The sequence below is a fragment of the Cornus florida genome, unplaced genomic scaffold, assembly GCF_030987335.1.
Source record: "Cornus florida cultivar Cherokee Brave unplaced genomic scaffold, ASM3098733v1 CherokeeBrave_3.0.0_Hap2_Chr01, whole genome shotgun sequence".
Lineage (NCBI taxonomy): Eukaryota > Viridiplantae > Streptophyta > Magnoliopsida > Cornales > Cornaceae > Cornus > Cornus florida.
In genome coordinates this window covers 106,544,718-106,616,806 of record NW_026775571.1, presented here as the reverse complement: position 1 = coordinate 106,616,806, position 72,089 = coordinate 106,544,718, and the positions used below count along the sequence as shown (strand labels likewise).

The 72,089-nt window shown below is 35.4% G+C and overlaps 3 protein-coding genes across 16 annotated transcripts; 1 reads left to right on the top strand and 2 right to left on the bottom strand.

The window, feature by feature from the left end:
* The first annotated feature begins 14,228 nt into the window (after positions 1 to 14,228).
* On the top strand, positions 14,229 to 20,959 carry LOC132312258 (pirin-like protein). 13 transcript variants are annotated; one of them, XR_009483240.1, is made up of 9 exons: positions 14,231 to 14,788; positions 14,965 to 15,045; positions 15,579 to 15,646; positions 16,913 to 18,635; positions 18,722 to 18,750; positions 18,880 to 18,996; positions 19,095 to 19,208; positions 19,349 to 19,432; positions 20,491 to 20,959. XR_009483240.1 is itself a non-coding variant. In XM_059810555.1 (8 exons), exons 3-7 carry the CDS (start codon positions 18,094 to 18,096, stop codon positions 18,925 to 18,927), a joined length of 282 nt encoding a protein of 93 aa, XP_059666538.1. In that variant the 5' UTR covers positions 14,229 to 14,788; positions 15,579 to 15,646; positions 16,913 to 18,093; the 3' UTR covers positions 18,928 to 18,996; positions 19,095 to 20,959. The 13 variants fall into 13 exon arrangements, 1 of the variants encoding a protein (XP_059666538.1); XR_009483238.1 differs by having other exon boundaries at positions 14,237 to 14,788; positions 16,913 to 16,982; positions 18,461 to 18,510; positions 18,597 to 18,635; positions 19,095 to 20,959; XM_059810555.1 differs by lacking the exon at positions 14,965 to 15,045 and having other exon boundaries at positions 14,229 to 14,788; positions 16,913 to 18,209; positions 18,461 to 18,510; positions 18,597 to 18,635; positions 19,095 to 20,959.
* A 7,942-nt stretch (positions 20,960 to 28,901) lies between these two features.
* Positions 28,902 to 46,089, bottom strand: LOC132312250 (small RNA 2'-O-methyltransferase-like). Its single transcript, XM_059810548.1, has 10 exons — positions 45,800 to 46,089; positions 43,494 to 43,838; positions 42,564 to 42,653; positions 41,917 to 42,374; positions 40,402 to 40,644; positions 38,192 to 39,129; positions 37,509 to 37,660; positions 37,282 to 37,398; positions 36,413 to 36,550; positions 28,902 to 29,622 (listed from the first exon to the last, which is right to left on the bottom strand). The coding sequence occupies exons 2-10, from the start codon at positions 43,764 to 43,766 to the stop codon at positions 29,188 to 29,190; spliced, it is 2,844 nt and encodes a 947-aa protein (XP_059666531.1). The 5' UTR covers positions 43,767 to 43,838; positions 45,800 to 46,089; the 3' UTR covers positions 28,902 to 29,187.
* A 1,993-nt stretch (positions 46,090 to 48,082) lies between these two features.
* Positions 48,083 to 64,468, bottom strand: LOC132312239 (probable 3-hydroxyisobutyrate dehydrogenase, mitochondrial). Of its 2 annotated transcripts, none has more exons than XM_059810527.1 (10): positions 64,226 to 64,467; positions 63,697 to 63,785; positions 63,081 to 63,195; positions 61,477 to 61,627; positions 59,884 to 59,966; positions 58,269 to 58,364; positions 56,621 to 56,763; positions 55,121 to 55,205; positions 48,824 to 48,903; positions 48,083 to 48,363 (listed from the first exon to the last, which is right to left on the bottom strand). In XM_059810527.1, exons 1-10 carry the CDS (start codon positions 64,397 to 64,399, stop codon positions 48,276 to 48,278), a joined length of 1,104 nt encoding a protein of 367 aa, XP_059666510.1. In that variant the 5' UTR covers positions 64,400 to 64,467; the 3' UTR covers positions 48,083 to 48,275. The 2 variants fall into 2 exon arrangements, with proteins under 2 accessions (XP_059666510.1, XP_059666520.1); XM_059810537.1 differs by lacking the exon at positions 48,083 to 48,363 and adding an exon at positions 48,371 to 48,670 and having other exon boundaries at positions 64,226 to 64,468.
* Between the last annotated feature and the right edge of the window lie 7,621 nt (positions 64,469 to 72,089).

Sequence of the window (72,089 nt, the reverse complement as noted above, 5' to 3'; positions counted from 1 at the left end):
AGTTCTTCACTCCGGGGATTCCATAGTCTCTGACCCTTCTGCTGACTTGGCTGTTGCTCGAGGTATGTGGCTTCCCAAGGATGAGGAGATTATTGGGAATCTGGGGCTGGACTAGCTGTTGCCATCTGCCCCCATGGATGCCATGAAGGTTTATTCTTTTTCATCTATTTGTTTAATTCCTCAAATTTATCTTCACTACAAATCTATTAACATTGTAATTGTTAATCATGCAGAGTCTATACCAGACTATGGCACTATGTGCCACTGCCAAAGCTCAGTCCCTTTCCATTAAGAAATTGGAAAGGGACTTAGGTAATGCTGAGAAGAAGTCTTCGCACTGGGCTATGAGTGCGAAGATTGTTTTTAATGTGAGGAATGTCTACAAGAATCACCTGACAGCTTCTTAGGCAAAGGTGCAGGCTCTGGAGGTTGAAGTCCAGCGCTTAAATGATGCCATTGGTACCTGCATTACTGCTAGGAGGCAAATACAAGGATTTTACTCCACCATCGTGCGTTTATCCAGTGCAAAAGCTTTCAGGTTCAGCTTCAACCAGGGCTCTGGTGACAAGTCAACGGACCTAGAGCCTTTTGATGCTAACATGGGCGTGTCATTTCCTTATGCTGAGGAACCCAAGGCTCAGGAAGCTGAGGTGTTTTTTGCCGAGATGGTGAAAGCTCATCCGGAAGTTCCTCCAGCCTCAAGCTTGCCAGCTCTTCCATCATCTGACCTGCTGACCCCTCTTCCCACCAATCCAAACGTGGTGGACGCCTTTGACTCTACTCCCTTTGATCCAAAAAAGAAGTAGAGCTATGTAACTGCCTCTTTTTTGTGTTTCTTTCCTTGTTTTGAAATAACAGTTGTATAAACTATAACTTTTGCAATTTAATGATCATATTTATTCTGAAGTCCTCTTTATGTTTACGAATACTTCTGGTTTTTGTACAATCATATTACAAAGACATGCTCCTCGTCGGAAGGAAGGCTTATTGCCTGGGAGCTTTAGATCTCTTATGACCCGAAGTAAAAATAGTACAGATGATAAGAAGGGAATCGCTTCGACCGTTTAATTATTACCTGAAGAAGGCTTTTTCGTCTATCACTCCAACTGTCAAGGGAACCCTTCTTGCCGTTGATTTGCAAGGAATGTACATATCAATGCTTGTTTTTCCCTATATTATTTCGATGTGGGATGAAATTTCGAGTAAGAGTTTGTGGGTGCGTCACCATAGAGAACTTTTGTTCCTGCTTAGACTCACTTTGCTAGCGCAGCTTCGGACTTCAATTATTTAAAGTAGCACCCTTTAGTTGAGTATTGAACTTGAATCGTCTGAGGTGATATATTAGCTAGCAAGGAGCTTGAAAAGAGTCGTATTGTGCTGGACTCTTAATGCATGATGCAATAAACTCTTCATTCATGAGCCCGGGAGGAGTTGTACTGCTCCTAAGTCTCGAGGTTTGAGTGTCGGACACTTGGGGTCCAAGGAGTTACGTTCCTCGGCTATGAGCCAGAAAAGGACCGTGCTAAACTGACCTTTTAGGGTTTGAAGCGAAGTGTCCTCAGCTGTGAGCCTGAGAGGAACTTTTCTGAGCTGGACTCTTGGGGTCCGAAGTGAAGTGTCATCGGCTATGAGCTAGAAAGGAACTTCTCTGAACTGGACTCTTGGGGTCCGAAGCGAAGTGTCCTCGGTTATAAGCCGGAGAGGAACTTTCCTAAACTGGACTCTTGGGGTTCGAAGCAAGTGTCCTCGGCTATGAGCCGGAGAGGAACTTCTCTGAATTGGACTCTTAGGGTCCGAAGCGAAGGAACTTTTCCAAGCTGGACTCTTGGGGTCCGAAGCGAAGTGTCCTCGGCTACGAGCTGGAGAGGAACTTCTCTGAACTGGACTCTTGAGGTCCGAAGTGAAGTGTCCTCGGCTATGAGCCGGATCTAGAAAAATCATCCAATTCGCCAGGCTGGCTGAAGATTTAAAAATGTCATGAGGCCAAGAAAGAGAGTAACTGTAACTGGGAAATCCTTCATATATTTGTTTTGGAAGGCGTTCCTTCACAGGGACTCTCTTCATGGCAATTAAACGTTATTTGTCAACTCTATATTGACTATATACTTTTAGTATTCCTTTTCGATGTGGGATAAAGGATATATGAGCCACTAAGACTGATTTGTTTGGAAAGCGCAAAAATTAATGCAAAGAATGCCCGTTGGTACTGGGGCTATGCATTCAACTTGGGCTGGGCCGGTACTATTACCAACGGGCCCTCTTTGCAATGCATCCAAATACTTTAATATTTCCTTATATAAAGGTAGCATGTAAACAGTGTTTTTATGATGTGGGACCATGGTAGATAAGTACTCTGAATTGTACACACTCGTGGTTTGTGTTCAAAACATGAAAAGACTGTAAAGCAACCTTGGGCTCATGATTTAAATAGAGCCTAAATATCCATTACCAAAGAACTTGTGACATCAACAATCGGGTATATACTTGCATTTTGATATACTTGTATAACAAAGGACTTGTAAAAAGTCAAAACCATTCGTTTTGTTTCTGCCTTGTATAAAAAAGGACTTGTAAGTATAAGCAAAAAATTAAAATTTATTCGTTTTGTTTGCTTTGTGTTACTTTTTTTGTCGTATATCCATTTCTTGTTGTAATATCAAGAATAGGGTGTATTGCCCCCTATCACGATAAGAGAAGTAAGGCCCCACTCTACTAAAGGAGTAAAGATGTGCAAAGATGTACAAAACTTCAAGCAACTTTTGTTAAATAGGCCTATAAGCAGCCATACTTGGACAAAAAACAGACGCATGTAGTCTGTAAATAGAAATTAAACAAATTATATCATCTAATGATAGTACATTTTTTAAGTGTATTGCATTCCATGGACGCGTAATTGGACACCCATCAGCTTCTGCCAATTAGTAGGCTCCTTTTTCCACTACTTCAGTGACTCTGTAAGGTTCGATCCAATTGGATTGCAACTTTTTTACATGGGTCGTTTCCTGTTTCAGCACCCAATCTCCTTCCACGCGCTTGTTGTAACTGTTACGCAACTACTGCTGATATGAAGCGAGCCTGATTGTCGCGGAATCCCTTTTTTCTTCTAAGAGATCGAGGCTGTGCTCGAGCTGTTGGTCGTTATTACCTTCGAGTACCAAGTAAGTCCGAAGAGTCAGAACTACTAATTCCGTAGGTATGACAGCCTTTGACCCATAAACTATGGCAAAAGGGTTTTCTCCTGTTGGTCGGCGAAGGGTGGTTCGATACGCCCAAAGTACCTGAGGTAGATTCTCGTACCATTTGGATTTGAGTTTTTTCAACTTTTTCTTCAAACAACTGAAGATAGTTCAATTAGTTATTTCTTCCTGTCCATTCCCTTAAGGATGGCTAACCGTGGCCAACTTCTGCTTAATCCCATACTCGGCAAAGAACTTTCTTGTGTTGCGGTTATCTAAATTGGGGCCATTGTCCATCATGATCACATGTGGCACCCCGAATCGGCAGATTATATTATTCCAGAGAAAACTCTTCACTTGCTCATGGGTTACACTTGAATAAGCTTCGGCTTCCACCCATTTAGTCAAGTAATCAGTGGCGAGCAACACATACTCCTTCTTCTCCACCGTTTTAGGCAAAAGACCGACCATATCGATCCCTCACTGAGCGAATGGCCACGGATTCGCCATTGCGTGCAAATCTTTGGCGGGTTGATGCTTCATTGGACCATGTCATTGGCACTTATCATACCTTCTAACATACTCTTCAGTATTCCGAGCCAAATAAGGCCAGAAATAACCTTGAGTTAGAACTTTATGCGCCAAAGATCTTCTTCCAGAGTGATTGCCACAATCTCCATCATGAATTTGCTGTAGTATCATAAGAGCCTCTGTGGGTCTTAAACACTTTAGGTAAGGACATGAGAATGATTTTCGATACAATTGGTTATTGATGATAGCATATTTAGCTGAGGTGAGTCTGAGTTTTCGTGCCTCAGCCTTCTAGTTCGGGAGAGTCTCCTTCTTAAGGTAAGCTTCCAATGGATCCATCCAGCATGGTTCGCGTGGGATAATTGGGATCACCATTATCTCCTGTCGAGCGCTTATACTCGGTTCATCCAGGATGTCGATGGGTACAATCCGGACCAAATATTCATCCGAAGAAGATGCTGCTGCGACTAACTGATCTGCTTCAGAATTCTCCTCGCGAGGTATTTGATTAAACTCGATCTGGTCGAACCCTCGCGAAACAATCTCCACAGCTTCTTTGTAAGCCTTCATTCTATCCTCCTTAGGCTGGTACTGGCCTGTTACCTGATTCACAATAAGTTGAGAATCACTAAAAACTTTTAAGCACCTTACCTGAAGCTGGTTTGCCAACCAGAGTCCTGCTAGCAGGGCTTCGTATTCCGCCTCATTGTTAGTGGCAGGAAAAGTTAGCCGGATTGACTGCTGTAATTTAGTGCCTTTGGGAGTTATGATAACGACTCTTGCTCCAGCACTAATCAAGTTCGAGGAACCATCTACCCGAAGCTCCCATTGTGGTTCTGAAGGGCCTGGCTTCTCAGACTTATCTTCATTCTCCAGGAGGAAATCAGCTAGTGCTTGCTTTTGTGCGACACCTTCAGTTCGTAGGATATGTCAAAAGAACTGAGGTCGATCGCCCATTTAGTTATTCTTCCGGACAAAACTGGTTTAGAAAGAATGACTCGCATGGGGTAGTTGGTAAGAACTTTGATGCTGTGTGACTCAAAGTAGTGTCGAAGCTTCCTTTTGCCGTATACTAACGCTAGTATGATATTCTCGGCTTTGCTGTACCGCGTTTCTGCATCTGTCATTGTCTTGCTGGTGTAAAAAATTGGATACTGACTCTTACCTTTTTCTCTGATTAATACTGCACTTGTAGCTATGCTGGAGATGGCTAAATACATGATAAGAGCCTCACCAGGCTTCGGAGCTGATAGAATTGGAGGTCTTGACATGTAACATTTCAGTTGATTGAGAGCATCTTGTGGTTGTGGTCCACATATGTCTTTGTTTTTGGACCTTATTGCATCAAAGAATGGTTTGCACTTATTGGATAATCGGGAAATAAATCGACTAAGAGCTGCGATTCGGTCGGTCAAAACTTGTACATCCTTGCGTGTCTTTGGTTCTTGATTTTGTATAAGGGCTTGAGCCTGTGCCGAACTTACCTCAATTCCCCTTTTGTTCACGATATAGCCAAGGAACTGTCCTGAAGAAACTGCGAAGGAACACTTCAAAGGATTTAACTTCATGCCATATTTTCATAAAGTATCAAAGACCTCTTGGAGGTGTCCATGATGCTCCTCTTTCTTCACACTCTTTACCACCATATCATCGATATAAGCCTTGACTGTCTTTCCCAGCATTTCATCAAAAATCTTGTTAACAAGGCACTGGAAAGTTGCTCCAGCATTTTTGAGCCCGAAGGGCATTACTCTGTAACAGTAGGTGCCCTTCTCCGTTATGAAAGCAGTCTTCTCTTCATAGGAATTTGGTTGTAGCCGGACTATGCATCAAGAAATGTGAGCCTCTCGAAACTAGTAGTGGCATCAACCATTTAATCAATCTTGGGTAACGGAAAGCTTTCTTTAAGGCAGGCTTTGTTGAGATTGGTGAAATCTATGCAAACCTTTCATTTGTCATTCTTCTTCTGAACTACCACCACGTTGGAGAGCCATTGTGGGTAGTACACCTCTCGGATGAAACCTGCTTGAATTCATTTGCTTACCTCTTCAGCTATAATTTGGTTGCACTTTGGAGCAAACCTTCTATGCTTCTACTTAACTGGTTTGTATGCCGGATCTACCTTCAGGCTATGGCATGAGACTGAATGATCGATCCCCACCATGTCTGAATGCTCCCAAGCAAATGCGTCTACATTTCGTCGAATGACTTTAATTAATGCCTCTTTTTCTTCAGCTGTGGGGGAAGAACCCATGTAAGTGATTTTCTGTGGATCGCCGAGGATTACCTCGACAGCTTCCAGCGATTCCTCGGTAGGCTTTTCCGCTTCGACCTTATCCTCTGCCTTTAGATACCTAGGCAGAGGATTCTATAATTGCTATTTGGATTTGCTTCTCGGAGACGTGATCGGTTGGGACTGTTTCACTACCTTCTTTGCCTCATTTTGCGTTAACATGTAGCATTCTTTGGCGGCTACTTGATCTCCCCTGAGATCTATGACCTCTTTCCCGTCTGGGGACAAACATCGCATCACTTGGTGAAGGGTAGACGGCACTCTATTCATTCGGTGGATCCAACCTCTTCCCATAATAAGATTATAGGAAGGGTGGATCTTTGTTAAGACAAAATTTTCCTTCAAAGTCCTCTTTGCCGCAGTTACGGATAAATCAATCACCCCAAGGGGATCCACTTTTGTACCATCGAACCCCATCAACGGGCTAGAGGTGGGCCGAACTGATGATGACGGGATCTCTAGCTGCTCAAAGACCGCCTTTGTGATGATGTTAGCACTACTACCTGGGTCTATCAAAACCCTCTTAATCATACAATTTACCACCAAGAGACTGATAACCAACGGATCTTCGTGGGGAAGTTGAACTCTGGATAGATCTCCATCGCCGAACCAGATGTTGATGCTTCCCAAGGCAATAGTGTTTGCCGAGGATAACCTCCTCAGCTTATGAGCTATTCTCAGTCGAGATCTATAAACCTCTTCTGACTCCTGATCATCTTCCGATCTTCCATGTATTTCATGGATAACCTTCACCTGATTACCATCGACTCTCTGAGGGTTGGTCTCCCGAGGCTTCACGTACTCTTTTATTGTAAGGTAATTTGCCAATTCACCCCTCAGTATCATGTTTTCCACCTGTCACTTGAGGGATCAGCAATCATTGGTCGTATACCCAAATCTCTATGGTAAGCACAATGCTTGGACTTATCTCTCTGTTCCAACTGTAATGACCCGGTCATTTTCATTTCTTTCCCTTTCTTCAAATTTTGCGGATAAATTTATTTTTTCATTGTCTTTTCCTTTTTGGTTCGATTTCCTGCCTCTTAGTGTCTTCTCGAGTGCTCGAAAATGGTTTCTGAGACTCTTTCCTTTGGATTGACAACTTCCTTTGAGGACCGAGTCATTTCCACATCTTTTATTTTTTAGACACTATTCATTTTTTCGTCTTTTCCCTTTTTCGTCCTTTAATCGTTTTTCATTTTGCCTTGCTTAACCTCACTTTTTGTGCTCGGATTTGATTCCAGCTTGGCATACGTCCATGATATTTAAATTTCATGACATCTACATTTTTACTTTGGTAGAAATGCATGTTAAATGCTTACTTTCTTTGTAAAAGCCATAAAACAAGACTTTTTGTAATTATCCATAACTTGAGGGGTTTTTGGGTAATTAAGTAAAGCAATTATTTTTTGTCTTAGGGACCATTTTACAAATTAAATTGGAAGATATTTTCAAAAAGGACCTTTTTGCAATTTTCGAAAAATGTAACAAGTGTCACATTCCTATGGTGCCACTTGTTGATTTTGTGGTGGAACCACTTGGAGGCTTAATCTCATGACACATGGAGGGTGGAGATTCACCCACTTGTTGTCCTAGGATTGGTGCACTTGTTGGCATGGATGGTTGACAAGTGTAGGGTTAATATTTAATCTTGGAAGCTTACTTGGATTCATGACAAGTGTAGGACTCACCTTTAGTCTTGCATTAGTGTGTGTGTGAGAGGTAGTGCAAGATCACCTAGTGAGTGGAGAAGCCCACCAACTTAGCTTAGGGTTTACACATTTTAATTCATTCATCACTTTCCTCTCAAGAACACTAAGGAAGCCACCATTGGAGAAAAGCTTGACTAGTAGCTTTGACTTCATTTTTGGTGTCCTTTCACTCACCTTAGAACTTTGAACTTGGAATACTTTTTGTTTCCCTCATCATCCTCTTCAAAACCCTTGAAGGATCTAGCCTAACTCCTAGTTTTGCTTTGGTATCTAGAGATTCAATTCTCTAGTGAGGTATTGATCTATTATTTTGAAGTATTTTTATGTCATTATTGAGTGTTTTACATACATGGAAGAGAATGACTTGTATTTTGCCCTTAAACTGTTTTAAATTGAAATTAATCTTGTTAAATTAAATATAGAATATGAAAATATACTCAATTAGCTTTCATTTAGTTTTGGTTTTATGTAATTTGGATTTAAAATGAATTAGTTATGAATTTTTGAAGTTGCAAGCTAGTTGCTGGAAATTTGAAGCTTTTCCTTTTTGGTCCGGAAATGAATTTTTATATGGAGTTGTGGTGCTTCAATTGCCTTGAAATTTTTACTGGAACTTTCCTCATGGGTTTTACACTACTCAGAATTTTTTCACGATTTTAGAGCATTTCTAAATGTTTTTAAAAATCTGAAACTATCTGCTGTCCATGTTTTTATTGCAACTGGAAAACATATTTTTAGATGATTTATTTTACTAACCTTTTGACATTGGATCATGGCTTAAATATTCACTTTTACACTCCCATATGTTTACTTCCAAAATAAATTAGGTTTGCCCAATTTGGATGTCAAATGAATTTTTCATGAATTTTCAAAGTTGAAAGCTACAGGCTGAAAATGTGTTTTTTGGGCAGAATTTGTTTCAAAGTTGTGGTTCAAAACTGTTTCAATTGGAAAAATATTTTGTTAAACTAAATTGATATTATCAAATTAAAGTGTTTAAGCTTTCATTGGGCTTTGGATTCATTCAATTTGGGTTAGAATTGAATTTTTTTATGAATTTTACAAGTTGAAGGTAGCAAGCTGAAAAATCTGTTTTGCAGACCGAAAATTTGGGGCGATTTCATTTCAGTGGTAATTGGGATTTTCATTCCAATTGAGGTAGGGAATGTTTTAGGATTATTTGTGTGTTGTATTGTGTGTTTGCCATGATTATACAACATATATGTATGCCTTCTATCAAATCTAGAAAGTTAGTAATTTTTATTTCTTTGTATAAGATTTAAAATTTATGATGATGTATAATTTTGATTTGAATTGTAACATGCTAGGAAATTATGCTTAGATATGTTGGTTAACATATATTAAATTTGGATCATTTGATTAAGAATTACAACTTTTATTTAATATTTATCTTTAGTGAAAGTTTAATTCACATGATTGTATCAAGCATTAAATCAAGTTGTAATATGGTATTATAATAGGCCTTGGCATGTTCTCTAACATAGATTAAATTGAGGGCATTTGGAATTGTTTAAAAATCTAGAGGAAATTAATTAATTAGCTTAATTAATTTTGTTTTAAGTGTTTTAATCACTTAACTTGTCATTTGATGTTATATATATGATGACCATGACATGTCTTTCAATATATATTAAATTGAGTTTATTTGGATTAACTTGGAATTTAGAGAATTTAATTATTTATGTTTAATTAAATTCTACTTTATTACTCCATGGATTTAATTGCATTTTGGAAGTTGTTTCTATATTTAAATCATGGATTTGGATTTAATGTATGTTCACTTGATTACTTTTGAGTATTGGATAACATAGTTGGTACTTTTATATTCATGAGAATATGTTTTTCCTTATTGAATATATTGTTGCTATGTGTAAGGAATTGCACACTTTGTATTTGACATCTTACATGCCATAGTAGTTGTGAATTTTGAGCATGTATTGTATAAGTTTCCAAAATTTGGATTGTACTTGGTAAATAGTTGATATCTTGTATATACATGTTGATATATATACGTTGTTGCACAATTTGTTGATTTTGAAAACTTAGGGATGTTGTTGTTTGGCTACGGCTAGGACTTGGTTCTAGTACGGGAGATTGTCCCTCTATACAGTCTAGTGCGCACATAGGGAGGTTACCCATGGGCTAGTAACCCTAAAGTAACTATGTTGTCGGTCTGATCCGGCGTGACGACCGAGTATCCACTTTGTTTGATTTCGTATTTCATTTCAAGTTGATAACTAGATGATATTGTAACTTGTTGTTCCTTATTTGATTTCCTATTTTGAGCTTGAGATGTAGCTTTGTGAAAGCATGCTTCATGCGTTGTATTGGAAGTTCCATTGTTGGTTAAATTGCATCGATATCATAATTTGTGTTTTTATGTTCAAATGTAGTTTAGGAATGACCTTATAGATTTATTTTGAACATAGACGTTAGGTGGCATGACCCACCATTCAGGCATGAACAATGTGATTATGATATATATGATCTAGGTAGCTTAGGATGCTCCCTGGGTCTCATCTTGACATAGACGTTAGGTGGCATGTGCCCCTTTAACATATTTCACTATAAGGTAATAAAATTATAAAATGCTAGGTCGATACATGCTCATCTCTCACGAGTAGCTTTATGTTACTCATCCCTACGATACTGGGGCATATTTCAGGTACAGGACTTAGGATTTGAAGATTCCATTGCTCCTTAGATGGTTTACAGTTTCTATGTTTTTATTTTATGCAAGTGTTAGCATAAGATGCCTCTTTGTAGCCCTATATGTTTAAACTTGTATTCGTTGATTCGTATATGTAAAGTGTACGTAAGTGCACTCTTTTCAATGTATTTAACATGTATGAGATGAGGCCGGAGGCCAATGACATGTATCTCATTTTTTATGCACTTTTGTTTTCAAAGTTTATTATGAAAATATTGGAAAATGTTGAGTCATTGCTTCATAACTTTCGCATCGGGTGTTGGAATTTCATATCTTTTCTGCTCGGACTCAGAATCAGACGATTCTTCAGTCTAATTTTGTTCATTTTTCGTTGTCCTTCCAATGGTGTGCACGGTGGCACCCTTTTCAGTGAGAAATGACCATTTTGCCCTTAGTTCATCTCTTTTCGGGTTAGGCATTCTTGCTTCATTTGCTTGGCTCATTTGAGTTTTGTGGCTTCATGGAGAATCATTTTGGGGCCTTAGGGATGACGTACATCTCTTGAGGTCATTGGCTTCTTTCGCTTCCGCATTTCGTGTTCGTTATCGGGTCAACTTCCGGTTCACCACTAACGCACTGGGTTAAGAAATCCGGGTCTTTACACCAACGATTGCCGTATTGGCTGAGGAGCTGCAAACTTCATTTTGTTCTCCTGAAATAACCGGGCCAAGGTTATGCGAAGGGGTGTGATTCTTTCTTCTATCCTTTGCCGTTTTTCGGGTATTTGAATGGCTGGTGCCGAAACGTGCTGGCTTCTTCGGCGTCTTGAACTTGAAACCTTTTCCTGAGGCTTGTTCTCCACCGTGATGAGGGTGGCATGTTGAGCTTTGTGAGCCACATTCTCTTCCAGTCGGATGTAAATCTATGCTCTAACATTAAAAGTTTGCATGTTCGGAGGAGAATACTTAATCAAGGACGTATGAAACTTGGTTCCCTGAATCATTACGAGATTGAATATTTCTATTGCGGTAGCAAGGTGGCAATCTGCTATTTTCGAAGCCTCTATATTAAATCTAGACAAGAAGTCTTGCAGTGTTTTGCCCTTCTATTTCCTTATAGTAAAAACGCTAGCAATACTCTTATTTTGCTTCTTATTACCTCAATACTGCGCCAGGAACATAGTGCATGGAGTTTCGTAATCTGGAATAAACTTGTGCGGCCTATTCCTAAACCACTCCAGCGCAGCCCCAGTTAGACTGGTAGGGAAGACTTTTCACATCTATGGGTCATTGTGATTATCCAGAGCCATCTTTTGCGCGTAGTGATCTAAGTACCAGGAAGGATCTCCTGTACCATCAAACTGGGTAAAAGATGGCATAATGAATTTCTTGGGTCTCTCGACTAGCTACACATTGTCAGTGAATGGAGTCTTCACGAGTGAGTTCTTATGTTCCCTAGCCATCTTTGCAGGCATCTGAACTCTCAAGAGTCTCTTCTCGTCAAAGGCCTTCTTTACTCCTACACCATCTGGAACACCATTAGACCATACCGTGAGTTTACGGCTGGATTCGGCCTATTCATCCTACGTGCGATGAGGGAGATTGTCCGAAACTACCGCCTCGAATCTGGCCCTCTGGACTTGCTGAACTTCTGTGGGCCGAACTTCAGTAATCCAAGCCCCATTGACCTGGGGCTCGTTTGATTGAGAGGGGGCGCAGCTCTGTCAACTAGTGGTGGCTGAACTTCATTGGGCCGAACCCTATTGCCCTGGGGTTCGTTTTGGTTGGGAAGAGGTGCAGCTCTGTCAACTGGCGGTGGCTGTGGTGCCAGCTGTGCCATAGCCTTTTGAAGGGTGTCGTTCTGCTGTTGAAGCAATGCAATCTGGGCTACGCTGGCTTCATTCGCCTGACGAAGCGCTTCGAACTGGTGCAAGAACTCTTCTCGCATCTTTTGCATCAACTTCATTTGTTGATCTGCCGCTATTGATTCTCCGTTTGACATTCCGTACCATGGAAACAAAAACAACTTAAAACAAAAAGTGGGAGTATCTTTCTATACGGTTCCCACAGACGGCGCCAAAGTGTAGGTGTAAAATTTCGCTTAACCAATAATGATTGAGAAAAATAAAACAGCTCACTCAAAAAGCAATAAAAATAAATAAGAACAGTGTAAAGAGAAGCTTAGAATTGCTTGATCCTTTTATTGGAGGTTTACGCCTCTATTTATAAGAAATACAGTGGTGGAATTTTGGTAAGATTCGCATGACTTGTCCTCCAATTCATTCCATATATAATTTTCTTTACATCTATAATCCTTTCCTTTCTACAATTCTTTCTATGTTGAATTTTCCTTGTATAGAACTTGCTCTCTTTTGTGATTCCTTGGCCTAGCAGGACATGACTTCCCTTTATCAAGGTTGGGCCGAACGTCGGTTGGTCCTGATGATTCGGCTGATGGGCTTGGATCTTGTTATTGGTACGACAGGCTGTCACTGCCTGGACTTAGAAGCTGGGCCAAGTGGTTCTGGTCTGCGATCGATGTGGAAGTCGAGGCCTTGTCTGGGTTTGCTCTAGACTGGGCTGATCCGATTTGGGCTTGGTGCTGATTGGGCTATTGTGGTATCTGAATCAATTTTGTGATGTGATGACATGGATGATGATTATTAGAAGGGGGGATTTTTTCCCTCCACACGGGTCCATTACATTCATGCATTATTTTATTGTGCATTTTATTTGAATGTATGATTTTATGTGGTGGTGAATTAGTTATTGCATATATATATATAAGTTAAGTTAATAAAGATTTTTATATAATAAAAAAAAGGTTGTGGAACCCGCATGAATAATACACATTATCAAATGGCCTAAGGGCCATCACAGACCCTCATTTTCTTTCTTCTTCCCATCAGTATACTCTCTCCCTCTCTGTTATTTATTTTTTTTCTTTTTCTTACACAACCTCAAGCTTAAATCTAGGTTGTGTTGTTGGAAATTTGGTAGAACCTTGTGAAGCAAAGTTGTAGAGCTTGTCAAGGCCGTCAATTTGATAGGAGCCAAGCACCATTTGGCCAAGCTTTAGGATTCTGAAATTAGGGTTTTAAATTGGGGATTTTGGGGCTTTTCTTCAATTTGGAGGTAGGGGTCTCTAATACGTGATTTCTTATGCTTTTGTAAGTTATTTCCCTGTAATTTGTTGATTTGCATGCTTAATTAGTTTGACTTCTTGCAAATTGTTTAAATGTTGTATATGAAAAATGTGGCTATGTGTTAGTTGGTATATTGTGTATAAGCATGCCCATGTGAAATAGAATTTATGCTTTGTATGCTTACTATGTGACATCCATGTTGAATGAAAGTATGAATTACATATTTTAGAAATTTATTTTGGAAAGCATATGTGAAAATTCTATTGTTAAATTGATGATTAGAAGCATGAAGTATTCATACATCCATTAGGAAAGAAAAAAGGAAAAGTGTTTTGAAAGAAATGAAATTGTTTTAGGAAAAATGGGTTTTTAAAAAATGTTTGTGAAAACCTGGACGCCTAGGAGGCGCTTATAAACTACAAGAATTAAGGATATTGGTGACAGTCCTTTAGGGACAATATAAAAACCGTCCCTAATAATACCCTCTTTGGTGACGGTCCTAACCATTCTGTCCCTAAAAGCCCAAAAAAAAATAAACGCGCCTTCCAATTTGATGGCGGCAATACTTAGCGCCATTTTTTAGTGAAATTATAAATTTTTTTAATAAAAAAATTTAAAATAGCCTTTTGGGACGGTAACTTTACCATCCCAAAAGGCTATTTAAGTAAAATTATAATTTTTTTAATAAAAAATTATCAAAATAGGCTTTTGGGACGGTAAAGTTACCGTCCTTAATTAACTACCCTATCAAAATGATATAGTTTTTGTCAATTAAGTATATATTTGTATATGTATTTTCTTATTCGATGTGCTCTATGTCTGAAGACTGTTTCTTGCCCTAGCTCGGTCTTCTCCTTCTCCTTCCATCCTCTTTCTCAAACTGGTTTGTTCTTCCCCGACTGATCTCTTTCTTTTCAATTAAGTATATATCTGTATATGTAATCCATGAGGGATCACTCCGCTAAATTTCTTATTCGATGCGCTTTGTGCCTGAAGACTGTTTCTTGCCCTAGCTCGATCTTCTCCTTCCGTCCTCTCTCTCAAACTAGTTTGGTCTTCCCCAATCGATCTTTTTTTTTTTTTTTTTCAATTGAAGTCGTAGCCCTAGATTTTCTCTTTCTCAAGGTGGGTATCAACATGGAGGTCTTGAAGAGCCCCCCAACAACAGAAGCCAAAAATGATCTTTCCTGAATTCCTTTGCTCTCCTATCGACGAGTCCTCTAACACTCTCAGCCGTCTTCAACATCAATCCCACCGCCGGTAATTTTCATTCCTCAATTACCTTGTTTCCCAATTAATTAACCCTAACTGCTTATACATTCACTATATACACACATATACACATATAATTAACATGAATGCTTCAGACGCACAAAACTTGAGTGTTAGCTTTTTGTAGGTTTTGTTGATTGATCTTAGTAGTATATAATTTGTAGTTTATTGGCTTCTTCTTCGTCTAATTGGGTGAACATCTAATTCAATTCAATTAAGAGGCAGCAAAGTCAGTCCATCAACAGGTCCGTCATCTTCTCACAAACCCTACTTTTTCATTTTTGAATATTCTTCTTATGGCTCTGGAAATATTCTAAGTTTGCATTAACCTAAATGATACTAATGGGTTTTAACCTCTTTTTTTTGGGGAAAAAAAAAATCATAACAAACTAAATTTAGTATTATTATAAATTATTGGCCTAATTAGTTGTATCCATCTTCTTTTGGAACTAAATTTTTAAAAAGTTTTGTTGGGCAAGAAAACAGAAGGGCAATGGTTTTTTTTTTGAAGTAATTGTTAATTTGTTATAGAATGCAACACTTGTGTATTGTGTAATTAAGAAAATCTCTAATCACCAAAATTATTGATCCACTTGAGTAGCCAAAAATGTTGTCAATTTAATGGATTTGTAAATTTTGTACTAGCTCAAAATGTTTAGTTGAACACGTAAAGTGACAGTCCTTTATATTTTTGGAATATCCCATTCATTTGTCTTTGTTGATTGGACTGATAGTTTGGAATGTTTTCTATGAATTGCTTGTTTGTTTCGTGCCGTAGATCTTCTCTACAAGGACTACCAGATTGACCAGAAGTTCAGTGTCACTATTTACTCTTCTACTAGTGTTGTAAGTGTTATTTATTTTTGATATTTTTTTTTTTTCCATTGCTTTTTAGATCTTTATATTTGCTTAATTATTTGCTTGGTGAGGCTAAAGTTATCTCTCTATTTATTATTTTGTGTGTGTGGTGTTATTTGTAGATTATTTTTATATTTCACTCATTGTGTTTTGTTCAAAAATCAAAAGAAATCAGTTCAATAGATTCGATACTTATACCCTCTCTGATCTTTGATCCACTTTCAACTTTTGGTCTATATGATTAAGGCATTATGGACTTAAAACATGTGTGTGTGTGTGTGTGTGCGTGCGCTATGTGGTTTTATACATTGCATATAATGAACAATTTCTAAAAGGAATCTGCATTCTTGTCACTTTTGATGCCATTTTGTGTAATATATCGTTGTGGTTTACTTATTTGTGTCCTCCCACTAAGAAGTACCCAAGTTGCACAAATCATAAAGACATTGGATAGATGAGATATATTATAGTTGGAAAGAATAATCAAAACTACATATGGATTTAAATATATGTGTGTGTATATATATATGTGTGTGTGTGTGTGTGTGTGTGTGTGGAGATGGATGAAGCAAAGGGACCCATTGGCATTATAAGTGTGTATAGATGATAAACAGATTTTGATTGGAGAGAGCCCCCTAAGATTTCTCAATGGGAGTGAACACATGCTAACAACTACACAATATATAAACTTATAGGTTGGAATCATAAAGACAAGCATGGATCAGGCCCCTTCCCTTTTCTACCTTTAAATATAAACAAGAAATATAAGCTAAGTATCAACTTAGCTACCCTTTTTTTTTTTGTCGAATAGATGGGAAGATTACACAGCTAGAGCTGTCCAGGGCCACCACTTTTTACACACACAAACACACTCACTAAGGGAAGCTAAGTTGATACTTAGCTTATATTTCTTGTTTATATTTAAAGGTAGAAAAGGGAAGGGGCCTGATGCATGCTTGTCTTTATGATTCCAACCTACAAGTTTATATATTGTGTAGTTGTTAGCATGTGTTCACTCATTATCATGTTTAGCATATATATATGCTCCTGCAACATTGACAAAAGATGTATCACGTTTCTGAAAAACCACTGTTTAGGCACATACCATCCTTTTAACAAGTTTTAAAAATCCATAAAAACATATTAAGGTGACTTCTGCTTAAACTGTAATTTCTAGATATTATTTTTTCCATTTTAGCAATCTCTTACCAAATATTTGTGAAAGATTATATTAAAATCTTATTTTTCCTAAAGTTTATCCAGGAACCATTCTTCCTAAAGCTGATTCAGAGAGAGTGTACAGCTCATAAAGATATGTTAGAAGGTATGCATCACACACTACCTCATATAAATTATAGCATTTGATTGTTAACATCTCCATAAGAAGAGTAAAAAAAATCTTGGCATTCATCAACAAAAGGCCATTAATAAACAAAGACATTGAAATTAAAATCAAACACACAAGAAGAAAGATAATGTAACTGACATAAAAATTATGAACATAAATAACAAAAGAAAGTAATTGTAACAAATAGAAAAACGATTTTTTTTTTTTACCAAAACCAAAACACAACATAACTCTATTCTTGCAGAGAAAAAAGTAAAAAAGAAAACCTCAAAAAGAACAGACTTTTACCCATAATTGTATACCTATAATGGGCAGGATTTATCAGCAAAAGGAGATTTAAGAAACAAAGAAGAAGAAAGTAAAATCAAAGATAATGTTACTGACATAAAAATTCTAAATAAAAAAATGTTCTGAATAAAAAAATGAAGTAATTGTAACCAATACAAAGACTAAAAAAAGTTTCATTATTAACTAAACTCTGAATTCTGAATTTTTATAAAAATAAAAAACCAACGAAAAAAAAAAGAGAGGAAAAAAAGCAATTAAAAAGAACTAATTTTTACCCTTAAATTGTATACACAATCGCCTCGATTCATCAACAAAAGAATAAACAAAGAAAAAGAAATTAAAATCAAACACGCACAACAAAAGTAATAATAATAATAATGTAACCAAAGAAAAATTCTGAATAAAAGTTTAAAATGAAGTAATTGTAACAAATAGAAAAAGTAAGTAACCAAAAAAAAAAAACAATTAGAAAACTAAAAACGTTTCATTCTAAACTCAAAATTCTGAACTTTCACTAGAACTCTATTCTTCATTTTAACTTCGATATCTGGGTAACATGCATATATATGGGTATCTTTTTTTCTTTCCATCAAGGTTCTATGCCTTGTATTGGTGTATCATTTTTTATTAATAATGATGTGAAGGGTATTTGAATTGGTTGACATCTGGGTATCATTAGTATTGATTGGTGGCATACTGGTGTGTGAATTCACCATTTTTCTTGTAATATGACTTCAAATTGCATGTCTGTTACTCCAATAAGAGCATAAACACAGTCCTTTCTTTTGTTGGAAAAACCATGTCTGGATCAGGTCAAACCACTGGTTTTCACAAGCCTAGATTAGTTGTCAAGAAGGTCTTGGCCAAGCCTCAAAGTGAAGGCCATGGTGCTGTTGTTAGGAAAAGCATTGGAAGGTACTCTGATTTTCTTCATTTTTTTTTCATCAATTCTTTGGATATTATGTCATTTGGGTATTGAAATTTTTCTGGGTTTTCTCAATTTTGATTCATGAACACTTATTATTTGAACAATTTGTCTTATGGGTATGAATTGTTTTGTGTGTTTTATGCATTTTGATCCAATAGTTCTTGTTGCTTAGGTGTTTTAGTTTTGTCATGTTTATATTGATTGCTTATAGGTAATTGATGGGGATTTGACTTTTCAGGTCAGAATTGAAGTATTTGGATCCTTTTCTCATGTTGGATGAGTTTGCAGGTCAAATTTGATGATCACCTATTTAATCATGGCACTCTTGATATCCATTCTAATGTAATATGACCATACTGTCCTTGATCATACAGTGTCACCTCCTGCTGGATTTCCTGATCACCCACACAGAGGTTTAATAAAATCCTCATTTTTTTTTTTTCTATGTTTTTTATTTAACTCATTTTCTTGGATCCTGAATTGCATGCTAATTTTGCAGGTTTTGAGACTGTAACATATATGTTGCAGGTACTCTTTTTTTTTTTTTAGCTACAATCTGTTTGAAAATTTACTTGTGAGAAAGTTGAATTGTTAGATACTGAACGTGGGTTTTAATGTTAACTCTTAGACACGACTAATTTGGTTTTTTAAATAAAGATGGAAGCAAAAGTCATTTCAAGAGAAATTGCTGTTTATGTTGATTGAAGGACTTCGACAGTTGAATATTGTGGTCTGGAATAGCGATACTATCTATTACGAACGACTCCATTGGTAGTGAGTATTGCAATCTTTTAATTTTTTTGATTTCTCAATCTCTGCACTCGGTTTTATCTAAAATCTGGTGATCTCTCTGGTGTTTTATTTAATTCTAGGGTTCATTACAAAAATCCTTTCTCAAGGCTACAATGACTGCCCTGGCCACTTCAGACTCAAACTGGCTGGTATAATCTTCTTGATTGAAGATCATTACTTCATGATTAGCTCAGGTTTGGTGAATTCTAAAATGTAGTAATAAATTTGGACAATAATGTTAGTTAAGCTTAAGGTTAAATTTATAGACAATGCTTTTTTTTATAATCAAATAAAATTTTTGATAGTGGTTCTTATCACATATGACAAGTTTCAGGAAGTTGCAATAGAAGGCTTTTACTGTTGGGAATAGGCACGTTAACTTTGAGTCTATACCCTGCAAATTCCCTTTTTTCTGAAGGTATAATGGTTTGCAGTAAAATTTGAAGAAAATTCTTAATGGCCACTTCAAGAATAACATGAGATTTTCACTGTCAAATGTCTTTGTGGAACTTGGATCATAGATCAAATAGTAGTGATTAATATAGTATATACTTTGTTTTTTTTGGTTTGAAGATATAGTTTTATATGGTAAAATTGTCTTATATGTAGAGCATGACCATATTCCATAAAGTGGTTATTTTATTCACTTCACTAACTCTATGTTGTTTATGAACATTTCTTCCTTTTTTAGAATATTTTGTTCTTCAATTGAATTGTATGTAGAATTTGATTGAATAATACATCTTAATTTCACTACAACTCTAATTATTTTGACAGTTCTTAGCATTTTCGAGTTGCACCAGGGTACATGACTTTATGGCAATATGGCTATAGGTTTTTCAGAATAGGACATTAGAGAGGGGCACTGCATTCAGTTCCTTACCCATTCTTTCTTTAAAGCTTTAGCATTAATTAAGTTTAGTACACATGCAACAGTGAGAATAGTGTTACAAGAGTGTAAGTTGCCTACTTTCTGTGATGATTTTAGTTACTTACATACTTGTTATGTACCTTATTACTTAGCGATAGTGCTGATTCATGGTTTTCATTGTATAATGGTGTGATAACAAAGTTTCCCTTTCTACACACAGTGATCTTGGAAATGCAAATTTATCTGGTCAACTGGTTCAGCAGCTTGGTCAGCTTTTGAATTTACAGTACTTGTGCTGAACATAAAAAGAGTAGTGAGCAAAATGGTTAAGTTCCAATCCAATGAACCATTACATCACCATTAACTATTGTCTTATTTATATTTTATCTTCATCAATTTGATTATAGGTAATATACTAGCTAGTGGTATTGTTCAGTTTTTATTTGTTCGCTTTTTCAAATTGTAGATGTTTAAAATGGGGACATACCTTTCAGGAAGGTGCATTTCAACGTTGGTTGATATATGAAAGAAAACTAGGATTGGGTTTTTCATTTTTTTTCTCACTTTCCTAATTTCTCTCACTTCTCTTGGATTCAAACATATAGGAGATGCATGGAAGATGCTACTTGGAACGGCTGGAGCAATGATGCCTGACTATGAGGATGTTGAAACCATTTGATGTTAAAGCTGCTACTATTTGGAACGGCTGGAGCAATGATGCCTGACTATGAGGATGTCGAAACCATTTGATGTTAAAACTGCTAGCGAATATTTTGTAGTTTTTGTTAGGTTAAATTGGAGATTTTATAGTTTCATTATGAAATTAAGAGCTTGAAGTTTTTAAAGATTTTATAGCGCTATTGTGATAATTCTTTTTCTGAACTTGATATTGGTATAGAACATATTAATTGTGTTCTTTTTATTCAGAATTTGTCCCATTTGATTCAGCAAAGTTGCATGCACAATCTCCCTTTTCTTTTCTTCATACCTTGGACTTGCAACATAAAATGTTTTAATCATACAAATCAAACCGAGCCCAAAATAAAAACATAATAATAAAAATAAAAAATCAAATGAGTATTAGGGACAGTTTTTAGCTGTCGCAAATTTAAAAATAAATAAAAAAAATTATGTATTAGGGACGGTATTTATTGTCCCTAATACTATATGTATTAGGGATAGTCACCAAAACTGTCCCTATTGTATAAATGATTAGTGACGGTTTCTACCGTCCCTAATACCATTTAGGGATAGTATTATTTGGGATAATAGGTACTGTCCCTAAAGGTCGAGTTTTTTGGGGACGGTCATTTTTTACCGTCCCTAAAGATCTTTTGGCACGCAACAATTAGGGACAGATGATTTTGATCATTAGGGACGGTCTTGGGTTTTTAGGGACACATTTGACTGTCCCTAAAAACCAAATTTCTTGTAGTGCGCGCTAGTGGTCCGTGGTGTTAATGTGATCTAGAGGGGCTAAAGAGAGACTCTAATATGGTTGAGCTACCTAGGCCCAAATGACGCAATGAAAGTGCCATGTGGTCGAGGAAAGCTAGCCAACCCTTCCCTCGTGGCGCCATAGAGGTGTTATGGGCCGGATTGCATTAACGCTTTGGAACGGCAACATGGAATTGTTTCAAAAAATGGGGGAGCGACATTGACATGACATTGCATTTCATTAGCATATTTGGTGTATTTGTGATTGGATGATATTTATTTACATGCTTGTTGTGGTGTTATTGATGTGTATTCCCTATGACATGATCCCGCTTATGTTTTACCTATTCTTTGCATGGATTCATGGGGTCATAAGAAGTGTGTCTTAGACAATTTCTACTAAGCGTTTAGCTCACCCCATTATCTTAACATATATGTTTCAGGTTTGGGAAAAGAAGTGGCGGACGACAATCCACCACAAATCTAGATTGGATCGAGATTATCATTTTGTGGTCTTTTGTGTAGAAACATGAATCATATTCTCTTATAATGACCAAGTGTAGCTTGTATAGTGTTGTAGTAGTGGATGTTATAGAAACAAGTGTAATTTTAACTATTTTGTGAAACTTTAGTTTAATTAGTATAGTATTGTAAGTTATGGACTTTTAAATTTTAGCTATATTTCATGGACTGTAACTTGATGTAATTAAAGTGCGTTGTTTGGATGAGATGGAGAAACGGGAACTTTTTATATGTATGTAATCATTTTAGGAATGTGGTATAAAATTTGTATTGTGTGTTGGGACAGGATAGATTAGTTTTAAGGCCAAATAAGGCCATTGTATTTTTATGTATTTTAACAAGTTGTAGAGAGGCTTTTTCTACAGAGGTCATGCCGAAATTTTATATATTTTATTATTATTATTATTTTGGTATCTTTTACACTTGTGAGGTTTAGAAAGAAGTTTAGAAAGACGCTTGTTGAAGCACTTAGATTTCTTGGACTCTCATCTCCTACATGGTGCGACCGAGCGTATGCACAAAATAATGCACAACACTTTAGGTTTAGAAATAATGTCAAGTGGGCACCATATTTTAAAATTTATAAAACCACTAAACACTTATACTATAGAGTATGAAGTGAGCAGGGATCGTCCCAAGAGATCTAAATAATTATAGGTTTTCCAGAATTAAATTCTACTTTAATGCTTATGTGATTGCCAAAAGGGTTTTGTTTGTGATTAAAACTAATTTTAAACTAAATGATTGCAATAAAGAAATAGAGTTTAAGAGATTGGAAAGAGGCTTAGGGTGTAGGATTCACCACTAAGCACATTCCCTAACTCACTCACTTTCAACTAATTGGGGAAATAATACTATGTAATCTATATGTGGCTAACAAGTGCAATGAAAAGTGTAAACCATCAATTTCAAGCATGAATCAACTACCTAATGACAATTAAACTAAGTGTAGTGCAATTCACCCATTCAAAGCATGATTTATCAATCCAAGTTACAAATTTAACACACATTAATCTAGAAGATAATGCAATTGTGACAAAAAGTATGGAATTCAAACATAAGTATGGATGGTCTACTTACCTAATAATTGAATTGCAATTAAATTAATTAAACTTAAATTAAACTAATTAAACATGAATTTAAAACTAATTAGACAACAAATTAACCTAAACATGTAGTACCATCCATCAAATGGAAGCATTTTTCATCAATTTGAAACACAATTACAACTAAGCAATACCATGCATAGCCATCACAAGAATCAATTAACAAAGAATTCATGTGTAAAATTTGTTTATCAATCAACCACACATAAGATAATATGAGATTAATACAGATAATCAATTGGAAGAATTTAATTTATAATATTCAAGACTATACACTAATTACATAAATTAATCCCCAAAAAGTATGAAAAGAGAGAGAGAATAGGTTACATGCTTAGGGTTTATCCAACCCTAAGTAAAAGAATCAGCCACTCATGGTTGATGGAGTCGAAGACAGGACAATCCCCATCATCTGCTTCATCTTCTCTGAACCTTTCTTCCAAACCCTAGCCTGTTCTTGCTTTTTCTCTTTTTTCGCGTGTTTTTCCAGAGAGAAAATACGATACTACGATACAGAAAAAAAATAATAAAATAAAACTTAATTTTATTTCTCTAATAATCTTTACCTAAATAAAAACTAAAACTAACCCTAATCTAATGGCTCACTGGGCCTTAAGTAACAATCTCATTAAAGCCCAACAGTTCCCAAAATGAGCCCAAAAATTAAATAAAAACTGTAATGTTGCTAAGTCTTGGGGGATCGATCCCCCACCCTGGGGATCGATCCCCCCAGAGTTGAAAATTTCCTTTAAGCCCTATTTAGCTCCATTTTAGCCCCGAACTCATTAGTTTGCTTCTTCATCTTTGGGAACATCATCAAAAGCCTGAGATTGACCGCTTTTGAAGAATAAACACACTATACGAGCAATGGGTTGCGACCTCCTTTTTGCCATTTTCTGAGCTTTTTCTGAATATCTTTGCTTGACTCTAAAAAGGCTTAATTGGACCGTTCTTAGCTCATTTTAACTTTATTGCCCTGAAATACACATAAACATAAATTAGGATTAAAACATAAAATTAAGATAGATGCAAAGACTGAAATACCTTAGCTTAAGTGCTGAAATGTGCAATATTTAAGCACTTATCACTACACCTACAAATTGAAGAATTTGTTTTCAAGATTAATTCTTTAAATTTATCACCCTATGAAGATCAATAAATTTTTAGTCAAGCATGGTAATTAATATTGTTTTGTAAAGCAATAAGATCACTGAGAAGGAATGTAATTATTAGAAAATAGTAAGATGTTTTATCGGTGTAAGCAACTTCATGCTTGCCCTTCTATTTATTATTTTCTTTTAATGCACACTTGCATGATATATTTTGACAAATGTGGAGGAAAATAAAAACTTAGGCTAAAAATGAAAATGAATTTAGCTGGGAAGAATGGTGGGAAATAAAAGAATTGGTCACAAGGTAGGAAATAAAAGCCGCTAGGAACAATTCTCCATTTTTGTAATTTTTTGGTCCCACACGTTCACATCTGAATTCACCTTTCTTTTTCTTTCTTTGTTTTGAGTCCCGGCCCAACTCTTATACAAGTTGAATAATATATTTATTGGGCTTTCATGTCTATTTATGAAATTGCCCCCAGTTTAACTTCAACGATATAGTTATTAAACCCTCGCGTCTTTTCTTAATATGTTCCCACCTTTATCTGTTTCTGAATAGACAAAACTCTCCCTATCTTCACCTAAAGTTTTATATTTTTTTTAATCGGTATAAAATTTGTATTGTGTGTTGGAACAGGATAGATTAGTTTTAAGGCCAAATGAGGCCATTGCAATTTTATATATTTTAACAAGTTATAGAGGGATTTTTTCTGCGGAGGTCATACCGAAATTTTATATATTTTATTATTATTATTATTTTGGTATCTTTTACACTTGTGAGGTTTAGAAAGAAATTTACAAAGACGCTTGTTGAAGCACTTAGATTTCTTGGACACTCATCTCCTACACCTACAAATTGAAGAATTTGTTTTCAAGATTAATTCTTTAAATTTATCACCCTGTGAAGATCAATAAATATTTAGTCATGCATGGTAATTAATATTGTTTTGTAAAGCAATAAGATCACTGAGAAGGAATGTAATTATTAGAAAATAGTAAGATGTTTTATCGGTGTAAGCAACTTCATGCTTGCTCTTCTATTTATTATTTTCTTTTAATGCACACTTGCATGATATATTTTGACAAATGTGGAGGAAAATAAAAACTTAGGTTAAAAATGAAAATGAATTTAGCTGAGAAGAATGGTGGGAAATAAAAGAATTGGTCACAAGGTAGGAAATAAAAGACGCTAGGAACAATTCTCCATTTTTGTAATTTTTTGGTCCCACACGTTCACATCTGAATTGTTTTTGAGTCCCGGCCCAACTCTTATACAAGTTGAATAATATATTTATTGGGCTTTCATATCTATTTATGAAATTGCCCCCAGTTTAACTTCAACGATATAGTTATTAAACCCTCGCGTCTTTTCTTAATATGTTCCCACCTTTATCTGTTTCTAAATAGACAAAACTCTCCCCATCTTCACCTAAAGTTTTATATGTTTTTTAAATCGGGCCCCGGTTCATCTCTTTCCTAAATGGGTCCTTTGATGATGTCGTGGCCTCTAACATGGGTACATACAGTCATTTTAGATATACATTATCTTAATAATATGTCAATTTTTACGGGTCCCAAACATTTTTAATAAATAAAAATGATTCAATATTCTTTTTTTTTTGAAAGGTACGTGTTCAAAGAGCTGTATTCAATCAACCATGACAGCCAAACACAGAGGGTTATGGGACAACGTAACAAAAATGTGTATATATATATAAAAAGTAAAAATAATAACAACAACAACACACAAAAAATAAAAATAATAAAAATAATAATAATAATAATAATAAAATAAAATTGAGCCAAAGACATAACAGTCCCTATTTGTACCGCAACAAATAAGACTCAACCAAACATAAGCATTCCGACAAGGCAAGCAATGCTGATGAGATTAGCTAAGTATCCAACCATCTCTGTTACTATAATATGTTATGGTGAGGTTGTGAGCCTAAATCACGAGTTTGGTTTATGTTGTCACTTTGCAAATCCCAATCTAAGGGTCGAGTTCTTTGGCCAGTTTGGTGGGTCCAGGAGATAGTGTCCATAGGAATTTTTTTTTTTCAAGAGACAATTTATTTTGGTCACGAATGAACTGTGATCGATTGCATCTATGTTAATTTCAACCTCAGTAGTGTTATTCGCGATCGAAATTCGATTGATCGCAGCTGTGTTAACTTCGAACACAATAAATAAAGTAAGACTCGACTGAAACATGAGAGTTCATGTATCAATTATCACTAAACCAAACTTGGAGAGTTCAAATTCCACAAACTTGAGAGGTACATACAGTTTTGAGTACCAACAGTTGCTTCCACATTCCAACCTTCAGTCTCGAATTCATAATCAGCAAAATTTTTATTTGGCCGCTCATTCAGCCTCCAAGATACATCTTCATCATCGGTGAAAACCGATTTCCATCAAAATTTCCATCAACTTTTATGATCTTGCCTTCAATCTCAAGTTGGGTTCTTACTCAGCTTGAGTTTGAGGGGCTGTTAGTTTACAAGTTTATCCATTTACTTACCATCTAAATTTCTTGCATACTAAAAATTATTATATATAATTACACCTATTATATTAATATTTATAGGTTACTTATTAATTACTTACGTACTTCCAAACCTTTACTAATACGGAGTATATATAAACTTAATTGACATCAATACAGTATAATATTAGCTAGTTTCCTCAATTTCTGAACTTGGGACATCATTTTGGTACGCATGTAGTAAGGAAGGATGAACTGTTGAAACGAAAACAGTTTCTTTACATATTGGATGAAGTGGATACGTCCCTACCAATTGAATTGCATTTTGCCCATATTTGGTTTAAAGCAATTAATGAAAGTGATGTTTTGCTACCATAAAATCAAGAGCTATGTGAATTCAATTAATTGTCTGTCTAGAAAACTACAGAGCAAGCAATAAAATTGACCAGAAAACGGACGAGGATATACCAGGAAAATGTTATTTTATAAAAAAAAAAATAAAAAAAAAAAAGTAAGTTCTACTGAAATGACCGAGCCATAGTCGATAAAGAGGGAAAAACGAGAGGAATAAAGTGCGGCCCACACATTAGTCTGCAGGGGGTTGTAGAAACCTGAAATTTAACGTGTTAAATTTCAAGGCCTATTTAATTTAGGATAATTTATATTCTTAAGTTTTGTGGCCTAAAAAAATCTCCGTTCCAAACTAATTAAACAATTAATTTCCTAAATTCACATTTCCACGTGTATCTTAATCTCTTAGTTATGTTTTGTCATATTTTTATATTATGTTTAAATATTTTTTATTTTATTTTTCCTTGAATTTTTTAAATATATTTTGTTTGGACAGAGTGTGGGCCATAAAATCCGGCTCCACAAAGAGATTCTTATTTTATTTATTATTATTTTTTTTTTTCAAACCACAGAGATTCAAATGAGCTAAAACCGGACTGGAGATGGTCTAGGTTTGAGCTACACGCACCTAAGCTGCAAGTGAGGCTTTTGCTCTTCATCTTCAACCTTTTGTTTGCACAGCCTGATTCAAGCTCCAAATTAAGCATCCAAATCACGTCAAGTATATTTTTAGCAACGATTAATTTTATTATTTATTTATTTTTATATAGAATAAAAAAAATCCACCAAACAATCAACCTATATATCATTCTTCTTGTTTAGAAACTCATCTGACCTTATTAAAAATAAAAATAAAAAATCTCATCTGTAATAGTTTTTCGGATAACACCCTTTCCCTCGTTTAGTTGTTAAAAATGAAAATTTTGAGTTAAAAAAAAAAAAAAATGGTTCAAAATTAAGTTACATGCCTAAAATGTAATATGAAATATTTCTACCCATTCCTTCCTATTCGAGTCCCAAAATTTTTCGACCCTTCCATATATGTTTTGTTCAAGAGCAATTTTAGCCCACTAAAAGGAACAATAAAAGCCCTGGTTCTACTTATAGAGTTTTTCTTTTTCTTTTTTTTCACGGTCTGTATTGTGCATCTTGTTTGGGCCGGGAACATTTTAAAAAAAATTACAATATACATGGGGCATTCCCGGCCCAAACAAGAGGTGTCGTGGAGTTGTACCTCCTTCATCGTAATTAACTCCTCTTGCTTGATTAATAAACTCCTCTTGCTTGCTATATATATATGTGTATATATATATATTGGTAAAAGAATGACAATAATATACTATGTGAGGAGTATATGACTCTCTGTCATCCATTTTCTGATGGAAAATAAACCGCAAGAGGTAGTTTGCACAATAGTATAGAGGTTATTTGTCATCAATTATACAGTGGTCACCAAAAATGACAATATTTCAATAGTAAGGGAAGTTGATCACATAATTATAAATATGTTATAAATTATAATATAACTAAACATTATTTCAGATCTAGGTTTAGATAATAGGTGTTTGTGTCAGTAGAATAATTAAAAACTATGTTAAAAGAATATTTTGAAAACTTTATTTTAAAACACGTTCAACAGTTCTCTGCATAGATATGTTCATCATGGACCATGTCACTGCTGGTGAATGGTGCAAGGATCCAAAACTGGCAAAAGCCAGTAACCCCGTCACTGACACACAAGCACCGGGACACAACGCTACCAGCATCTCAATTTTCCCTGCACCATGGGGCATCAACCCAAAATTTCTATACACATCCTCGTGCCACTCAGATTTTGATGCTCTTGCAAGCTAGTCTTGAGGTTCGACTTATCAATCGATTTTTTCACAAGGTTATAACAAAGGTTGACTTGGCTGCAGCATGTGGTTAAATCATGCTATTTATGGAGATGATGTCGAGGGACCATTGTTCCCGATCAATTACTAAATGACACGCAAGCAAAAAGCTGAATAATTTTTCTAGATACACCAACTTTTGGTTAAAGCTGTTAGTTGTCTTCTAACAGTTACATATGAGAAGCTTTGTAGTCTTCTCTTTCCTTGAAAAAAATCTGCTGCTATGGGAAATGGTTACACAATTTCTTTTGCCAACTAGAGCTAAGGCCCGCAAAAGCATTCATTCAGTGCCTAAGCAGATCTACATAAGTATTATGCTTCACATCACAACCCTTTTCAACATTCAAATGAACAAATCTAATAATAATAACTATAGCCATATATAAAGTTTTCACATAGCAGATCTTGACATTCTTGTGCTATTCAAATCCCAAAGAACTTCATAATGGTGGGTTAAATCTACCTTCTTTGGATGGTCATCCTCCCTCCTAAAGACAGCAATCTGCGAGGCAAAACCCGGTTCCAAGTCACCGTCTCCACCAACACCACTGAATTCAACACTATAATTGTGCCGCGTGGCTAGGTCAGATGCCCAGTGGTTGAACTGCTCTCGGGTCCATTCAAACTTGTGGTCATGGTTCCGGAATTTAGAAGCTTGTGATTGGGATTTCTCATCTGGATCCTCTTGGCTTTGAAGATTAGATCTCTGGAGTATCACGTTGTACTCATAATTTGGGGTGGAGACGATAAGAATCTTTGGACAAAACGAACTAAGCACAATATCACCAAATAAGCACGCTTGATCTTCCTCCATGTGTTCAATCACCTATAATTTATCAAAATGTCTGATGTGAGGACCAATCAAACAATAATGGATGCACTTCAGCAAGTCAAAATGTCTGATTTGAAGACCAATCATGCAATACTTAATACACTTAAATAAATTACATTGCAATCGATCGAGCCCAATGGTATAACCTCCCCATTCTCAAAGAGGAGGGAAGGGGTTCGAGCCCGGGTGTGGGCAAAAAGTGTGCGCGAGTGTTCTTGCCAAGGTAAAAAAAAAAAAAAAATGAAGATTATAACACCATCATTGAAAATATGGCAATCTTGGTAAACTAAAAACATAAAAAAAATAAAAAGACATTTGATGGTCAGGAAAGGCGCATTTGAAATCTGTCTGTCTAATGTATGACAGTATGCGACCGATGAAAATTAGTAGTAGTAATAGATATATAGTTGCAGCCTGTATCTGTCATTACATAAGCTGTAAATTGATAAGGAAGAATGGAGCGTGGGGAGTTATTTGTTCACTTAATGCATATTTGTATTTCCACTAATGAAGACACAAAAATCATAATACCACAAGATCAGCAGCAATGGAAGCATCCATTGATGCAGAAGGCTGAAGTGAAGACGTAGTTATGGTGGTACAGTGACTAGCCACTTGGAAAACAGTACGTCCAAATTTTAGTTCTCCAATAAGCAAAAACTGGAAAAAACAGATAACATAGTTGGCAACTTTAATCAAAGTGCATGTCATTAAGTAGTAACACGGACATGTCACAGGAGGACCCCTGACAATGTAGGCCTGAGCATGGCTCTGAAGCACCTAAATATGTGCCAAACACAGTAATTGTGTATCAAAATTTAAATAAAAAAGAATCAGAAATTGAGGTGACCATTGGACTCAAATCAGCTGGACTCGTGAGGACACCACAAAGCATTAATTAGGCTGGATAACAAACAACAATATAGGAAAACATGCAACTAATGTTCAAAGGTCAAATGCAAAAGTGAAAAGAAGCTCTTCTCGAAGAGGACAGTAATTTTAGGTCAGACTGAATGTTTTATTCAGAATGGGTTTAATATGTTTAGGCCCTGCTTGTGCCAATTGCACTTCTAAAATCAAGATTATGATAAAGCACATTTGCTAATATGTTTTCTCATTAAAAGATAACGGACTCCGAAGAGGAATTGAAGTCTATAGTGCAATATATATGCATATATAATAACACAAACAAACAAATAGTATCAGTCTTTGGGTGTTTGGTTCTTTTATTGTCATATGCAAGTCCTTGTTTCTTAAATTACATTGCATTTATGAAGCATAAAAGGGAGTCATATCTATATCGGATACCACAAATTCCTTAAATACTCAGAAATACGTATCTGATACTGCATAAACTCAACTTAACAGATCCTGCTTGTTATGCCATTCCGCTCTACAGAAGCCCACAACTTTATCTAATACTTGATAAACATATCTAAAATTTGAAATAAATTTATTTATTTCAAACATGTAACTCGAACTTCTTAAAAACTGTGCGCTAAATGTCCAACACGTCATCAATATTATAATGTAGCAAATCTAGTACAGTATCATATAATTGTTGACATAAAAATACAAGAGTTTTAAGAGCTTGAACATTCTTATAGAAAAATTGAGAATATATATCTTCTACTGTAGACCCAATTCTATGCCTATGCAATACAATATTATGTTTGGTAGCATGAAATTGGTGACTTGAAATTGGAAATTGAGGGAAATAATTTAAACAATTCCACTTCAAATTTCAAGGTGCCAATTTCAGGCTTCCAAACACCATCAATCTTTTCATACAACTCTCAACTCAACAAAGCCTTTTTCCCAACTACTTGGCATCAACTACATGAATATTTTTTTTCCATTCCACTCTATCCAAGGATAGTCTTGGGTCAACCACGTGTTAACATCTCAATGATCTCATTTCTTACTCTACTCCCGTTAGCTTTGGTCTTCCCCTTCCCTTGGCATTACTCTCTGTGAGGACCATGTCACCCTTCCTAAACAGCAGACTTAGTGGTCTTCTTTGTACATGTCCATACCATCTCAATTTATCTCCAATTGGTGTTACTTCAATCATTTCACGTATGTGCACTTTTCTAATTCTATCCTTCCTTGTCTTGTGCACATCCATTTCATCATTCGCTTTTCCACCACACTCGCTTTATGCATACGTTGTTTCTTAGCTACCTAGCATTATGTCCATAGAGCACAACTGGTCTAATAATTGTTTAATAGAAATTCCTTTTCAATCTCAACAAAGTATGCCAATCACAAAATATGCTGGATGCATACTTCTATTTAACCCATTCTATCTTGATTCATGATGAATATCATCTCCAATTTCTCCTTCATTTTGAATAATTGAGCCTAAATAACGAAAATGTTCACTTCTTATACCACTTGATCCTCCAATTTCTCCAATTTCTTTTTATTTATAGCTTATACTATTATTGAGGAAAACCATGAGCACCAAGGCGAGTGCAAAGCGGACAATATCTACAAGCTATGAGCGGATCGTGACAAAATGGTATCAGAGCCAATCCTCAGTTGGCCCCCCAAGCTACTGTGACGTCCCATATTGCATGGGGGCGAGAGGTTTGATAACACTCATATGTGTGGATACCTCCTAACCGTGTAGACGCGCCTTGAGAAAAACCATAAGCATCGAGAGGAGAGTATGCAAAGCGGACAATATCTACACGGTGTGAGCGGGTTGTGACAATATGAACATGAATGCTAAGAATATGAGGAACCATCAATTGTTTTCATATGATTTTAATAGTATAAGCTATAAATATATCATTGCGTTGATATATCTAGGGCTTCAAAAAAAAAATCATGTTGTTTCTGAACAACTCGGGATCACCTCCTTTGAAGCTCGGCTCGTTTGAGCTCATTTAGTAAACAAGCTGATCCAAAACATTGTTCGGCCATGATCATACGTTCTTGAACACAAGCTTGTATAAGTTGAACTTAACTATTCAAACTCGTCATGATCTCAAATCAAACCCAAGCTGAACTCATGAACGAACGAGCCCGGACTGACAGAATTTTGGATTGGCTCGGATCATTTGCAGACCTAGATATATCCATAAAGACTTCTTTGTCACAATACTTTTAAAAGAGAATGTTAGTAATATTTATATAACATGACAAACTCAACTCAACTCAACTCAACAGATCTTTCTCCCAACTAAGCACTTACTTGGGATCGGTTACATAAATCTTGAATTTTCATTCTGCTCTAAAGTCATACCCTCAATCAACCCATAGTTTATCATATATTTCCTTACCAACTCTACCTTATATCAATCGTGATCTTCACCTTCCCCCCAAGCATTGCCCTCAATGTGTGATATGACAAACAATAGTTGTTTTTATAGTTGAACATAAATAAATACAAATATTTTAGATTTCATACACGTGTGATTACATGCACTATATACATAAATGAAGCTGCATTCTTGTTATCTTTGTACTTTTTTCAAGGTATTCATTATATCACCATTTCCTTCTTGTGTCATAACCACTTATCCGTGTCCATGCTTCATAGTATTGCATCCAAGTTCTGCATCTATCTTAGTGTGACATAGCTAAATTATAAATAACCTGACAAGAAAATCATAGGAAGTTTTGAACAATGTCTGAAGCCAGAAGCCACTCAATTATACATAGTGTAATAAAGTTAACATGCGACTGACAAAACTTGGATTTGAAAAGGAGAAAAAAAAAAAAAAAAAAAAAAAAAATCGTCTAGAATGAATAAAGTATAATTGTAAACCCATCCCAGCAACCCACATAGGTGGGACCAGGTCTAGGTAGTGATTCTTTCGGAAGTATAATTGTAAAATCAAATTAAAGGTTTAGACAAACCATGTAAAAAGGATTGACCATATTGTGCATTAAAGGTCCATCACTTGCAGGTAGAGTGTTATTGGTCAAGAAAGTAGTATCATCCTCTTATTATTATTTTTTTTTTAAGTTGGTACTCACACACATATGCCTCCACTGAGACTTGACCTCTTGACCTCCCTTTGAGAAGTAAGAGCCTGATACCGCTAGGCCACTGGCCCGTTGGTCATCCTCCTCTAATTATTGGTGCTATGCTTTCAAGATACCTTCTCATGTCTCTGCTCTGATTGAAAAGATGATCACGTCTTTCATACAGGGGAGTGGAGAAAATGCTAAGAAAATACACCTGATGAATTGGAGTCAGGTTACTAAACCTAAATCAGGATGGTTTGGCATCACAAAATTGAGTGAGATTGATAAAGCTGCTAAAGTCTCTCTATTTTGGGATTTTATTCAGGGAAAAGATAGGTTGTGGATAGCATGGTTTCAATCTCCGAGGGCTGCTGATCCGTCCGTGTAGAGTTGTACTTACAGCAGTAAATTCTCTCTGTTCTGGAAGACTCTGCTGGGGACTAGAGAAGATTTGGTAGCCGATATCCTGTTCAAAATAGGAGATGGTCAATCATTAAAGTTGTTCTAGGATCCTTGGTGGAAGGTTCTACTTTGATTCAAGCTTTTGGCCATAGAGTGGTTAGATGGTTTGATCTGTCCAACAATGCAAATGTTGGTGCCATTGTGCAAGGAAACAGATGGCTGAAGCCTAGAATCTTATCTACTGAGGCTAAATATATTTTAAACCAGCTTTTAGTTGTTAAGATCCTAAGAGGTCATCACCCAAAAAATCAGTGGTACAAAGGTTGTTGGAACCAAAGTAGACCTGCAGCATGCTTGACATCTTGTCTTGCCGGTCAAAATAGGATTCCCTCCCTTTCTAATTTGCAATTGAGGGGTATTTGTCTCACTTCTGTCGGCCATAACTGTTGTAGGGATGGGGATCAAATTGAACACTTGTTTTTTGAATGCTCATATGCTGCTAGTGTGTGGAAATGGTTGTTTGATGTCTTGCATTGGAATTGAGCGAAAAAATCTTCATGGGAGCAACTTATTGTTTGGTTCCAGCAAAGATTCAAGCATGATTCAAAAGATAACCACTGGTACAGGATGTTTTTCTCTTTTGTCATATGGGGTATTTGGAAAAGCAGAAATTCAAACCTTCATCAAGGTGTGGACCCTAGTTCTATTCAGCTAGCCATAATGGTGTTTTGGGAAGTAAGTGAGATTGGTGGAGTGCATCTAAATGACTTCCAGTGCTGAATAACAAATAACCATCAGTGGGGTCTGTATTTCTGGGCCTTTTCAGTTCAATTGCTGCAGCTGCAGGAAGTTAGCATTGAGTGCTGTGTTTTTAAGTTTTCAAAGGTTCATACATGTATGTATCTCAGGCTGGAGGTAGTCCTGAGTATTAGTGTTATTTTCCTTCTTTTCTTTTTAATTTCTGGGTTTTGGAAATAGTCTTTCTCAATTGTTAAGCGAGAGAATGCCCTCTCTCTTGGCCTTGTAGTTTTGTTTCTTTGGTTAATACAAGTTTACTTAGGGGGGAAAATATATACATGAAAGGTAAAAATGGAAGAAGAAGCGGAATCATCATAATTATGAGTTTACATATAAATATAAATATGTACATACATATACACATGCGGCAAGACAAGAAAGGATGGTTGAAGTAGCATCAAATGGAGATGAAATGAGAGACGCATGATTAAGGTGGTTTGAACGCTTGCAAAGAAAACCGCAAGGTGCACCAAATAGGAAGAGTTAACATGGTTCACATTGAGCGTAATGTAAGAACAAGGAAAGACTGAATGTAACGCAGTTAGTAAGAAAATGAAAAAATAAGATTCATTTAACTGACCCCAAGTGGTTGGGAAAAATAATAGGGCAAATTACATAAAACCCCCTCTACTTTCTATTTTTGGCATGAAACCCCCCTCCAAAATTTTCTTAACATAAAACCCCCTAACATTTTTTGTTGTTGCAACACTGCACCCTAATGACGAAAATGCCCCTAGAGTTTTTTTAAATGATTTTCATTTTATGTTTTCTTTTCCATTTTAATTTTTAAAAATATAACTTTAAGAAAATTTTGAAAATTAAACACCATTAAAGTGATTTATAATGACAAAAATGCCCCTTTATATAAATTTAAGAAAATTAGGTTTCTTTAAACTAATTTTCCCCTTCTCCCGAAGTTACGGGGCTATTTTGCCGAGTTCCTTAGAGAGAGTTGTCTCGCGCCCCTAGGTATTCTCTACCTACCCACCTGTGTCGGTTTCGGGTACAGGTACCCACGCACTCATTAAGATTGAATTCAATTAACAATTAAGAAATCTCATAAAAAAATATAGAGTCACCTTTTTCCTGGTCAGGTCAATAAAGTCATGAGTCTTAGGTTTTCTTTTCCTTTTTTTATTTTCAAGAAATAAAAATTTAAGAAAATTTTAAAAATCCAGGGTAGTTTTATTTTTTTTATAGATGCACCATTAATTTTTATTTTTCAGAAATAATTTTTTAATAACACTATGTTGAATGAGTCATTTGCATTAATTTTAATCTTATATTAAGGGGCACCCTTTTCTTAAAATATATGTATATTATATTAAGGAGTATTTTGTCATTAGAGGGTAGTGTTGCAACAAACAAAGAACTTGGTGTGGTTTTATGTCAAAAAAAAAATTTGAGGGGGGTTTTTTGCCAAAAATTGAAACTAAAGGGTGGTTTTATGCAATTTGCCCAAAATAATACACTAAGCTATAATAAATCAACATCCAACTTTGAACAAAACAATTTCAAGTGAGAGGAGCGAAAATGAACAATTAGATAACTAACTAAGAATGAACTCTCTAAAGGTTCAACTCATTGTTCAGAAGGAGAATACCTCTAAGCAAGTGCCAATATCAAATCCATACAATCGAGAATCAAAAACTGTGATGGAACCTTCATAAAGAGTTGCAGATTTGATTGCTGTACTTGGCTTAATAACATCAGAATTGGTGCTTAATTTTGAATGTAATATCTGCATTTTCAAAAGAAAACAATAAATGCAGCAAAATGATTAACGATATATTAATGAAGCATGCTAGAAAACTATTGCTAGTCTATAAAGTTAAAAGGGAAAAGAATGGAAAGAATTCAGTCTCCCTTTCCATACCCTCCAGAAGAAAAACAAATGGAAGGCTCACACCACTCCATATCATCAAAAAGAAAATCACATTCTAATTGCAATCACACTATGAATACCTCCTTCATAGAATGTACATCATATAACATTTTGACAAATATATATATATATATATATGTAAGTTTCTCTTTTCGCCTATATTCTGAAGAAGAAATGGGAAAAGGCTACTTATCAAAAAAAAAAAAAAAAAAAAAGGGAAAGGCGAGGCCCACATTAATCTGGTGATTCAGAAGATAAAAGTAACAACATTTGATGAATACTACCATTGATCCGTAAATTTTTTACATCATACTTCTTATATTTTCCGTCGTTACTCAACAAGTGATGAATAGATATGGTCATTAAATCAGTCGAGCACCAAATCTGCTGTCATTCCAGCAGTTGGAGCTATCAAACAGTAGAACTAGACCCCTTTGAATATGCTCCCTGCCTTTCAGAAGAAAAAAATTGTCCCCCAAAGTAACATAACAAATTTCTAAACAGAGGGAGAGAATTCGGTTGAAAGAAAAGATTCAAGGTATTAAAAGAGCAGGAAAAAATCTAATTCCAAACTCAAATGCTTGTACCTTTGCTGCACGGGCAAGACTCTTCTGAGAAATATCAACACCAACAACTATCTCCAGAGAAGTTGGATAATCTAACAAAGAATCCAGTAAACTCCCAGAGCCACATCCAAAATCAACCTGCAGTGAACACGGAAATCAACCTCCACTCTTTACATCAAATTTGGAAAATCGTAAAAAATAATAAAAATAATAATAAAGAAAAATAAAGAAAGATGCTACACATATACCAAAGAAGTAGCACGAGATTCTTTTATATGTTGCAATGCATATTGCACACGTTGCTTCGATAGAGGAGGACTGAAAAGAGCCTGCTCCATTCTGTCTTCCAAGGGTTCAGTCACCCGCAACAAAGTCACAGAGCACTCCAAGCTGCCGCTTTCTGCCACAAAGTATACAGCCAAGTGTAAATATGTAATGCATAGTTCTATGCATAAAATAATCAGAATGAAACGATAAGAGCCTATTGTTTCCCATTTTGCACTTTTGCTTTCAAAGGGTTCATCCAAATGTTGCAAGTTTCAACACAACAAAACCTCATCTAAAAATCAATTTTAGCATGTCCCATTACCCATGTTAGCAGGAACTTCTTCCTTATACTATTAGTTATTTCCAGCATAGTTGAGCAACATGACAATAATCAAATTATCAATACATTGCCCGTCTCCAACACTGGGGCTACCACCTGACCAGAATGACAAGGAATTTTTTATTTTGTCAAATCTTTTACCAAATAAAGGGAGGCAAAAAGTTTCCAGCCTCTCACCTTGGGCACACAGGTTCATGCATAAATCCAACATTTAAATGGGCAGAAGCTTTTCTCAGGCCAAGAAGCAAAGTTCCATTATTCTTGATCTGGCTAGCTGCCTATGCAATCTCATGAAATAGACATAAAAAAAGAGTTTCAACTTACTTGAAGAAATTAATGAAAGGGTTCTTGCAGAATCACCAGCTGCAGCCAAAATCAACTCTTGAGGAGGTAATTCCATGAAAAAACAAGCAGATTGGCCCACGGACATCTGTGTCACAACTCCTTCAAGACATGTGATCACTGCTCCGGTCCCTATCTCAAACTCAAACTCTTCATTACTTTCAAGAAGTTCTTTCATAACCTCTCCTTCTGTCACCAAAGATATGGTATAACTAATACAAGCTAAACATCCATTGGATGGAGAGACTCCAGAATCTGGACCTCCAATGTTTGTAGGGTACACACCTTCCACCGTATCTATTTGATTCACGGAGTTTGAATGTGATACTCTGCCTCCTTGAGTCCGAATGCTCTGACAAACATTATGTACAGGTCGGCACAAAGCAAACTCCTTTAAAAAGTACTGGGGATAAAACTGGATGCCAAGAACATCTCCTGAGGAGGTCAGCTTATCTAAAGACATATCTAGTTGATTAAAGTATGTGTTCAACCATGAGAGAACTTTCAAAGAAGCATTCTGGATGGCATCAGTATCTTTCTTATACAATTCTTTTGGTAAACACTGTATAATTAGATCCTTATGCTTGGAAAATATTTTTATTTCACATCTAAATGTTCCTCTTGTTCCCACTGATCCACTGCCAGCAATGCCACCTCCATTGGATTCTGATTTACCTGACTCAGTAACCTTCAACTTCTTGTGTGAACTAGGTAACTGTGGCACTGATTCTAAGGGATCATTCGTAGGAGAGAAGAGAGGTTCAGATAAATGGTGCTGACGGCAAAATGCTAAAAGGAGATCCCTTGGAAAGGAACCCCGCCAATTTGTTCGCATAGTGAACACTGCAGGCAACTCTGCTGCAAGTATTGCATTCCTGGACACCTTGTAAACTCCACTAGGTATCTTACTAATAAATATCCTGTAAAACAAGTTATCATTATGATTGAGTAATGCAATCTAAAAGGTACTCAGAATACTATAATTTGCACATGTGGGTGCATCACATAAAACATTACAACCACCCTAAGACGAGAAACACAGTTTTCAAACTGGACAGCAAGGAAACTTGCGCAAGCATCTTAGCAACATATGCCAATGTTATGCATCAATAGCCTAAATAGATGACCCTACATAGAAAATCACTGAAAACAACACTGACATATCCTGAAGTTTCCATAATCACCCCAAGGTGCATACAAACTATCACCAATCACTGTCCCTTCTTTATTTTTGAAGCAATAGATGTCTTATTGACAATCTAACCTGATCTACAAGGAATTTAAATAATCTTAATAGAGGTAAGAAAATGATATGTCTTATTACTTAATCATATATCATTAAAGAAACTTAGGTACTTTAATTTTATTCAAATCATCACATAATTATTTATGTGTGAATAATAGCTGCTGTTCTTTTTTTTAGTGTTTACGATTTACATATAAAAAAATAACATGGAATATAATAGTTATTCTAACTGTTTAAATAAATGAAGCCATCTTTGATGGCTCTTAAGTCAATATTTCTTTTCATGATACACTTTAAGACAGCAAGATAATTTCATAATATAAGTAGTTAACCACTTTTGGAATGATTCTATTGCTTCGAAAAACAGAGGAAATGTACGTTATTTGTACATGATCTCGACAAAAGGAGTCAGAGGTGTCATGAGGTCAACCTCATAGTAGCATTACTCTAAGGGAAATGTTAGGCCACTTATAATTGTTCTAGAAAACATAAGAGATCACTAAGCAATTTGCCCATTAACCCAACTGAAGATTATGGTGTACTTGCGTGCAGTGTAGAGCACAGAGGCTCAATTGCAGCAGAATCCATTTAATTTTACCAGAATAACTAACTATTAATCAAAGGTCAATTATGCACACACTGGTATTCTGAAAAATAAATTTATATATTTTTAGAATCTTTCACCTAATTTCATAGAATGACGTATAGACACCCAGTTTGAAAGAAATGATGTATAAGAAATTTTTTAAAGAAAAAAAAAATTATAATCACACAAATACAATTTATTTTCAGAAAACTCTCAAATAATAATATAAGAATTCTTTTTTCTTTCAGTACAGATCACTCCAATACTTAAAAAATGCTAAAGAATTTGGAGATTAAGCAGTATAAGGGAGCATATGGTGGAATAAACTATTCAACAAACCAAATGAAGTCAGATAGGGACCTGTAATATGTACGCAAGGATACATCTTCATGGAAGAGGTCAGCAGAGTTCCATTTGTACCCAACAGATGCCAAAATTGCATCACCATATATATCTTGACCAGAGAAGTAACTTGCCCTCACATTTAAAGATCCCTCAAACTGAACAGCTTTTGTTTGCAGAAGTTCTGACGACGGATCCAGCGTATACAATTTGGAAGCACGAGCGTACAGTCTCGTCTCAGAAGAAGCTCTGCCAATAGTCCTGTAAAAATTGTGTAGTTCTTCAAATAAGCAGATATTCACAAGGTATATTTCTATAAAACAAACAAAGGTGCCATCCTCTCCCACTCTACCCAAACATGTACTCTAAACCTTAGGGGTTGAGTGCCAAAACATTTAACATACAATTTCCAACCTTTCAACCCAAGCCCATCGGTAAATGAAATTTCCCTCCCTTAGTTGACAAGCATGTAAAATTAAACTTGGAAAATTAAACTTCACTGGAGTCCATGAGCTGCCCATCCATTCATATTAGAGTTTTGTGTGACTCTTTTATTATAAGAAACATACTTAATGAATTGCACAGCGTATTAGACCAAACCTGAAATTTGGCGCGCACAATAAACATGGTAAGGATATCTAATGCAAGCTGGGCTAGGCAAAATATAAGTTCTACAAAGATTAATGATTCAAATAAGCAGATATTCACAAGGTACATTTTTATAAAACAAAGAAAGGTGCCATCCTCTCCCACTCTACCCAAACATGTACTCTAAACCTTCCTTTCAACCCAAGCCCATCGGTAAATGAAATTTCCCTCCCTTGGTTGTCAAGCATGGAAAATTAAACTTCACTGGAGTCCATGAGCTGCCCATCCATTCATATTAGAGTTTTGTGTGACTCTTTTATTATAAGAAACATACGTAATGAATTGCACAGCGTATTAGACCAAACCTGAAATTTGGCGCGCACAATAAACATGGTAAGGATATCTAATGCAAGCTGGGCTAGGCAAAATATAAGTTCTACAAAGATTAATGATTCAAATAAGCAGATATTCACAAGGTACATTTCTATAAAACAAAGAAAGGTGCCATCCTCTCCCACTCTACCCAAACATGTACTCTAAACCTTCCTTTCAACCCAAGCCCATCGGTAAATGAAATTTCCCTCCCTTAGTTGTCAAGCATGGAAAATTAAACTTCACTGGAGTCCATGAGCTGCCCATCCATTCATATTAGAGTTTTGTGTGACTCTTTTATTATAAGAAACGTACTTATGAATTGCACAGCTAACTGTATTTGACCAAACCTGAAATTTGGCGCACACAATAAACATGGTAAGGATATCTAATGCAAGCTGGGCTAGGCAAAATATAAGTTCTACAAAGATTAATGATTCAAAATTATGTGTTATTTTAGCTGCAAACTGGAACACTAATTGAGTAGTCCAAATAAAATTCAAGTATATGAGGACATTCAAGACGAACTATGCACACCAAACTATACCAATTAAAATTTATCAAATCTTTTACCTGGATATCAGAACCTTAGACGAATCTGTTACACTAAGGTTGTGCGCAATAACATCCAAGTAATAGCCATTAGAGGAAACACTAAGAGTTACGGGTACGACAGTCTTGTCAACTGAATATGGAATACATATGGCTTCAATCGAAGTGCTTTCTGGAAAGCTACACTGTTGGTTTACTACAGACTGTATAATCTCAGGATCGTAAGGATCTCGCCTCTTAATCGAAAGCTGTTCTTCAGAAATAGAAATGAAACTGGGTAATGTCGCAGCAGCCCTCAGCACAAGTGACAAAACCAACGATGGATTTGATTCAACCTCAGGATTTATGTATTTACATAAATTATTAGACTTTGTATCACAGATGGTAATAACAGAAACTGGAACTGAACCATCCAGCTGATCCTCTCGTCGTAAAGCTGCTCTAAAGTGACCACTCAATGGATGAAGAGATGAAAGAAACTTCACCAATGGCACAAAGATAAAGCAGAAAAGTTAGAATCAACTCAATTAATAAAAGATAAGCTAATACCAATCAGATGTTTTAAATGATGAAATACGGATGCTAGAAATATACCAAGATTTCTAATCACTGAAGAAGATAGAATGAAAGCTTCTTGACAGTAGTCTATTTTGGTTTAAGCGACCTACCTCATTCGAGAATAAATATTTTAGACGTAGAACTAAATCATCCCATGCTTCTTGTACAGTAGGATTACTAGTTGTAGGGTTGATGCCTAGCTGTAACAGAAGAATACAACTAATAAGGAAATATGCTTTATCAGTCAATTACATATTACACGTATTTACGTAAAGAGGTAAGACAAAACAGACACAATAACCTAATCTGAATATTATACCCAATAAGAAATTTGTTTTAGGAGGCATGTAAAACAGAACAGGCAAATGTGTCAGAGCCTTTATAAGTAGAAAAAAATGCTTATGGTGTTTGCGACATAGATAATGTCATGGGTTTTAATAAAATAAGAGTTAACGACAATTGAAAGTTTGATGAGTGAACACCCAACCAAATGACACTGAAGGTTAACATTAAGCTAACAACTCTTCCTTACATGCTATAAATGAACCAATTGGATATATAAACGGGAAAAGAAAAGAGATGAGAAACAGAGAGAGTACTGGAAAATATACAACGATCTTCTTAATATAATATACAAGGTAGGTGAAAATAAATTCATTGTTGTTTTTCAAAAAAAATAATAATTCATTGTTGAAGTTAAATGGTATCAATATCATGAACATCACTTGGTGACTATCACTGGTATTAAAATGGTATTTGAAGTGAATGAAGTAAATACGCAGAAAATTAAGTAAAATTTAATATAGATAACTACCACTAAACAGAAAAAAAGGGAAAGGTCATACTAAAACAATCTACACATTAATATTCTCTGATGCGATTTTGAGATTATTTACATTGTTGAATCAAAATCTTAAATTAATACTGGAACCGTTTGTCACTGAACATTGCCACTACAATTCACAGGTTGAGTAGCAACCAATGTGGTATCAAGCAAATAAGATGGATATGATTTATATTTTACAAACACGAAGAAAAACCTTTTCTAAAGCCATCTCTGCAGCAGATTGCTCTGCCTCCTTCTTCTTTTTAAAGGTTTCTGACACAACAGAAAATTCTGGAAGCTGCAAACGGCAGCGGTAAAGGCACGGGCCCTTCTGTGAGATGGCTAGCCCCGGGCATCCATTTTGAGTGGATTCCTGTACTTCCTCTACCTTATAGCATGCCTTGGTACCAAACTTCTGGTTTATAATAGCCTTAGGCGTAAGCAATGGCTTCTTTACCGCAACACCTGGGTATCCTTCCGTTTCCATCAAAACCCCTCCAGGTGATGGAATAAATATAAAGTATTTGACTAGATAAATTAGCTTACTGCTAATTTTCCCCTGTTTTCAATAACATCTCAAACCAAAGTCAAACCACAGAATATCACTCATTGACAGCAAGCAAAGAAAACAGGAATTTAAATTTTCCAATTGAAAATTAACATTAACACACTACAATCAACCTCTCTCTAAATTCACAATCATAAAAATAAAATAAAATAACTAAATACCGATTCACAAATAACTCTAATATGTCTATGATCTCTTCTTAAACAATAAGTTTCAGAGGTCAATCTGCATCACCCAGATTTACATGCAAGTAATGTTAGTGAACAAAGAGTTTTAGATGAAAACACAACGCTTATCAGTTAGTGATGTTGTATCTCTAAACTAACATGACAATTTAGTAAAATGATCGAGTGTCGTGTGAGAATAGGATTTCTAAAATAACAAGGTAGACCACGGAATAGACAATGTAAAGCTAATCTTCAACAACCAAAAAGATCTATAAATTTTGCAAGCATGTGAATTAGCAAATGACTATCAAGCCCAACGTTGTTTCAAGTTAGGAAGTGCCATAATAAAAGACGAATTGACATTTGGCCATCATACCCACTCTTTTGAGGGCGAGACTTGGTGCAACGATAAGGTTGATGCATTGTGACCTGGAGGTCAAGGGTTCGAAACAAGGAAACAGCCTCTTCGTGTGCGAAGCTAAGGCTGCATACATCTAACCCTCCCCAGACCCCGCAATGACGGGAGCCTCATGCACTGTGTTTTCCCTTTGCCCTTTACCCACTCTTTTGAGGTATGATGTTTCCAAAATTGAATTATCAGCATCTACAAGCATGTTTTATATGTAAATACATATTGATTTGTTGCTCAATAGATTGCTCGGACAAAGACATATAACACAGACTCAAAGTAGACATGAATTCAACTCTATCTCTGATGATACGTCCCAACTGCTTCTATCAAATCTCCCCCTATATTCAATATGTGCCAATAATTAAAAAACGAAAAAGAATTATTTTCATATCCACCACATATGGAGTGCAATTGACATAGCTCATCAGGGGAAACAAAAGAATATAGTGTGGTCAACACGTCAGTCATTCTCGTATGTCAAAACATGAGTTCGTACTAAGACACAATGACAACTCCTACACTTAGCCCGTTTTTGCTACATACATTTATCAAAAAGCATTAAGATATTTATTAAAAAACTGTCATCCATTCCAAACTTAGGTAAAATCCAATTACTGCAATAGTGTTACAATAGTGCTATTGACCATCCAAAAATTATCAGAAAAAAAAAAAAAAAAAAAAACCCCAATATGTATATAGATTACGTTCAACAGTAATGCAATGACTCAGCACTAAATCCCCCCCCCCCCCCCCCCAAAAAAAACTCCATATCGTCCAAAGCAAAGCACTCTACCGATTATAACACTTTGGCAGTATACGAAATTTGTTGGGTACCATGTATTTTGGATGCAAGAGAACAACTTTACAAGACACCACCAATTTCAAATTTCCCAATGCACTATGTAATTAAAGCTCATGGTATCAAAAGAAACATTAATCCAGGATTAACAGAAGCAAAATAGATATACAATGTATGGGAAATTCACAAAGCCCTAAACCCCAAAATTCTGACAAAATGCCTAGAAGTTCCAGAATATATATACACATACATATATATAACATATGAAAAAAAATCAGAACTTTGTACTAATTATTATATAAAAATCGAAACTTTGTATTGATTATTATTGATCGAGTGATGAAATTATCAATTTGAGTTAAATTAGCCAAAAATACAACACAATAGCGCATTAATCGTAATAGAAACAAACAAAAGCAAATAGAGCGTAAAGTAATTCGTAGAAATAAAGGCTGCGAAATTGGAAAACGAGTTCAAGAACACAAAGAAAAAGGAAAGGAAACTGAAAATATATTAAAAAAATTAAAAAATTACAAAAAAAAAATGGGTTGATAATCAGGGAAGTGAATGATACCTCTCTACATGGACAATGGCTTAGAGAGAGAGAGAGAAAGATAGAGAGAGAGAGTAGTGGGTATTGGAACAAAGGATAAAGGGTTTTGACGGTTCCTTTTTTTTTTTTTTTTTGGAACAGAAAAGAGAGACTGTCAGTTGTACAACAATATTCTTCACGAACTGTACTTTCCTTGTCGCCAAAGGGATCGTTTGTTATAGAGAGAGAACGAAAGTTTCATATATATATATATATATATATATATACACTTGCTTGTTTCGGTTTAAGAGTTTCAGGAGAGAGAGCAGAGGGAAAAGTTACTACCTTTTGTATATGTAAATCTATTGAACTAGGACCATCGGTTACAGTCAAAGCAGTTCGGATAGTCAAAAGTCTTGTTGACGGTGAACAAAGGTTGTCCACTTACCTTTTTGTATTTAATTATTGAATGAAATAATTTTTTTTAAATGTATGGAAAGTTAAATAAATTATTTAATATATTTAAGTTAAAAAAAAAAAGAGTTTCCGACTCTTCATAGGAGAGGAATCTCTTCGAAGCAATTTTTTTTTTATTGTATTTTTGGTGATTTATTTATTTATTTTAATTTTGCTAGGTAAAGTAATTTAATGTAATTCATATGTCAGTGCTTATAAGGTTTTTGACAGTAGTGTCATTGTTTTGACACTAATTAATTTAATCGAAGTTATACAATGGGAGCGGAAGTAAAGTATATTCGAGAGTGAAACAAAATTTAAATTTGATTGGAGTTGAGGATCTGAAAGTACTTATATACTATTGTGTGTATAAAACGATTTTAATAATTATACATATGTTCAAATCCATTATATATTTTGTAGAATAATAGAAATATAATATTCATAAGCATTAAAAAATGTGTTTAAGATATAATTCAACTTATTTCTTTTATATTAGGAGATTTACAATATTAGTAATAATTAAAATACAAAAATTAGTATTTTTTATTTTTTTTTAACAAAATGAGACATGAGAAATCTATACATTTATTGTAGATTCTTAAAAGAGATATTGTTTAAATTTTCACGAAACATTGTTTTAGAGATTTGCACGAGGGAGAGTGGCTTTGAACAATAATAATGTATGATAAGGTATCATTAGTAATTAAGTGGGGACATATTTAAAATTTTTATTAAAAAAAAATATAGATATTTTTAAGATTTTCACAAAATCTATATGTAATTATGTAAATAAAAAAAATCAGGTGCCTGATATTAGTAGTAGGTACATTTTGATAGTTGTCATTTATAATAAAGTATGATACTCAGTTATCCATAATACAATAAATGAAAAATAGTTGTGAATTCAAGATTCATTTATTATTATTATTTTAAAATCATTGGTAAATATTATTACTTAAAATCAATCAAATCACGTTTTGAAACAATTCACAAGCCTACTTTAGTTCGACCAAAGGCGGTGTAGTCTAAACATGCCTACCTCTGTTTTTAATAGGAACTTGAACCCTAACAAGAGATAATACGATACTATAAACCAATGGCGTTGAGCCAAAAATTTGTGATGCCAACAAATAAAGGTGATATTTTAATTTTCTTTGACAAGTGGTTGCATACGCCTGGTCCGAAATAACGGTCACGGTGTGACAAATTTAGACATACTGATCGCATATCAAACTTGAAAAATGATATGGTTGTAAGATCTTATCTACCTATATATATATATATATATAATTATATATTGGCCAAGAACATTAATCTCTTCATTTTTATCAATTGTTATATTACTAGCTACAAGAAGCTCAAGTTTTTATTTTCCTAAGACACCGTTTACCTGGTTGTTAAAAAAAAAATTTAAATTTTTTTTTTTTATTATCAAATAAAATATTTTTTTATTTTTACTTTATCTGTATTTGTCAAAGGTGTAGGTTGAGGATCTATCGAGACATGCAAAATAACTCGTTGAAAATTGATGAATAAATCATTTTTGTTAAATTTTAATGTTTTTTTTTTCTTCGTAAATATTTTAGCACAACCAAACACTAAAAAAAATTTAAATCCAGTAAAACGAAAACGGAGCCTAAAGCAGTATAGTTAGCTGAAGCTTTTACGCTATAGCAATATAGTTAGCTCACACTTTATGCTGAACGCCTATGCATGCCAAAAGCAAAAATTTCAATCAAAAGTTAAAGAAATATATAAAAAGGGTTTTATTTTTATTTTTATTTTATTTGGTATTTCAACCCTTTCGGTAGCAGAGTGGCATAGAGCAACCTGCAGCAATTACTTAGAAAGAATATATGCATGGCATTGACTTAATAATACATTAAATTGCAATAAAATAAGAGCATTTGTAGCAGCATTCATAGTGTCCTGCAGGCATGATTTAAACATTCCGGAGGATTATGCTCGAGTGGAGCCTCCAAAAAGGAAAGTACAAATGGATGTAACAATGGGAAGCACCAGATTTATCCAGCAATAAAAAAATGATGTTCCCGATAAATTACGGTTCATCCTTTCCGGAGTAGTAATGGCGGAAAACACTAGAGAAGTCCTTGGCTCCATGACCGTCGTTACAGAGCTCTGTGAATCTGGAAAGAGAAATGATGTTCATAAGCATTTTCATGTCCACAAATGTTGTTCTACCAGTAACTCTCTTTTCTTGTTGCATAATGGGGGCAAGTTTCATTGCAACCCAAACTGAGTAAGCTTAAATGGTCAAGGGAAAATCATTTGGCATCAGAAATTCTTCAAAAGAATAGAAGATCTTGAACTGAATGCTTTTTACTAGCCTCAATCTATTATATTGAAGCATTAAATGTCTGGTTAATTTTGATGTTACACAATAGGATGAAAGAAGCTTTGATGTGACTATGACTTTCTCAAGCGGAGAGGTCTCTGTAGAAAACACTAAGCCAAAATAGTTAGGTTTGTATGGCCGCTATTATTTCCATGTTAAGTCTAATTTTATAAACCATCCATCTTAAGTTCAATTTGACTGATGAACTCACCACAGGAACTTGAACTAGTTATGGGGGCGAAATAACTTACATCTCTTCTGCTTGAGATGTCAATGGGCAATGAAGACCGACCTCTTTTGCTGATGCTGCAGCGAGGTTTAAATCCTTAACCTGCATTATACGTAAAATTAAAAATTAAAAAAATAAATAATTAAATAACTATGCATGTTCATGATCAGAATAAACCAAAGAACTAAAGTAAACAAATCTTATATTCTCAAGCAAGTTACGTACTAATCACGGCAAAAAAATCAAATGTGAAGTAAATGATGGTATGCAAACACCAAAGAAAAATGGTCCAATGCAAAAAGCACATTGTCCCAAACCTACCTAACCTTAAGTTGAGTTGATGCCGTGTTTCCAATCAAAAAGAAACCGATGAGATTTTTAGAATCCTACAGGCCCTACTACATAATTTTCAGGGGATTCTTCCAACAAATCAATATTAGAAAATGTATTGAGTAAACAATGAGCATAAGCATCTATTTTAAAAGCCATGATAAGGACCTCAATATCATGCATAAAAGTCAAGGATGGTACACCGAGCAGGAATCACACGTTTTGCCACTATACATTACAGCTCTGAGCAATATTGCACAAAATCTGTAAAAGGATGTCTAATTGATGGATGATTTGTGAATGAAGGTTGCAGTGTCCTAACGGTATCGGTCTCTTACCTCCCAAAGGAAGGTCAGGGGTTCAAGTCTCTGAAGAGACTTGTGTGTGTGAGTACCAATTAGGAAAAAAGAAAAAAAAAGGTTGCAATGTCTTACAGAAAAAAGAGCAGAGCAGCAAATTTTAAGCTGAGATTGGTTGTGCAACAAAGGAAAGAGGATCGGAAAAGAGGAAACACCAATTCTTTGTGCAACAAAGAAAACAGGAAACACCAATCTTAATAGACTATTTGGCCCATAATAGATTATCGCTTACATTTCTTCATATCTTTGTGCTACCTGGTGTATCAGGCAGCTCTTCAATGGAATAAGTTGGGTAGGTAATCACTTAATTTATTATGCATCACCTGTTCGTTTTAGTAACAAAAGACATAACATTTTAATTGATTTTTTGAAGTTAGTGACTCAAATCCTGTAGCAATACATGAAAAGGATCGAAAACAATGAGAAGCTGTAGCCTGCCCTCAAGCAGCAGTGTAAACATACAATAAAAGTTTTATTGTACCCTTGTTCTTTTTTTTTTTTTCCAACTTTCGAAAAAAAAAAAAAAAAAAGGAAAAAAAAAAAGAAGAAAGAGTACAATATAGCATGATATTCTTTTTTTTTTTTTATAAGTAAGATTTTATTGAAAATGCACGACGGAAGAGCGGAACCCAAACAAACACAAGGGCCAAAAGGCGCCTTAAACCTTCAAAGAGGACAAAAAAAATAAATAATCTCCTCAATAAATCTATAATCTCTCACTGAGACCCAACAAAAGAGAGTGGAAATGATATAGAACTTAAGCATTGAAATAGGTTTCTCTTTTCCCTCAAAGTATCTCCGATTTCTCTCGAGCCAAATGCACCACCAAATACAAAGAGACATAGACTTCCAGGCATCCTGCATGATAGCCCCAACAGAGACACCTCTCTAAGCCTCAATCAACCCTCTGGAGGAACAAGGCATAAACCAATAGACACCAAATAAACCAAGCATCAAATCCCAACAGTCTCTGGCTAAGCTGCAATGCAAAAGAAGGTGATCAATTGTCTCCTCATCGCACAAGCACATATAACATCGATTGATCACCACCTGATTCTTCCTCCTCAAATTATCCTGGATTAAAATCTTACCCAGGACGGAAGTCCAAGCAAAGAAGGCTACCTTAAGGGGAGCCTTAGAACGCCAACGAGACTTCAAAGGGCCTCCGGCGCCGACCAAAAGACACTTAAAAAAGGACCTAACCTTGAAACGGCCCTGAGAGTTAGGAACCCAAAACCAACAATCCGATTCCCCACCAGTGATCACCTGGCGATACAGAACCTCCAAAAAAACGAGTAACGTCTTTAATCTCCTAGTCCTAAAAGTGCCTCCTAAACTGAACATCCCAAGTCAGTCTCCCGTTATCAAGGTGATAACAGTCAACCACCATGGCCTGTCTGTGAGAAGCAATCCTATAAAGCCATGGAAAAGCGAGGGCAAGGGGAGTCTCCCCACATCAAAGATCCTCCCAAAATCTGATCCCCCTGCCATCCTTGATCCGAAAACGAACATGCTTGCAAAAAACATCCCACCCCCTCCAAATGAAAGACCAAACCCCCACCCCCCTAGGACCACGCACCTAAAGAGAGCACCGCCCACCACTGCTCTCCCCAAACTTACTCGCAATAACTCTCCTCCAAAGCCAATGCCTTTCAATCCCAAACCTCCAAAGCCATTTACCAAGGAGAGCCTTATTGAATGGCAATAACCTCCTAATCCCTAAGCCTCCACTCCAAATTGGATAGCACACATGATCCCACCGAACCAGATGATACATCTCGAAGGGGCTCCCAAAGGCAACCTTAAGTAAGAAATGGGAAAAGAATCGGAGCGACATCCAAAAATCTGAGCAAACATCTCGATCTCAGGAACATCCCCCACAGGCACAAGAACACTCTTACCAATATTCACCTTAAGCCTAGAGACAACTTGGAACCAAATCAAGACACATCTCAAATATCTCAGTTGGGACGCATCTGCATCACAAAGCACTCAAGTATCATTCGCAAACATCAAGTGGGATATCTTCAGTTGACTAGCAACATCCCTACCCACCCGAAAACCTCTCAAAAATTCCAACTCCACCGCCCTCTTCAACAATTTGCTAAGAGCCTCCATCACAAAAAGGAACAAGAAGGGAGAAAGCAGATCACCTTGTCTCAAACCCCTCAAACAAGAGAAAAAACCCGTCGGGGTTCCATTCACAAAGACAGAGAAACGAGCACTAAAAATACAAAAAAGAATCCATCTCCTCCAACGCCCACCAGACCCCATTCTCTCCAATAAGTAGAGGAGGAAGCTCCAACTCACATGGTTATAAGCCTTCTCAATATCCAGTTTGCATAAAACACCCGGAACCCCACTACTCAAACGGGGAGTCCACACGTTCACTTGCAATAAGAACGGAATCCAAAATTTGACGACCTCCCACAAAGGCATTCTTAGAGTCAAAAATGATGCCATCCATAACCTTTCTCAACCTAGTGGCCAAGACTTTAGCAATCAACTTATAAAAACAACCCACTAAACTGATAGGGCGAAAATCCCTAACATCCATCGCCCTTCCCTTCTTCGGAATAAGAGCAATAAAAGTGGCATTCAAACTCTTCTCAAAAGAGCCCTGATCATAGAAGGTGTGAAAAGAGCCCATCACCTCCTCACGGACCACCTCCCAGCACTCCAAAAGAAATCTCATAGAAAAACCATCTAGACCTGGGGCCTTATCCCTATTACAACTCTTCAAAGCAAACAAAACTTCCTCCTCCAAAAATGGCTCTTCCAGAATAGAGCACTCTTCACTCAAAATAGAGTCAAAGTGAAGCCCTGCAAGCAAAGGCCGCCAACCAGCTGGTTCAATGAACCTCGAAAAGTAATCAGTAAAGCCCTTGCAAATCTCTTCCTCCTTGCAAAACATCACCCCATCCACCCAAATCCTCCCAATGTGATTGCCCCTTCTGTGAGCATTTGCAAGTCTATGAAAAAAAATTGTATTATTGTCGCCGTCCTTGAGCCACAGACCTCCACGAAATCTCCTCCATAACAGCAATCTCAGCAAACTCTGCCTGACATTCCACCCTCCTAAGCTTCAAGGGAACCGGCAAAAGGCCCTGACCCTCCATCCTATCGATATCAGCAATCTCAGAAAGATCCCGATTCTTCTTCCAAGTCAGATTTCCGAAAACCCCTTTGTTCCAAACTTTAAGATCATTCTTCAAAAGACGCAGCTTTCCGGCGAGAGAATGACTAGGAGTACCAACCACTCCTTACCCCACCCACCAGGATCGAACTCGCTCCAGAAAACCCCCAGCCCGAAGCCACATATTCTCAAATCTGAAAGGGGACCTTCTGCTCCACATCCCACCACAATCCAACATCAACAGAACAAGGTCAGACAAAGGGCGAGCCAAAGTGGCTTAAACAACATCAGAAAACTTCTCCTCCCAATCACTTGACAAAAGGAATCTGTCAAGTCGAGAGAGAGTAGGAGGAGAACTACCACTGGACCAAGTGTACGGACCACCCACCAAAGGCAAATCAAATAAACCATAAGCATCAATGAACTCTGAGAAGGACACCATGTCGGCCGTCCACCTGCCCCCTGACGACCTCTCAAAAGGAGAACGCACAACATTAAAAACCCCACCAATACACCAAGGCAACGACTATCTCCTAGGAATCTCCCCCAACTCCTCCCAGAGCAACCTAAGAATCCAACAAAGAGACCCACCAGTTATCCCACATAATCAGGATACCACCCGAAGAGCCAATCGAATCCAAAGCAAACCACCCCACAAATCTCCCTCCCCACAAGCTTCGAACAATCCCATCCGTCATCGAGGCAATCTTAGTTTCTTGCAGGCACACAACATGCCCACCCGCTTTCCGAATCACCGATTTCATCACTTTTCTTCTAGCCGGGTCGTTGAGACCCCGGACATTCCATGAAAGAATTTGTAGCTTCATAGGGAAATAGTAGAAAAAACAGTCTCTCCGCTCCTTCCACTAGCCCTCTCCTTGGACCCTTACTACTCCTTTCATAAGTAACAAAAGTCGTGGGGCTCGATACCTCCCTCTCCTCCCTCCTCACTGGGACACTCCCCCTACTTCCAATTCTTTCAACAAACCGAGAATTGAGAATATCAAGAAATAAACTTGTCGCTCCATCCGACCCTCAGAAGAGACACCCAAAAGGGAACCCACCTCAACTCCCTTTTCCCTTACCCAATCATCCTCCAATGCAGCCACACCTGCAACAGAGCCATTCCCATCCACTAAATCCCCTTTCGGTCTAACAACAGCCAAAGGGGTAATCAACTCTAAACCAAACTCACATCCGTTCCACAAAACCATACCCAGATCCTCATTAAAGAGGGAGCACGACTTATCCTCCCCAATCCCAACAGCCGACGAGGAAGGAGAATAGCAAGACTGCGGAGTCCCAAACACCTCTTCAGCCAAATGACCATTCTGCTCATTTTGAAGACCTTTGAAAGCAAGATGAGCCCGCAACTCATTCAAAAGCACTGCAGCAGTATCATTAATCAGAGCAATCTTCACATCACGTCCCACATAAACAGTAACACTCTCACCCTTACACTCAACAGAACGAGAGTGGCAAAACCCATCAACCTTACAGCCCCCATGCAAATCAACCCCCCACCACCCAATTCACCAACCCATCCTCAAAGGCCGACGAAAGGTTTTTGGATACAAAAATCAACCTGTCCGAGGACTTTCTCACCACCACCGAAGAAGGAGAAAGGGGAGCGGATGAAGAAGCCAAAGAAGAGAAACAATAATTAGAACCAGACTTAACCGGATCAAGACCGGCACAAGGAACCCACTTCTGTTTTTCTTTCCGAGTCCATCTTCGTCGAAAGTAAGGGAGAAGAAACCGCTTCTTAGACTTCAATCGATGACCCTGCAGTGGCTTCCTAGCTTGCCAACCAACTGTGGCAAGAGATGGAGCAAACGGTTGGGCCGATGGATCATCCAAGGATGCAAAAAGTGGTCCAAATCGGTTAGCCACTTGAATACCAGAACAAACAGGCCCAACTAATTCATGCTAAGCATCCTGCCCAACCACTCCGCCACAGCCCAAACCAAAAGGACCATCCGTGCTGATAATGGGATTTCTAAAGATGTTTATGACGGCATGAAAAACAAAGGAGGAAATCAAGGTAGTGATGGGTAAAAGGAGGAGAGGGACATGGGATTTATGGCACATCAGGGCACAGCAAGGATAACAAACTTACCATCAAAAGCATTCAGGATTCACACTGCAAAATATTATGACAAAATTTATGCTTGGTATTTTATGGCTGCAGCTAAACATTATGATCAGCAATCCTTATCACCATATGGGTAATTTGCTAAGGGCCGAAAGACAACTTATATTCAAATTATTATTGGTTGGAATGGATCTATATTCTTAACGCTACTAAATAACTTTGAATATATTTTCCCATGGCTATATGATCAACAACCTGGCAGATTGACACTGATTGAATCCTGAACACCTGGTTAATCATTGGGAGGAAGCTCAAAAGTTTTTGCAGAGCACCATATGTCCATTATGTCAAAGAATATTAGCAGAAAAATATTATATCACAACAGATTAGACCACATACCATGAGTTTAGATGCAAACCCACCATCATAATTCCTGGAAGAGGGCACTCCATCCATCACTCCAGGCACTGGATTGTAAGTATCACTGTTGTGTATATTGTGTATCACCTTGCCATTAGGAACAACGGAAATTTTCCAAAAAGCAAACATCTAACAAAAAATTGGACAGTAAACCTATGATACACGTAAATAAATTTTTACCTTCGGGCAAAAAAAAAAAAAGAAAGGAAAAGAAAAGAAAGAAATAAAAAACTAGCAAATATTAACAAACATTTTTAGATTCTATATTGTTGAAGTTCCAGACAACCGCTGAGATTATATCCCTTTGCAAAACCATTTTACTACTTTGTTAATTGAGTTTGTTTAATTGAAAAAGGGATGATTTCCTTTACGTTTTTACTAAGAAAGATCCTTGTTAAATCAGTGCAAGATGATCAGGTCCATGCTCTCAACATGAAAGGTAAAAACTCAATATGGCAATATATGGTTATTGAAACAACATGAATCATTCAAGGAGGAAGGTAACTTTGCAAAATATAATATGTGTGTGTGTGTATTCTATATGTTTGTCCAAGGTAATAGCATGTGGTTTGAGTGATGTTGCTATATGTTTGTCCAAGGTAATAGCATGCAGTTTGAGTGATGTTGTGGCCCTACATAGAGCAGTATGATGAAACGAGATTCATATAGCCAACTCTAGTTTCCAAATGGTTGGAAAAAGGCTTTCTTGAGTTCGGTTCAGTATATGGTTGTCCTAAAGGAGAAAACAGGGGCACGTGCATCTTTTTTTAATTTCATACAGTGTTCATTACATCTTTGAGCCATTTGAATCTGCTGACAAATGATCTCCTAGGGAACTACAAAATTCAAAACTAAGAAGTAAAGCGGTGGTACATATGGAATTGAATGTAATTAATTACTCAGCACACGCAGCAAAACAAGCATCATTAGGACTTCACATGTCTACTAATCACTTTCGTAGTGTTATAATTAAAAGCTGAAGGAGTTTGTAGTACAAAAAAAAGTTTTCATTTTCATTCTCATTTTAGATTCTTTCTAAATTTTCCCTGTTCCTTTTTCCAGGTTCTGCCAAATATTACTGATCAAAAAAAAAAAAAGTTCTGTCAAACATAATATTCAACGGAGAAATGGATTATGATGTAGTTTTTCTTTCATTTAATATACTCTCTACATTCAGAAGAAATAAGTCACCCAATCAAGGTTCAAAAATAGGTATTAATGCTTTGCAGTTTTTAATCAGGGAAGATGTTATTACTTAATACTTATATAAACTTTTGATTCATCAAAAATTTATTTTGAATTGTTTAAAAATAGCCGCTTAACCATTCAACTTTTAAATTCTTAAGATGGTTCTTAAGATTGGGATTCTACAGGCAGTCGCAGAGGCAGACCCTTCCTTTTACTGCTATTCTTAGGAAGCTATCCTTGTTTAAAATGGAGTTGTTAATTTCAGTAAGATACCAATATAGGACTAAATACCTACTCCAAGAGCGAGCACTTGAAGAATTGAATATCTTTGCTAGGGTACCGGCTGCAATTCCCAAAGACTGTCCAAGAGCAAAGGCTTCTGACACCCCAAGCATGTTAACAGCCATCGCCAAATTGTTGCATATCTTTGCTGCCTAAATAACAAAGTCACGCAAGTCTATTCAACAAACTTAGAATATGATAGGCCAAATATTAAGCAAAATTTTGATGATGGACAAAAGAAGTATTAATACAAATGCACCTAGGAATCATATACACGCAAAATAATATATATGCTATATGATGATTAGAAGGGAAAAAATCTCCATAAAGGAGTTTAAAAGCACATTATATCATTTCTTTGCAACTATTCCTTTTCCAATCTATAAAATTTAATTAGAATATCTATCTACTATATTTTGAGAGAATTTATTTATATTTGTTTTAAGAACCGTGAATAGGTAACTATCACGTAAGCTAGGAAGCACGGACACTCCAAAATGGGCGAAGAATCCGGTCCGACACGTGTCGGGCACGGACACGTCGGACACGCCCCGACACGTGTCGGACACGCCAAAAAACGTGTCTGGAATTTTTTTATTTTTTTTAATTTTCGGACACAGCTCGGACACGGCACGGACACGGCTCAGACAGCTCGGACACGGCTCGGACACGGCTCAGACAAGGCTCGGACACACTTTTCTGGAATTTTTTTTTTTTTTTTTTTTAAATTTTTAATGCTGATATGTTAATTTTTTTAAAAAAAAAAAAATTTTTAATGCTGATATGTTCTATTTTTTGTTTTGTACTACCCTAAAGATGCTGATATATATATATATACTAACCTAAAGATGCCACAATTCTCCGTGTCCGTGTCCTAAAGATGCTGATATATATATATATATACTAACATATCAGTGATACATATATATATATTCCAACCTAAACATATCAGTGTTTTTTTTTTAAAATTATTAATGCTGATATATATATATATATATATATATACACTATTCGCCGTGTCCGTGTCCTAATTTTTTTGGATTTGCCGTGTCGCCGTGTCCGTGTCGTGTCGTATCCGTGTCTTGTATCCGTGTCCGTGCTTCTTAGCACGTAAGATAAAGATCCAAATATAATTAATTTAAGGTATTTCTATTGTCAGGTTTAGCTGAAATTTATAGGTTAGATTCATTTGAGTTCAGTTATCTGTGGCTCATTTACATGAAGCACTCAGATCGCAAGAGTGACTGAAGGAGAAATAACCAAATAATAACCAAGACAAACCCGTGGAATTAGTAATGATAACACAAAGATATCTCGATCCCTTCTTAAAAATCCAGGACACCTTTCCTTCTTCCCAATCTAACCAATTAATCCCTCCACAGAGCAGTATAAATCCCGAGTTCTGATTTATGTTATATATGAATCATATTGATTATTGTATAAAATGTAGCATCATGAACATCTATCAACATCTACATTTGTGTTCTTTTTCTCCAGCTGTTCCAAATGGAAATGTCAGCATTTTATCAACATTTAGGAGGAGAAATGCAACATATTGCTCTATAAGCATTAAACAAGACTAATCTATAGAATTATTTAAACACAAAATACCCCACAATATAAAATAGCAAAGTTAGAAGAATGTAAAAGAACATACTGAACCATTTCCAGCTCCACCACAATAAATTGTGTTTTTGCCCATTGCAAGGAATAGGGGTTTCGAAGCCTGATAAGCTTCCTCTGAGCCACCAACCTGGATGACACACCATCTCTTGTTTATTAGTTCAAAGCAACAAAAATAATAACATAACATAGAAGTAATTTTTCCTCTAAAGCCATCCATACACCAATTCATTGTTATGATTTATCAAACAACCTTTATAATGCACTATACCTGAAATCATGCAAACCAGAGCACATAACTTGCCTATTAATGATGAACCGTTAGGTCCGTTGCAAGAAAAAATGGTGCCAATGCAAGAAAAAAGTTATGATTGATGGACAAGTTTCGTATCATGCAATTAGGATCTAATAGCATTCACAGAATTTAATCCGAACCCAATAACAGATGGGTCAGGTTAGGGCTAGACAGCTTTGAACCTCCCATTGACAATTTTTGGTTTATGTAAGTAACACCTTTACAAGGCCATATGGTAGTGATCTTAGGCTTAGTGTAATATAGAGAAGGCTAGTTGATTGATGAGTAAATGAGTAAACTTTTATGAGATGCAATATGCAGCTTTTGCAGTCACAAGCTTAATTTAATCAACTGAAGCCATGGTTTTGAATTTAATATGTCTGCATGACTGGCCGAAATCAAGACAAAAAGACACATTTAAATTCCCCAGTTTCCACCAACACATTTCTTTTTATACTATAACTCTTGATGGTCCAAAAATAAAATATTGTTTGATCTAATGCGGGTCCTCTGAAAAGAATATCAATATGAAGGACACTGTAACTTTGAGACTGACAGTTTTGTGAATTAAACTGCATAATTGGAGTGTCTTAAAGTTGACTTCTGAATTCTCAATTTTTTTCTTGAATGTATGCGTAGATATGAAAATTTGGAGTCAATTCCACATATTTACAAGTCTAAATAGATTAGATAATGTAAACAAGTTTGACGCATTGTGTTTTTACGCTATGTTTTGTAATATAAAATTTTACATGGAACCTACGCCACACAACCAATTTGGACTCTGCGTGGGTGCATGAACACATGGGCGAGCATGTATCAACTACTGGATTCTTTACATTTAAAGTAGATACCTAAATGATTAATTAAAAAAAAAAAGAAGAAAAAAGATAAATTATGTGACATATGATGACAGCATTTACTGTTCAATAATGGTAAATGTCAAGGTTAGCAACCAAGTACCTTAAAATAATTAAATTTAAGCTGTTAGAAAGGATAAGAACACTTCTGGTGCAAGGCCTTCATGAATGGGCCATTCATGCAGACATATAATTATCAAGGAGGTGCACCAGGGTTATTAGGATCAGGTCCTGCATGGATCAATTATAGGGTCCATAAGATCAGACTTTAGGATTGGATCAAGGATGGTAAGTTCCTACAAAATGTATGAAAAATAACAACACAAACTATATTTATAAGTAAAGAAGTTTTAAAATAGGTAGAGAACAAGTTTAAAACACATACACACACAAAGAAGGAGATAGAAATGCATATTCCTTTCACACCCAAAAGATCATAATCACATCAGCAATACTTAATTTATTTAGTTATCAGGTCAAAAGTAAACTTATACCATGAAAGTAAGTGTTCCAGCCTCTGCAGCAAGAACACCTCCAGATACAGGGGCATCCAACATGGCAGGCGTCTCCCAGCAATCTACATAAAACATGATTGTTTGTTAAGATGCTAAGAATTTAGAAGTTTGCAACATATCCTAGTTGTCATTGCATAATCACAATAAAATTATATCTGCACCTTGAGAGGATCATGCATGGTAATCTCACCCATACACAACAAAATGTTGTCCACTCATTGCTAATTCTAAGCACAATATTTAAATAACACCTTCAAAGCAAGTAGAAGGGCCACATATAATGCCTGATATGTAGGATTAACCATCTACAACTGACTTCTAGATCATTTTAAATTGGACCAGTGCCCTTTATTGATCGCCACAACCTAAGTGACGGAGTTTTGTAACAGTGGCCACATGTATGGCAATGATGTGTTTATGTGTGTGTTGGTGAAAGCCTCAACGAGAGGTTCTAAAACTTCAACAGAGTTCCAAAATTATGAAATTTTGTTTCCTTCTCTAGTAAAATCAAAGCATATAAGGTATATGCTTTTGTTAACGCTATAGAGCATATGAAACTTGTTACGCCATATTGTTAATACTCTATCAGTTACCGTTGAACAGGGGCAGTATGGTCATCCATGTAATTTTTGGGGTAACTGTAACAGGAAAACATACATACTTTCATTTATCCTCTTCAAATAGTAACCACCATTTAATGTCAAATTAGAATATTTTAATTTAGTTCTTCATTCTTAGTGAGGAAGTCAGAATTTTACTCTAATGGGGGACCATTTGATTCATCAAAATGAAAATATGCATCCGCGTATACAAATCCACAAATAGTCACAACTATTTCACTAGCATCTGTGAAAAATAGCCCGAATTTATGTTATTTGAGGGTTAATATTGGATTTTCAGGTCATGGATTTGAGTTTAAATGAATGAACTGAAATGATTTTAGGATTTTTATTATATTTTAAGTTGGAGGCTCAAAACAACAATTAGATAAAGATTAAAGACATTTTTGAAATATTTAAGGGGCAATTTTGAAATACTTAATTAGACAAAATTACATTAAAAAGAAATTGAGTGAGGGCATATGCCCCCACTGAGCCAAAGTTTGCTCCATCCTCGTTCCTCTAAATCTTTTTAATCTCTCTTTTATCTTTTCCTTCAATTTTGTTTTTTTTGCTTTTCTCATCTTATGCAGTATCAAGTTTAGCTTCATGTAGCAACTAGCAAGTACATCCAAGCAACTTGCGAAAAAAACTCATATGGTTAGCCTGTTCGAGAGAAATAATATTCCATGTGAAAGGGAAAGTTTTATGCATGGTACGAAATTTTGAAATATTTCCCTCAAAAGTCAATAAAATTGCAAGGCTTCTATACTTCAGGAAAGTGGAACAAGCCCTCCAATTAATTTGACACCTTGTCGTTTTTATCAGATCCCACTGAAACAGAACTCATGTAAACACATTAAGACTCGTGAAAAGTCAACAATTTAGTCATAAGAATATTAACAATACACATGAATTAATATCCATTAAGTAAAAATAATAAGTTAACAGCCATTTTGCTTCTTAGTTTTACCTTTCTTTTCTCTTAAAGTACACCTAGATACAGCAGCAGAAAGCTTTCTTGATGTTTGAGGATCAACTGTGGATGAATCTATAAATAACCATGGTCTTAGCAGATTCCCACCACGGAGAAAACCGTTTGGTCCGCTGTAAACATCCAATACCTACACACACACATACACAAAGAAGGGGAAAAAAGGGTTCATATTGGCATCTATTGAAAGACCGGAGGAAAAGCAAAAAATATAAAGGAAAAAGGAAATTTTATAAGCAAGAATAATGAGGAAATATATAGGGTTAATTACACTGACACCCCCTCAGGTTTGGCCAAATATTACATTGAAACACCTTTCGAAAATTACTATCACTCACATTACGTTTGGCCCGTTTTTCACTCACACCCCAAAAGTTACTTTTCAGATGTGTCAGACAACTCAGACCACTCTCTATATGTAAAAAGATATTGTTACCCCTTTGACTTTTGTTGACTTACTATTTGATGTGTTGAATGACATTTCTACCCCATTGGACCCATGTTAAGCGACCAATATACCCATTGGAATATGCGTGTGTGTGTGTGTAATTTTACAAGTAATTGAACAAAATTCAAAAAATAGATATATAAAATCCAAAAAATAGACAAATAAAACCCAAAAAATAGATCACTTAATTATTCACACACAAAAAATCTTCATATACACACTAATTTTTTTTTTCTTGGGTATACACACACTAATTCTTCATATATATATACACACACACACACACACACTAATTCTTCATATATTTCTATCCCAAAAAATATACACACACACTAATTCTTCATATATTTCTATCCCAAAAAATATACACACACTAATTCCTAATATATATATATATAAATACACAGTAGTAAACACATAGATATATATAGCACTACAGAACTCAAGCTTTGGAGATAGGGTTGTTTTAGATTAAAAGGCATTATAAAAATGAGGGTAAGAATGTCTAAGGGGGTGTCATTTCACACCCATTTTGACGGTGTCAGTGATGGAAAAATGTTTTGGGGTGTGAGTGATAGTAATTTTCGAAAGGTATTTCAATGTGATATTTGGTCATACCTAAGGAGGTGTCGGTGAAATTAACCCAAATATATAAGGTTAAGACATATTCGAATCATCCGAGAGATCTAGTACCAGCTTACTGTAATTAAGCCGGCGTGAAAGCAGACATCACAAAAGCAGTTTCAAAAATACCCTAAGGGCAACACTAGCTTGAGCCAAAATTTGAAAATCCATTACAACCAACTGTTTTTATCAACATCTTGAATTTGCGATGCAAGCACATTGCAGCGGAGACTATGGAGATGTCAGACCTAAAGAAGAAACCAAATAAGAGCAAGTGTATTTTATTTCTGGAATTTGGCACAACTCAACCAAAATCAACAAAAACTCATTTTAACTAACTAGGTTCGGCCATATGAATCGTATGTTGCCATTCTGCTCTATTTAAGGCCATAATGACAGTTAAGCCACACCCTATCACATCTTTTCTTACTATCTCAACTCAAAAGGTTTGGATATAAGGGAATATGCCTAATTTACAAAGAGAAAAACAGCAATTGAATCTCAAACTCACATGGCTTGATGAAGGTAACATTGTGATTACCACATCACTTATTTCTGCAACTTCAAAAGGTGATTCTTTTGTTGTAATTCCCTTGTCTGAGAACATCTCCATAACATTATGGTTTCTGAGAGGAAGGGGGGAAAACAAAGATGAGACTCATACTTAAGACAGAAAAGCACAAGGGAAATTTTAATAAACAAGATAAAACAAATTAATATTACTACCGAGGAGTGTACCCTAGTGGCATCTACTATCTCCTCTACCTTCTTAAGTGGAAAGTTGAGGTTCAAGTCAAAAGTGGGTGTATGAGTTACTTGCCAAGGTAAAAAGAAACAAATTAATATTATAAAAAAAAAGGACTTTCAGTGAAACAAAATACATGCCCAATTCCCTCCACATATACCATCATCTACTTTTAATATTGGCTTGAACATGGGCTCATATTTCTAATATATTATATATTCACATAGCACAAACAGCAAAATAATTAAATGAACATGGGCTCATGTTTCTAATATATTATATATTCACATAGCACAAATAGCAAAATAATTAAATGCAACAAAACTATTACTAAGAAGATGTATGTGCTATCACTGCAAGAAAAAAGAGTAAAGTACATTACACGTCATGAATAGCAACTCTGTATCCTGCCTTAATCAAATTATTAGCCATTCGCGATCCCATATTTCCTAGCCCTACGAATCCGACATTCTGCAATACACCAATGGAATGATAAGTATCAACATAATGAGTATGAATGTGCCTAAATGAGAACACCCACAAAAGAAGAGCACCCAATTCCAACAACTTCAACTAATTTATAAAGTCTGATTCATTCAAAAACAAAATAAAAAATCAAATCAAATCAAATCAAACTAAGGAGGAAAGAAAAAAAAAATAGAAGATAGATACAGCCCCATCAGTTTCCTCACATACCCATTAGGGAATTGGGGATTTGGATCACTTCTACGACAGGAAAAAATAGAAGTAAGTCACAGTTTTCAGAAACCATTTGAAATTTGGAAAACAGGGTTTCGTCATCTGGATTTTGAGAACCCAGATCATCAAAATTTATTAGTTAAAATAATATCGGTTCATATACACTCCAGTGATCAAAACAAAGAACAATAAGAAGACCAAGAAAAGCTTACTTCAAATAGAGATGGAACGTTAGATGAAGATAATCTACGGATTGAAGATGATGGGAGGTAGATGAATCTGGATTTGCATTTGGATATAGATAGTAGTGATCTCAGTCTCCAAGTCGCCATCTTTAGCCCTCTTTGGTTGTCGACACACTGCTTGAACGTGTCATGATACAGCATCCATTATTAAAGCCAAAGAAGCTTTTCTACTTGTCTGCTCTCGTCTTTCTTTTCTGAAATTATCTGTTTCATTTGTTATCTGAAATAAATACTTTAAAAAAAAAAAAATCCTATTTTTATATAATTTTTTTAAAATAAAAAAAATTACCGTCAAGCCTTACTTTTCTCAAAAAAAAAAAATAATAATAATAATAGTAAAAATAATTATAATAAATAAATCTTCCATGTATATCATTACTACACGTATATATCCTTACAAAATTATAAATCTTCCATGTATATCAAACTTATATATTACACATGCATATATCCTTACAAATTAGATATAAAATGTGAATAAAAAGAAAAAATATATTAACTTTTTTATAAAATAATTATATTTTTTTGTGCTAAAATCGTATATTATACACAAGAGTCTGTTTAATAAATTTGGTCTTTAAGGCACGAGGACTTTGCTCTTGGTTTTCAATTCTGTTTAATAAATTTGGTTTAATTCACGAGGGCTTGGCTCAGGAATGAGTGAGCGAGTCACGTATTATGAAATATTATGCAAATAATGCAAAAGCACATTATGGTATAATAAAGTTTGGTGAATAATCAGTCTTTGATTAGATTGATAAAAAGAAGATGGTGTGGCTTGTCATAGCTTTCTTGGTCCAAAGAAGAAAGACGTACACCTGTCTAAGGCGAGTTCTAACCACCAAATCAATTCAACTTGATTGCAACCTTGAAATTGGTGAAAATTATTTTAAAATAAATTTACCATTTTACGAACAAAACATATCATTGTCATTCACAAACTAGTCTGGGTAAAAATAATGATAACATAATTTCCTAGCTTTACAATTAGCTTCTCATCTATAGTTTTAATGGCGAACCGGCCTATAATATGGATGAGAAACACTGTGAACCAATTGCTAAAGATGAAGAGATGAAAGGCCAAATATATATATATAATATATATAAAGTGATTAACAACACTCATAGTTATTTTTATTCGAGATATCCAACTATTAACTACTTCATTAACAAGCTGATTAATTTCAGGCTGAGCAATGCAGTTCAAGCAAGTCTATGTGATTCATTGTAGACGATAATAAGCCGTCCCTTTGTCATCTGAATTATATTCTAAATAATCTCATTGCCCATCACGTTTTGGTCACAATCTGAGGTTTATTTTCATATTTGATGAAAAAATCAAAACAATATGTTATTCACTATAATTAACCTTAAATCACAACCTCATGGAACAAACAAAACATTTCCAATAAAAACAATAAAACACCAATAAACAAAGAAACTAAAAACATTTCCAAGAAAGAAACTAATTTTTTAAACTGAATTAGGATTGATGTTTTCGTGATGATGATTGGATGGGTATGGGGATGGTGCTGAGGATAAAACAATCTTCTTAAAAAAAGGCTCCTCAGTCAGTTCTCGAGGCATATGGGTGAGAGCATATTTCAAAGAGTGAACTCAGTGACCAAAGCTCTCCCCATGTGAGACAGTCATTACAAAAAGGAGAAAATGACCTCCCACATGGGAAGAGCTTTGGTTCTCTGTCAGATCCAGATTATTTCACACTTTACATTTTTATCAAGAGAGTCAATGGTGTTTTTATACACTATCATCCTCTTTCTCTCTCTATCTGGTTTGCCTGAGTTCCATTTCTCTCAATCTACCTCGAATTCCATCATGTTGCAAGATATACCTCGCCATTTGTTACTTTATTACTATGATTTTGAACCCACCTGAATATCAAGTACCTACAACCGGAATTGCCAAAACTCCTCCAATTATCCATCACTCTGTTTCTGTCAATTTGCAAAATGATTTGTCCCTCACAAGTCCTAGCCCTAATTTATCCTACATTACTAGGATTTTGTTTTAGTCCAGTTTGGTTGGAGAGAAATGGGAGAAAAAGAGACCGAAATGATTGGATGAAAATGGTATATTGTGTTTTGTATAATATTTTGGAAGGAAAAGGAAGAGAACAAATGGATTTGGAAGGATACAAAATAGGCAAATATAGTGATCGAATATAATCCAACAAAAAAAAAAAATTGATCCGCATGATCCAATAATATGACAAATAGACTGTAAGGAGGGGTTTTCTCGTTCATAATATAATACCAGGTGCACAGTCACCTTGACGATGGAGATGATAATTAATTTGTTCTTTTGATTGCAAATTACTTACATGATGATAAAAAATTCTTGCAAACTAATGTTGAAGGAATGTCAAATGAGCATGACCTGTTTCTGCTGATGTATGGACATGAATTTTGCAACCATGCACTAGGACAAACACATTTAAGTTGTCAATGTGCTTATTGCTGAGCCGGGACAATCCAAAGCGAACGAAGACTCGTCTTCAAGTACCACCTATGAATTACTCCATTAATTGGAGTAATGCTGTTATCTTCCAAATTGAAAAAACCCAAATCATGAGTTTCTTCATTGAATCGAGTAGCAGGAGAAGTGAAGTAAATACAATTCTTCTTCAACCCGGGGAAATCACAGGCAGAGACAGAGATAGACTCATTAAGACCAATAAACAATGCCCTGTCGCCTAAGCTTGGCAAGAGTACCCACTCCTTTCTAACAAAGTATAGCTTATACACATAAAAGAAAATGGTCTCCATGTCTTCATGACGATCATTATTTGGATAATCGTAGTACCTAACAAGTATCAACAACTCCCCCAAAGACTCCACTAAATACTGATACAGGAGAGCCGGACCATACATTGTGGTGGGTTGTTTCCGAGGAGGCAAATGAGAAATGATGATATTATTCTTTGGAGAGGCAGGGTTGCCGAGATCCCAAGCTTCTACAAAATCATGAGAGGTGGGCAAGGCATAAAATTTTTGGTCCTTGCTGAAATACATGAGATCTTCGTAAGATTCAGCTGCTCCATCTAAGGCCGTCCATGCTGTGTCCCCAATTCTGCAGAAGGCGAGTTTACTTTTCTGGTAACCATGAATGACCATCACAGTGCAATGATCAGAAGACCAAGTGATGTTTTCATGAAGATGGAGATGATGATGATTGGACGGGAATGGGGACGGGGACGGGGACGGGGATGAGGATAAAGCAATCTTCTTAAAGAAATGCGTCTGACCGAGATCTTGAGAAGATAATGGTGAGAAGTGATTCCAAATGGTGAATTCTGTAATAATGGATGGTGATGAAAACTGTGTGTCGTCATTAGAGTGGTCATTAGGATGATGACTGGGATAACGTCTGCTTGAGATGATACAAGGTAGGGTATGGATAGGTGGGAGCTGGGAGGTAAGGGAGATAAGAGTGGATGAAAGGGTTGAAAAGATAGAGAGAGCAATTGCGAGGGTGGATAAAGGCGAGCCAGCCACGAGACGAACCGAAGCAGATGGCCTCATGGGAGGGAAGTAGTTCCCTCTGCCATGGAAGCATAAGATTCGTCTTCATCTTCACCAGTTTGTTCTCTATAAATTAAAGTTTAAGAAGTACTGGTGGTAATCCAACTCATCGTCGGGTAACACCCCGTTCCCTCGTCCTTTTCTGGCAACAGGCCCAGGTACAGCAGGGAGCATCAGCCACGGTCCTGATTGAAGAAGGGATCCTCCTCCTGCCTCCTCTTTGTCAACTGCTGCTACACCAGAGGAGAAATAAAAAGAAGAAGAAGAAAAATAATATTGTTGGATCAACGAAAAGGTTGGAACTTTTTGCAAGACACTGACTGATCGGATGGGAGAGACCAAACCACCACTACCAACACCACCACTACCAACACCACCACCATATGTGGAGTGGTGAAATCCGGCGGCCGGATTGGAGCGATTGCAGCATATTCTTTTTAGCATGGACCGGCGGCAATGCAGCACTCGATCGCCAAAACTACTCCAATTAGCCATCTCTCTTCTCATATGCTGCGATTTAAAAATTATTCGGCCCATTCCCAATCCTAAATGGCTAAATGACATAGATATAGAATAAGGTGGGCTACAAGTCTCCCATTTGAAAGTGTTATATATATATATATATCCAAAAATAAAAATATAACAAATTTTATTTGGTGATATTTATCTCTTTTTTTATTTTTTGTCAAGACTTCCCGTTTGAAAGTTTTACATATATATATACACACCCATTAGAAAAAGGCACTTACTATACACGTGCTAAATGCTTAACAACTTTTGTTTCCATATATATTTTTTTAAGCCTGTAACAATAAATCTTATAAAAAAATTGTAACTCTTTTTATATTAATTAATAAATATTTTTTTTATACTAATAAATAAATATTGAAATATTTTGAAATTGATAAATAAATAAATACTGAAATATTTTGAAATTGATAAAGTAGATAATTTGGGGTAGAGTTTTATAAAAATTATTTTATTTTCTGTAAAAATATTCATAATAAATAGAGAAATACAAGTTATATGTAATAGAGTTTTATAGAAAATAAAATAGTTAATTTGTGATAGAGTTTTACAGAAATTATTTTATTTTGTTTAAATACATTCTTGTCTAATTATATTTTATTTTATTAAAAAACTCATAATAAAAAGATAAGTATAGATACTTAAACTCTTTGCACATTTAATAAATAAATATTGAAACTCTTTGTACATTTAATAATAGTATAGATAAAAACTCTTTTTCTATCAATTAATAAATATTTTTTTATATAAATAAATAAATACTGAAACTCTTTCGCAATGCTTCTCTGAATTTCCCTCTGAAATTTTGAATTTCTATAATTCTCAATTTTTTGTACAATTCTTCCTTCCTCCATATCTCTATTTATAGACCTCTTGGATTAATAGTATGATGACATAGGTCCTCTCCTAATAATGACATAATCATAATTGGGTCAGGCTGGTTATATTGTGATAATTATTTATAAAAAATAACTATTCTTTTTATATCAATTAATAAATATTTTACTGTGATTGATTTTATTAGGTAATTTTTAGAGTTTTATAGAAATTATTTTTATAAAAACCTAATTAATTAGTGATAAAGTTTAGGTAATTTGTGTTAGAATTTAATAGAAACTCTTTTAAAAACTATTTTTAAATCAATTAATAAATATTTTTTATATTAATAATTTTTGTCTAATTAGATTTTCTTTTTTTAAAGAACTCATAATAAAAAGATAAATAGGTAACTTGTGTTAGAGTTTTATATAATTTTTTTTAAAACCTCTTTTTATATCAATTAATAAATAATTTTATATTAATATTACTTATCTAATTAGATTTCCTTTTATTAAAAAAACTTATAATAAATTGATTAATAGCTAATTTGTGATAGAGTTTTATAAAAACTCTTTAAATATATCTTTGTCTAGCGTGATAGAGTTTTACTGAAAATAAAATAGGTAATTTCTAATAGTGTTTTATATAAATTATTTTATTTTCTTTAAATACATCATTGTCTCATTAGATTTCATTTTATTAAGAAACTCATAATAAAATATAATTTGTGATACAATTTTAGAAAAAATATTTTGTTTTATTTTATATAGCAACTAAAAAATATTTTTTATATTAATAGTTCTTGTCTAATTAGATTCTCTTTTATTAAAAAACTCATAATAAATAAATAAATAGGTAATTTGTGTTAGAATTTAATATCAACTCTTTTAAAAACTCTTTTTATATCAATTAATTAATATTTTTTATATTAATATTTTTTGTCTAATTAGATTTACACTCTTTTTATATGAATTAATAAATATTTTAATATATTAATAATTATTTTCTAATTAGATTACCTTTTATTTAAAAAAAAAATTGTAATAAAAGGTAATTTGTGGTAGAGCTTTAAGAATTTTTTTTTTATATCAATTAAAAATATTTTTTATATTAATAGTTCTTATTTAATTAGATTTTCTTTTATTAAAAAACTCATATTAAATAAATAAATATGTAATTTGTGATAGAGTTTAATAGAAACTCTTTTAAAACTCTTTTTATATCAATTAAAAAATATTTTTTAAATTAATAATTCTTGTCTAATTAGATTTCCATGTATTAAAAAACTCAATACAAATAGATAAATAGGTAATTTGTGTTAGAGTTTTATAAAATTTTTTTAAAAATCTCTTTTTATATCAATTAATAAATAATTTTTTATATTAATAGTACTTATTTAATTAGATTTTATTTTATTAAAAAAACTCATAATAAATAGATTAATAGGTAATTTATGTTAGAGTTTTATAAAAACTCTTTAAATATATCTTTGTCCAGTGTGATAGAGTTTTATTAAAAATAAATAGGTAATTTGTGATAATGTTTTATAGAAATTATTTTATTTTCTTTAAATAAATCCTTGTCTCATTAGATTTCATTTTATTAATAAACTCCTAATAAAAGCTAATTTGTGGTAGAGTTCTAATTTGTGGTAGAGTTTAAGAAAAATTATTTGATTTTATTTTATATATCAATTAATAAATATTTTATATATTAATAGTTCTTGTCTAATTAGATTTTTTTATATTAAAAAACTCATAATAAATAAATAAATAAATAGGTAATTTGTGTTTTAGTTTAATAGAAACTCTTTTAAAAACTCTTTTTATATCAATTAATAAATATTTTTTTATTAATAATTTTTTTCTAATTAGATTTAAACTCTTTTTATATGAATTAATAAATATTTTAAATATTAATAATTATTGCCTAATTAGATTACCTTTTGTTAAAAAAATCTCATAACAGCTTCGCACTTATTGTGATAGAAGTCGAACTTATGAACATCAAATCCCGGAGTCCAATGACGATGTATATAATTTTCTCCTTCCTCGTTGTCGTCCAACCTTCTACATACAAACCTGCAAAGCAGCAAAAGATCCCCAGAGGATTCAACTAAATAATTCTTCTGAGAATACTTGTATTTAGAAACCTCAAATTTGTGTTGAAGCTTCCCAGGACAAAATTCAGGACAATCGAACACTTGATTTTGGGGACAAGAAGGATCTCTGAGGTCCCAAGCTTCAATGCTAGTAGAATCATATTTCAAGGCATAAAATCGTTGATCCTTGCCGAAATATATAATATCAGAATAATGATGGAGCGAACCGTTCAAGGCGGTCCACCTATGGTTGCCAGGTTTGCAGAAGGCAATACTATCAAACAAGCTGATAATGGCCATTATAGTGCAGTCATTTTCGAGAGATGAAGATGAAGAAGATGATGGAAAGAAATAACAGGGGATTGATGGGGCTGATGACATAACAAGCTTTTGTACGGAAAAACAACTGAGGCGAACAGGGTGCTTCCACTCATCCTCTAGGACCTCCGTGACGAGACTACGCCGGGAAGAGGAAGGGAGATCATATTTGAAGGAGATGCAAACAGCGCCAATAGAGGGGAGGGTTTCGACGGAAGGGAGGGGAATGTAGGGGAGATTAGGAGAGTCTATTAAGGGGTTGTAGAGATATGTGTGGCCATTGAGTGGGTGATTAAAGGCCAGCCAGCCATGAGAAGAGCCCACACACAATGCGTCGTCTGGTGTAACGAGGTCCCTCTGCCATGGTATCATAAGATTCTTCCGAACCCTAAATTGATTCTGTTCCGAAAGGCTGAAGAAATGAAAATTGTCCTCGCTGTTTGACTCATCGACAACAGCAGCCCTGGGTGGTAGCAAAAGCAATGGTGCTGAAGATGGTGATGGTCGACTTACAGGTGGAGGA

What these genes read in the sequence shown, in the direction of transcription:
- LOC132312258 (XM_059810555.1), top strand. Translation starts at nt 18,094, where the DNA reads ATGTCTGGATCAGGTCAAACCACTGGTTTTCACAAGCCTAGATTAGTT. An exon ending in GTTAGGAAAAGCATTGGAAG is followed by an intron (nt 18,210 to 18,460) that starts GTACTCTGATTT and finishes TTGACTTTTCAG; the next exon opens with GTCAGAATTGAAGTATTTGG. An exon ending in TCCTGATCACCCACACAGAG is followed by an intron (nt 18,636 to 18,721) that starts GTTTAATAAAAT and finishes CTAATTTTGCAG; the next exon opens with GTTTTGAGACTGTAACATAT.
- LOC132312250 (XM_059810548.1), bottom strand. Translation starts at nt 43,766, where the DNA reads ATGGAAACGGAAGGATACCCAGGTGTTGCGGTAAAGAAGCCATTGCTT. An exon ending in TCTAAGGTTCTGATATCCAG is followed by an intron (nt 40,645 to 41,916) that starts GTAAAAGATTTG and finishes CAATTTTTACAG; the next exon opens with GACTATTGGCAGAGCTTCTT. An exon ending in ATATTGGCACTTGCTTAGAG is followed by an intron (nt 29,623 to 36,412) that starts GTATTCTCCTTC and finishes GATAAATTATAG; the next exon opens with GTGATTGAACACATGGAGGA.
- LOC132312239 (XM_059810527.1), bottom strand. Translation starts at nt 64,399, where the DNA reads ATGCTGTATCATGACACGTTCAAGCAGTGTGTCGACAACCAAAGAGGG. An exon ending in TACTTTAAGAGAAAAGAAAG is followed by an intron (nt 59,967 to 61,476) that starts GTAAAACTAAGA and finishes TGTTTTATGTAG; the next exon opens with ATTGCTGGGAGACGCCTGCC. An exon ending in GGTTTGCATCTAAACTCATG is followed by an intron (nt 48,904 to 55,120) that starts GTATGTGGTCTA and finishes CGTATAATGCAG; the next exon opens with GTTAAGGATTTAAACCTCGC.